The sequence below is a fragment of the Pelophylax lessonae genome (assembly GCF_965119305.1).
Source record: "Pelophylax lessonae genome assembly, chromosome: 2".
Lineage (NCBI taxonomy): Eukaryota > Metazoa > Chordata > Amphibia > Anura > Ranidae > Pelophylax > Pelophylax lessonae.
In genome coordinates, this window is record NC_138769.1 from 443,259,829 (window position 1) to 443,331,917 (window position 72,089).

The 72,089-nt window shown below is 41.0% G+C and overlaps 1 protein-coding gene across 2 annotated transcripts; it reads left to right on the top strand.

Moving 5' to 3' along the window:
- The first annotated feature begins 13,436 nt into the window (after positions 1-13,436).
- NMS (neuromedin S) lies at positions 13,437-49,596 on the top strand. Of its 2 annotated transcripts, XM_082245068.1 has the most exons (8): positions 13,437-13,681; positions 14,566-14,621; positions 16,938-16,988; positions 22,308-22,367; positions 26,165-26,200; positions 40,751-40,786; positions 47,182-47,223; positions 49,546-49,596. In XM_082245068.1, exons 1-8 carry the CDS (start codon positions 13,501-13,503, stop codon positions 49,582-49,584), a joined length of 501 nt encoding a protein of 166 aa, XP_082101194.1. In that variant the 5' UTR covers positions 13,437-13,500; the 3' UTR covers positions 49,585-49,596. The 2 variants fall into 2 exon arrangements, with proteins under 2 accessions (XP_082101194.1, XP_082101195.1); XM_082245069.1 differs by lacking the exon at positions 40,751-40,786.
- Positions 49,597-72,089: the final 22,493 nt, after the last annotated feature.

The following is a 72,089-nucleotide window of genomic DNA, read 5'->3' on the forward strand; positions in this document are numbered from 1 at the left end:
AGTATAACTGAAGGCAAAACTTTTTTTTTTGTTTTTGGACAGAGTGGAGAGGGATTAGAACATTTGTCAGTTTTTATTGCTGTCTGTACCCTGTTAAGGACAGTCATCCTCTCTATTTGTCCTGTGTACCATTATCATTGAAAGTAAAAGGATATTTACAATTTTGGGCTGTCCCCAGAAAAGTAATAGATGGGAAATCTTCCAAATGTGGACACTAGGTCTGGTGATCCTGGGGGTCCCCAAGGAATTTCCTTAATTTGCAGGGGTTTCATCTCACTTCCTGTTTAGCTATGGGACAGGAAGTGAAGGGAAATCATCGCAATAGGACACTAGATGTCAAAAAAACTGACAGGGGTTATAACCTTCCCTTGCTCTATCCAAAATAAAAGTTTTGCCTATAGTTCTACTTTAACTAAGTAGTCTAGAGTCAAGTTTAATTGACAATCACTCCCTGCACTCTGTACATTATATTCCCCTGAACTCTGCATTCTGTGCATTACATACTCCTGACCCCTTATTCGAATACATTATATTGTCACGCATTACACACTTCTGCATTTGGTATTCTGGGTCCCTGCACTTTGAGCATTACATACTCCTAACCCCTGCACCTTCTGAGCTACACACTCCTAAACCCTGCACTCTGTTATATTCTCCTGACTGCTCTACTGATCACATTACATCCTCCTGTACCCCTCACTTTGTGAATTACATAATCCTGACTTCACCCCTGACTTATGCACACTGTGCATTATAAACTACAGACCCCTGAAGTTTGTGTGCTACATTCTCCTGACCCCTACACACTGAAAGATACTCTCCTGATGCCTTTATTGTCTGCATTAAATTTCCTGATCCATGCACTCTATACATTACATACACCTGATCCCTGAATGCTGTATGTTACATACTTCTGACCCCTGCTATCTGTAAATTACATTGTATTCTTCTGAATTACATTGCAGTACATTTTGCACTCTGTACAATGCACACTTCTGACTTTTGCTCTATGTGTGTTGCCCATTCCTGACCCTTCCACTTTCTGTGTTTCATACTTTGGACCCCCTGGAGTTATGCATTAGATAACATTGATCACTACACTCTGTGAATTACATAATCCTTACCCCTGCTACCTGTACATTTCATTGTCTTGCTTTCTGCACTTTGTGCATTCAATATTACTGGCCCTTGCTTTCTGTAGACTGCATTGTCCTGCATTAAATACTCCTAACTTTTGCATACTGTGCATACATACTCATGACTCCTAAATTATGTTCATTACATTCTGCTAACCCCTTGCACTCTGCACATTACATTCTCCCAACCAAGGCATTCTTTGCGTTACATATTCATGACCCTTATACTCTATACATTAAATAACCCTGATCCCTGCGCTCTGTATGTTACATACTCCTGACCCCTGCCCCCTGTACATTACATATTCCTAAGCCGTGTACTCTGTGCGTTACATAGTCCTGATTCCTACACACTGAGTTACACTCTCCTGATTCCTGTACATTACATTCTTCTAACCCCTGAACTCTATGCTTTGCATAATTTTGACCTAATACATGTTCTTGAGCCTTTCAATCTGTACATTAAATTCTCCTGAATCCTGCGTTATGTGAGTTACATACTCTGCACCCCTACACTTTGTGCAATACATGTTCCTGACCGCTACACCATGTGTTACACACTCCTAACCCCTGCACCTTGTGCATTTAATTCTTATGACCCTAGCAATCTGAACATTATAATGTCCTGACCCCTGTACTTTCTGACTTGTGCACTCTATGTGTCATGCACTCCTGACCCTTGTACATTAAATACTCCTGACCCCTTTTCTCTGTATATTACATTGTCCTAAACACTGCACTTTGCATGTTACATACACCTGAATTCTTCACCCTGTGTGTTACACACTTCTGATCTCTGTATACTGTACAGTACACACTTCTGACTCTTGCTCTATGTGAGTTGCACATTCCTGACCTCTGTACATTACATATTCTGACCACTGAACATTATATGCGGTGGTTGCTAAACTTGCACCACAACAATGCGTGACTCTGCACCAGGGCAGGTGTCATGCAGGGAATTCAGGAAAAGATGGAAATCTTCCTCCTCCAGACCTCTTTTACCTCCTGCCCTCAGTTGCACTTACATACTCCTGACTACTGAACATTATATGCTGTGGTTGCTAAGTTGTTCCCCACAATTATTTCTCAGCCAGGGTGCCCCAAACATGGGACCAAGTTTACCTTGGATCAGAGTCATGAGTTGTCATCGTGCGGGTGAGCCAGAGCACATGTTCATTGCCATGGTGATGCACCCTCTTACGAGGGGCGTTTAAGTCAAACCAGGACTTTTGAGTTTATATAAAAAAGAACAATACCAGCGTTTAACAAATGCCTAGAAAGCTTTGGCATAGAAAGATTTATCAGTAGGGCTGAACCATCCTAGAACAGCCTGCTTCACTTCATCATCATAAAGATTTGTCTCTTGTGCAATTTTACAAGAGGTTGTGCATCGATTATCCAAGTCAGGCATTTTACGCTCTGAATGTTCACAGGAATGACTGCTGTGGGCTGGACACATCACGGCCAGGATCATTACTGACAGACGTACGTCCATCTTTCAAACGATTACATCATTCAAAGGTCTTACTGAGGCTTAGGGATGATCGAACGGTTCGGGTCGACCATCGGTTCGGCCCGAACATTGGGTGTTCGAGGTTCGGCCGAATTTAGAACTTTTTGCCCAAAAAGTTCGGAATTCGGCAACCAGAACCGCCCAAAATGCAATGCTTCAGGAAATGGGCTTTAAAAGCCCGTGATTGGACCAGAACCATTAGCAAAAGCCAATTGAGGGGGCAGGAGAATGCTAGGAATGTGATTGGAGTGACTAGGGGGTCCCTAGACCAATCATTAGTGAATACGCCCCCCAGTATATAAGATCGCCCCCGCCATATTCCTAGCATTGAAAGTAAGGGAGAAAGAGATTGGACTTTACGAGGCACACTCCTATAAATGCTTTCTGTAAAGGATCATTAACGCTGTCAGCCTGTGATGACTGACAGCTGCATTTATTCCCCCTTTTTATATATGTTTCCCTTTTTTTTTTTCCTTCCTTAGTTTCTCCCTTTTTTCCCCCCCCCCTTCCCTTTTTCCTTTCTTTTCCCTCCCCCCCCCTCCTTTCTCTTTCCTTTTTCCGCCCCCCTGTTTAACTGGCTCAGAGTTTAAGACATCACTGTTGGATACATCTAGTATAAATATCCAATACTATGTATTTTATTGTGGTTATTGTGAATGTTGTATGGATAGACTGCATCATGCCCATGTGTTTGTGACATTATTGTCCAACACATGGTCAGATGGGCTTTCGAGTTATTATTTGTGATTTGTACCCGAGATGTAACTAGTTAAGATTCACTGACACTTGCAGGTGCACCGTCTCTCCCAGGCTATACCAACGGCGCACCTGCCAGATATATTAGTCACTTCTCTCTACCTCTCTTCCCCCGCTTTCTATTATGCTATATCTTTTCCATCTTCATTTTTTGCCCTATCCCAGCATCCCCTCTTTATTTTCTTTAGGAAAGTGCCGTGCGTGTGGGGGCATATGCACACCATCCCCGCTGACTGGTTGGAGCCGACGTACGGCCGGGTAATCACGCCCAGCGGTTGACGGCCAATGGGCATCCCCGCTGGCGTGAATAGGAGGAGGCGTTGTGGGTCAGCTGACCCACAAGGACTCTCCCCTCCCCGTGTCGTGACGCGGCCAGCTGCTTGCTGGGTCACTATGGTGACGCCCGTGGCCCGCGCATGCGCGGGAAATACCGGCCGGGGTTGATGATGTCACATGTCTGACTCATCACCCGGGACCATGGCCTTCAAATAGAGCGTGATATTCGCTCTAAAGTATGGCGGTATCCCCATCCGGGGGGGTGCATACACGGTCGCTGTAGTGTGAGGATCCACAGCCTTAGCATACTATTGGTAAGCTTACATGACCTTTTGAACTATCTATTTCTTTACATGGCGCTTTAGTGTGCTTACTATCTGTAACCTTTACAGGTCTATTGGCATGTGAGCTTTTTGTCTCACTGGTCCGCGATTTGGGTCTGTGGGCCGGGGTTTTTCTCCCCACCCGGTCGCCACACAGTATCTCTTTATGGGACCATACCTTCCATAGTAATAAGCTAATACTTTGCTCTATATTTATGTAAGTATTTTCCATCAACTACCCTATCTCTGTTCTATCACAGCTTGGTGTTTGTGGTCACCCACTACAGTGGGGATGCCTATTTTTCACCCTAGGCACCCTAACCCTCATTTTAACTTATTGATGCATGTTGTTACATCTTCTGGGAATTTTTCTCTTTTTATCTACCATCATCACTCTCATTGGGTAATGTATGTGACGCTGGTCCTTGTATTAACTTGGGGTCCCTCTTGAACTATATTTATTTAGTTGCACGGAGGTGGAGTGTTGGACGGCTACCCTCACCCTATTTTTCCTTTCAAACTGACCCATTCTCAATCATTGTGTATCATACTCATTCCATCATTTATTTTAGGCTACTCCAAGCTCTATACCCTATGATAGTTTGGATGTTCATATTTGGCTTCCTGTCCCAACTACAGCGCACCGATCCCCCTCGTTATTACTATTTCCAGCCTTTATGGCATGATTCATCACAAAGTTCTCTCACCTGTAATATCTTTTTCAGGTATGTATTTTGCTAAGTATATTGTTGTTTTTTACTCATCTTCTCAGATATACCCCAGTCTACTCTAACACCAAGCCTTGGTCCCTACGTCTGGTTCTGTGTCTCCGGGCATGGCTAGCACCCCCAAACGCTCAGGCTTCTTTCTCTTCAACCCCTCTTTCTTTTTCTTTCTCTTTTTTATTTTTCTTACTTTACCTTCTTTTCCTTTTCATTACTTTTTCTTACCTCTCCCCAGTTCACTCTTTCTCTTTTTTTCCCCCTCCTTCTTGCCACCCGGCTCTCTTACTCTCACTCTCGCTACTTATCCTCTCATGGCCCTCTGCTGTGACAAGGGTATGGCATGCAGCCTCAGAATGCAATGATGTGCTGACTGATTATTAGACCTATTCAGTCATGACTGTATAATAAATCGTCTTGTTTTGTGTTTTTTTAAAAATGTAAACGTTGTGTCTTTGCATAAGAATACTCATTTTTAATGTTTTGTCCTTATGCAGATGTTTGTCTTTACCTTGTGCTCCAGAAGAAGCTTAATAGGTTAAGCGAAACATGTAGAGCAGCTGGGATTCAACCTAACATCTGCGTCTACTACATACAGACGACCCTTTGGAGACGGCCATCCCATCTCCAGGGCCGCCTCATGTACACAGGTTATTGTTGTATCGCTTGTGAACACTGTATAATAATCAATATCTGATTAGGCTGTGTGTTTTGCACTACTTTTTGTAGGCCCTGCCGCCATACTGCAATTATCAACGTATATGACATGTTGCTCTTTGTTTTATATGTTCCCCCTTTTTGGGGTTTACTATGTATGTGTTTTTTGTAAATTTTTCTAATAAAGAATATACTATTTTATATTGGTGCCTATAAAGTCCAATCTCTTTCTCCCTTACTTTCAACTCTGTTAATTAGGATGTGGCACTTTTTAGCTATCTTCTCTTTGGTGCGCCTAGACATCCTGCGACCTAGGAGCGCACATATCTAATTATTCCATATTCCTAGCATTGTTATACTGGACATGGAAGAGAGTGGAAGCAGTTCTGTTAATTTTACTTTAAAAGTGTCATTTAGGTATTTATTAGTGTGAGGAAAGGGATATCTAGTGTAGTTAGAGTGCTCCTTTACACTTAAGTTAGCTTCAAAAATTTAGTTTCTGTAGGGAAAGTGTTAAGTGTAAGGGGGCCGTAGTGTAGTGTAGGGTTAACTGGCAGTGACTGCTATGGCATGGTGACAAAACCCTTCCATAGCAGGGTGACCGCTATAGAGAAATTATAATTTCTCTGAATTGCTTTGGCACACCCATATGGCTTCTCACCAGCCAAGCATTTTTTATGCTGCAGGGGCTGCCACTGCCAGTGTTTTTTTGAGGACATGTTTGATGTCAGACATGACATCTGAACATGTGTATAGGGGGTATATATACACATATATGTCTGTATATATACCCCTAGACATATATAGGTGTGATAGTAGCAGAAATAAATGCTTGCGCTAATGAAATCATTTACAGTAATATATTTCTGCTACTATCACACCTATATATGGCTAGGTGTCTATATACATATAATTATGTGTGTATATATACCACTATACACAAGTTCAGATGTTTTGCCTGCCTCAAAAGAACCCAAAAAAATGCCAAAAAAACGCTAGCGTCAAAAAAAAATGCCCAGGTGTGTTTTTGCTGGCATTTTTGGGGGGTTTTGGAGGCAGGCAAAACATCTGAACTTGTGTATAGTGGTGTATATACACACATACATATATTTATATACACACCTAGACATATATAGGTGTGATAGTAGCAGAAATATATGCTTGCGCTAATGAAATCATTTACAGTAATATATTTCTGCTACTATCACACCTATATATGGCTTGGTTTCTATATACATATAATTATCTGTGTATATATACCACTATATACAAGTTCAGATGTTTTGTCTGCCTCAAAAGAACCCAAAAAAATGCCAAAAAAACGCTAGCGTCAAAAAAAAAAAAAAAATGCCCAGGTGTGTTTTTGCTGGCATTTTTTGGGGGGTTTTGGAGGCAGGCAAAACATCTGAACTTGTGCACAGTACCACTATACACAAGTTCAGATATTTTCCTGACTACAAAGAACCCAAAAAAATGCCTGCTTTGAAACCGGCAAGGTGTGAAAACCGAGGAGAGAAGCTAACCCCCTGAGCTGAAAGTTTTCTAATACATACAATCCTTTTTTTTCTGGTTCTGGACATGCTACAGAACTGAAACTTCACAGGTACACCTTTTAGACCCCCCAGACACAAAATCACACAAAAAAAGTTCTTAAAAATTGTCATTTTTGATAAAAAAGCCAATTATTGAAAAAATAAAAAAAAAAAGAAAGAGATTTTTTGATTTTTACTTTGGATTTCAGATCTGGGGGGTCTAAAAGGTGTACATGTGAAGTTTCAGCTGTGTGGCATGTCCAGAACCATAAAAAAAAAAAGATTGTTTGTATTAGAAAACTTTCAGATCACCAATATGGCTTCTCGGTTTCCACACCTTGCCGGTTTAATAGAAGGCATTTTTTTGGGTTCTTTGCAGTCAGGAAAAGCATCTGAACTTGTGTATAGTGGTACTGTGCACAAATTCTGATGTTTTGCCTGCCTCCAAAAACCCCCAAAAATGCCAGCAAAAACACACCTGGGCATTTTTTTTGACGCTAGCGTTTTTTTGGCATTTTTTTGGGTTCTTTTGAGGCAGGCAAAACATCTGAACTTGTGTATAGTGGTATATATACACACATAATTATATGTATATAGACACCTAGCCATATATAGGTGTGATAGTAGCAGAAATATATTACTGTAAATGATTTCATTAGCGCAAGCATATATTTCTGCTACTATCACACCTATATATGTCTAGGTGTGTATATAAATATATGTATGTGTGTATATACACCACTATACACAAGTTCAGATGTTTTGCCTGCCTCAAAAGAACCCCAAAAAATGCCAAAAAAAACGCTAGCGTCAAAAAAAAAAATGCCCAGGTGTGTTTTTGCTGGCATTTTTTGGGGGTTTTTGGAGGCAGGCAAAACATCAGAACTTGTGCACAGTACCACTATACACAAGTTCAGATGTTTTTCCTGACTGCAAAGAACCCAAAAAAATGCCTTCTATTAAACCGGCAAGGTGTTACAGCAGCGAAGCCAACCTCCTGTGCTGAAAGTTTTCTAATACAAACAATCTTTTTTTATGGTTCTGGACATGCTACAGAGCTGAAACTTCACATGTACATGTTTTAGACCCCACAGATACTAAATCCAAAGTAAAAATCAAAAAATCTTTTTTTTTTTTTTAATTTTTCAATAATTGGCTTTTTTTTATCAAAAATGACAATTTATAAGAACTTGTTTGTGTGATTTTGTGTCTGGGGGTCTAAAATGTGTACCTGTGAAGTTTCAGCTCTGTAGCATGTCCAGAACCAGAAAAAAAGATCATATAGGTGTTAAAGGAGGGTCCCACATCCCTGTTCTACTGAAAAATTATCTTTTTTTTTCCATGGTTCTGGACATGCTACAGAGCTGAAACTTCACATGTACACTTTTTAGACCCCCCAGATACCAAATCCAAAGCCAAAATAAAAAAATCTCTCTTTTTTTTTTTTCAATAATTGGCTTTTTTATCAAAAATGACAATTTTTAAGAACTTTTTTTGTGTGATTAATAGTTAATGGGGCATGACCCAGAACCCTAGGCACTTTTTAGGGGCATTTATTGGGTTTTAGGGCTTAAAAATTGTGTTTTTTGATTACCGAAGTTCGGGTCCCATTGATTTCAATGGGGTTCTGAAATCCGGGCCGAACTTTCGGGAAGTTCAGATGTTCTGGCCGAACCGAACTTTTCAAAAGTTCGATCATCCCTACTGAGGCTGAGCTTCTTGTTACCATTTTTTGCTTGAAGTCTTCTGTAAATATCCACGGGTTTTAGGCCTTTGTTCACAGAAAAACTCATTACCACATGCTGTTCCATGCAGGTACTAAAACTGTTGTATGCCATCTTGATTAATGGTCTCTGAACTGGCCCGTCTATTAGTAATAGGACATACTTGTAGTACTGCCACGCTAGTATCCCTCTTTATACCTTTAAAATTCCCAGTTGACTTGAACGCTTCTCGTAGCTTGCACCACAACAATTCATGACTCTGAATCAGGGCAGATGGCATGCAGGGTATTCAGGAAAAAATGGAAGTCCACCTACTCCAGACCTCCTCCACCTTCTGTCCTCAGTTTCACTGCTGGAGCCAAAAGGTAGGGCCCTGATGTGAAGAGAGGGCTGTGTGGTTTGGGGGATCAAGACTGAGGATATCTAGTATCGAAATGTGTGTTGGGGTAGCTCAGGAGAGGTGGTGAGTTTTGCCGTCAGTGCTGATTTTTTCACCATTTTTTCACCACTGCTGGGGAAACTGTAAAAAAAAGAAAATATACAGAGTTGGGCTGTGAAGGCAAACCTGCTGCTTTGCCATAAATGGTAAAAAATTGGATTTTTGACTTACTGTAAAATCCATTTCTCTGATGTTCATTGATGTACACAGCTCCTGATTCTTCTTAACCATTGGGTTATACTGCCCCCTACAGGAGTAGGACACAAGGCAGGAAAAAGCTTGACTATGCCTATGGGCAGTCCCAGGGAGTATACACCCACTCTCAGCTATAGGCACTCAGTTTTCTTACAAGATTGGTCTTTGGATGGAAGATTGGTCTTTGGGACAGCAGATCCTCCCTGGGAGGAAGTCCCCAAGGATCATCGGTGACCAGCCGTACTAGATCGACGTACCAAGACTGGCGAGGCCAGTCTGGAGCCACTAGAATGACTGGAATTCCTTCTGCCTGGATCCTGCACAGGAGTCGTGGCAGAAGTTTGAGAGACTGGAACGAATCAGTCAGCCCACCTTAGAATGCGGGCTACTTACCAAGCCGCCAGGACATTTCTTGTGCCCCCTTGGTGATTGATATAGACCACGGCCGTGGCATTGTCTGAATGAATTTGTACCGTACACCCCTGAAGACGAATTGTCTAATGAGCCAGACAAAGTCTCATCTCTCGGAGTTCCAGTACATTAATCAGCAGTCTGGACTCTGCCAGAGTCCGGACCCCCTGAGCTGGTCTGTACTGAGGACGCCTTCCCACCTGGACAGGCTGGCATCCATGGTGACAAATGTCTAGCACAGGGGGAAAAGGATTTTCCCTGTTGAAGTGCTGGAGAACAAAGCCACCTCTAGAGACTGTGAATCCTGTCCCATTCTACCAGAATCTCTTTAGCAGGGATCTTGTGTGGAACTGTGTAAACAGACCACCTCAAGGGTGGACACCATCAGGCCCAGCACCCAAATGCAAGCCCGAAGGGATGACAGAGGAAGGAAGAAACACTCCGGCTGAGGCGGAGTCCTGAGTCAGACCCAGATAGTCCAGTTTTTGTAGACAGAACCAAAGCAGACTCCTAAAAGTTCAGGATCCAACTGCACTCCCTCAGAGTTCACAGAGCAATCACCAGTTGGCCATCAGAACAGTCAGAGACTCTGCTCGCAGAAAAAAATCGTCCAGGTTCCCCAGTACCACGATCCCTCGCTGACTCCACCAATGCCTAGACCAGGGCCAACACTCTTATGAAGACCTAAGGAGCGGAGGCGAGACAGAGGTTAACACTGCAAACTGATAATACTCCCCTCCCATGGCTATATGGAAGAAGCGCTGCTAACCAGCACACATTAGAATGTGCAGGTAGTTGTCCTTTATGTTGATAGAAGCGAGAAGAAATCCCCCTGAGGTAAGGACACCACTACCGTGTGAATGGACTCCATGCGGAACTTCTGTACTCGCACAAAGCAGCTTAGCGCCTCGAGGTCCAGAAATGGACGTATCTTGTCTTCCTTCATGGAGACTGTAAAGAGGTTTGAGTAAAAACCCCTGAAAATGTTCCAAAGTCGGAACAATTACCCTTGAGGTAACAAGGTTTGCACTGCCCCAAAGGAAAGTGCAGGTTGGAAAGGAAGAACCTTTCCGAAGGATAAGACTGAACTTGATCTTGTAGCCTGACCGAATAACTTTGTGCACCTACTTGTACTGTATGTACCAGGGAGGTCCATGGATCTGGAAACCAGTGAAGACGTTCCCCCACCCCAGAAAGGGTGAGGGCGCCCCTGCATGCAGAGGCAGCCTTGTCCGCAGGTCTGGAAGAGCCTGCTCATGGCTTGCCAGACCAGGTCCTCTTGGAACCTCTGGTGGAGGCACTGACTTTTGATCCCTTGTCTTGACACACTAAGAGACAAAAAGGCCTCTTATGAGCCAAGGAGAATGGCCCACGTCTACGATGGACTCCTTGCCCTTGGTAGCCTGAGGAAGAAGAGTACTCATCCTCCCTGGGAGACCCTTAACAATGTCATCCAAGGAAGCCCCAAACAGGGGATCCCCTACAAGGGGGAGATCAGATAAAGCTTACTTAGAAGTCTGGTCTGCAGACCAGCAGTTCAGCCAGATAATACGTCGAAGGACCCCTGCTGATACCGACAGCCTAGAAATCAAAGGAGCCGCATTCAAAAAGGCATTACAGATAAACTGTAGCCCCTGGACCAACTGATCTGCTAGCTCTGCAAAGAAAGGGTGAAGTTGTTTCCGTTCCCGGTCCCGGCATAAAATTTTAGCCCACTCGGTCAGAGTTTGCGACATCAGGGCAATAGTAAATACTGGTCTAAGTGCCGAACCAGCCACAGTGAACATATGGCAGGCCAGAGCCTATGCCCTCCTATCAGCCGGATCTTTAAAGGCCAGGGACTCCTCAACTGGAATTAAGGTAACTTTATTTAACCTATTAACCGACGAGACCACTACACGGCAAGAGGAGCAGAGGAATCATCCTCACTATCTGAGCACTCAGGGTGCGTGGATGCAGACCCAGTTGGGTCGCTATATACCAAGCTCAACCCAAAAACATAACAATCAGAGGAGGCCACCACTGCGACCCCACAAACGGGACGACCACCAAGGGTCCACAAATGGACCACCTACTGGACCCTGCAAAAAACAAGAGGGTCGCCCTCCGAGCACTCGACAGAGGGCATAATAGGAAATAGCCACCTTAAAAGGGGCCGCCTGCCTCACAGCGCCACTCCTTTAAAGGGGGGTGCCAAGCTGACCACACGGCCTAGCTGGCTGCAAGCCGTGGCTTAAATTTCTGTTGAGGCCCAGCTGTATGTGCACAGATCCTCAGCCCAGCAGATGCCCAAAGGAAGAGCGAGGGCTTCAGCTAAACATGCTGGGGCCGCAAAGTCGTGGCCTAAATTTTTGTGGACGCCCAGCCGCTTGGACGCGAGCCCCAGTGGAGCCGACCACCCAGGGGCAGTAGAGGGGAAGGCGGATTGCCAAAACAGGAGACAGGGGCCTCAGCCACCTTCACAAGGGCCGCCTCACAAAATTCCCAATGGGTAGGCCGCAAAGCCACAGTCTAAATTTTCAGCTGGATCCAGCCGCGTGAGGCCTATACCCAGGGATGGTAAACCATCCGCTCCCCCAGCCCAACAACCACTGCAGGGAGCCCTAGTCACCAACCCCCAGAATGGTAAGGAACCCTGCTCCACCCTGCTCAAACCCCCCCGTTGCGCACCAGGAAAAGTTTCAGTGGGACTATGTCCCGGCCGACCTAGTGCAGAGCTGCAGTCTGCATGTGCTCACTGGCCTGGACTGGGGGGACCCTAAAGATCTAGATTATTCAGTTTATCGCCCAGTCTGACACTTGGTTGTAGATCACAGGAACAAAATAATTAAAAGGAGGAAAAAATTCCATCTAAAAAGAAAAAATTGCCAGGCCCAGAGATCCCAGCAAGGAACTAGGTCCTAACTCCTGACTAAGCAGAAAAAAACTGAGTGCCTATAGCTGAGAGTGGGTGTATACCCACTGGGACTGCCCATAGGCATGGTCAAGCTTTTTCCTGCCTAGTGTCCTACTCCTGTAGGGGGCAGTATAACCCATTGATTAAGAAGAATCAGGAGATGTGTTTGTCAATGAACATCAGAGAAACACAGGTTTTCTATGAGGTTTTGAAAATGTAGAGTCATTCTAAGGCTTCCACTGAGTTCTAGAGACAAACCATTGGAGATAATTCATTTGCATTTTATAATTGCCAGCTAATAACTCCCCTACTAACTTCAATACCTCAATAGCATCGAATGGGACATTGTAAACAATAAAAATTATTTTTCTCTGGGGGCTTGTCTGATTGACATATTGGGATTAAAATGTATCACTAAATACTGCAGTGTAAGCAAACTGTATAATGACACTATAAAAGTCTGCTGAAAAGAGATAAGGACAAGCCACTTTAGATAAACTAGATCATCTTAATGCAATTTCTTGTGAAGCAGGTTTCATGGTAAATCTCCCAGAACAAGGATCAGCAAATGTCACTAAATAGCAATTGTTAATAAGCTCCATAGGTAGCGAAAAACCTATTATATTTCAGAAGGCATGTGCCGTGATATCACATAGTGTTCATAAGCAGCATTTCCTATCCACCACAGTTCAGTGTTAGTTATAAAATTCCCTATTGTGCAATAATATAGATCCTCTGTTCTTCCCCACTTACTCAACCCTTAGCTAATCAGGCAACATTGATTTAGGGGGGGCAATGCCTGATAAATAAGAGCTCAGCATGATACCAGCAGAGAAAGTAAGATCCTGCCAGGTGCTGATTGCTTGCACTCCTATGGGATACAGTGTTACATTTAAAGAGATAGAGCTGAACTGTGGATGAGCCAGTACTCACCATTATCATTTCCTGGCAAGATGCTCAGGGCTTGGAGCCACAAGAGAGGCAGATCCCTTACAGATAGAAAGAAAGAGTTCCTTAACAGTAAATCTGGAAAATACCGTCCTTCTCTGCCATTGCTGTTTGCAGTCTGCTGCTTGAGTTTTCTTCATCTTTCCTCTGGTAAGACATTACCATTTATTTTATTAAATACTGGTTATGTATTGATAGCAAATGACCTTTCAAATGATGCAATTATGAAAGCTGTGAAAAATTATGAAGCATAAATGGCATTAACATGACTATTGTTTAAGTGGCACACTGAGAAACATCTTGAGACCCCTCTGAAGGTCCTAACTAATGGATTGCATGCCCTAGGTCTAATTTAAAAATACTGCTGAAACAAAGTAAGTTCTTCCTAGTGTATTTTAGTAAAGTCTACATACTGTACTGATATCCAATATGAGCATGAAAAGTATTATGATCTGAAAAGAACTGAGGTACAATTAGGTGTTATGAAAAATTTTAAATTGAAACATTTTACATTCTAATATGTTATTTAATAACACACATATAAAACCGGATTTGTCATAAATAAGGGATTACATTTCAAACATAAAAAAAATAATGAAAATGCATTAGTGTTTTGAAACAGCTTTTCAAAAGTAAGGTCTACAAGCAGGGAATTTAAAAGAGAATGGCTTAAGTGGTTTGATGTTGATTGCTGTAAGACTTAATAGTTAAAATAAAAATATTCATTAGGGAGATTACAATAATTAAACACATCATTCTGATGTATTTTAAATTTGTTCATGTTTGCTAATAAAGTAACATTTTTATGCTTTTGTGTTTATAATTTCATCATCTTTTTTTAGGGAGGTTACCAATAATGATGGTTTAATTGTAGATTATATTTTGTTTCAGGGTATGGGTATATTTGTTGCAAGAAGTATGGATAATATTTGCAGTAAATGCACATATTTTTGAAAATAGGCTTTTGTAAGTCTTTAATAAAGTTTTCTTTTATGTTTGTGTCTGTTTTAAAATAATCCTACTTTTCTTTTTAGGTTTCCCTCAATCGGCAGCACAATATATGGCTGATATGGACATTCCAGAAAGTGAGGTATTTGTTCACTTCTGTTTAGTTTTGTCAAGTAGATTGTTTGCATAATATTGTAATAATTACATATACAGCAGTAATACATACATGCCAGAAGTCACGGCCTGATTTATGGAAGATCTTCGAACATAACAGAAAATGTACTGAAGTGCCCAGATGAATATTACTATTAACAATGTTTAGTGAATACAATGTACAACATGAATGTCATTTTCTTACACATGCGTATTGGCAGGTATCTGGAAAGCCATGCTACTGTTCTGAGGTACCTCTGCAAAAAAATTTTTACAGTGTCCTCTGCAAAATTGAGTCCCTTATTGGGACATATATATCTAGCAATAAATAAAGAGATCAAAATGAAATTAATGACTTTTTTTTTTACATCATTGTGAACAATAGGTGCCAAAACACTGGAAAAAAGCCTTATAGTTAAGGTTTTCTTCAAGAGTTTTGCTCTATGATAGTTAAAGTGGTAAAAAGTACCCATAAATGCCACAATGTGATTTTTGAAAATGATCATGATTATCATGTATTAAAAATGTTCCTCTTATATATACAATGTTTTACAAATGTTCTGAATAATATCTTGTTCTTTCTTTAGTTGGCAGCCTGTTGACCACAGCTTTTTTTATCAGGCCCCCATCTGTAAACTCAGGGCTGCGTTCTGTGTTTTCATCTTGTGCCAGATAGATAATTGTGCCCATGTATAGGGAAACCATTTCCTCAATAAAAAACATTTAAACTGTGAATGGTATGAAAAATGTAAATGCCTAGATCATTTACACAATTGATAACCAGAATGGAAAAATATTTGTATAAATGACCACAAATAGTCATTGTGTAGCCATGTTTATTGCCCCACGTAATAGTTGGGCACATAGGTGTGCACAGCCTATTGTATTAGGGTGTGCACCCCAAAGCTCAAGCACACATGCATGTATCTGTGTGTATTTATGCATGTACCGTATATATAGTATATATATATATATATATATATATATATATATATACACACACACACACACACATACTCATAAATAAATGTAAAAAACATTTTAAAATATATTAAAACATGGACAGTGTCAGTAGTTTTTCATTTTTATTATTTTTATATTTGTAATATTTTTTACAATTGTATTTTTTAATTATCTTTTTACATTTTTTTAAGGAGCCTCGTTGGGGGGCTTTGGTGAAATATCAGCAGGGAAGAATCTGCGTCGCACGGGGTGATTAGGGTGTGCCCAGGCACACTCGGCACACCCCCTGCGCACGCCTATGTTTGGGCAGATGGTTAAAGTGTAGAACAACCAAAACTATTGGTCATAAAGGTGTATGATAAAGGTTTTAAAAGCGAATGTTTCAGTTGAGAAGTCAGATCTGCTTATAAATACACCTGGGTTAGTTAATCATCTTGGAATCCAAGAAAACAGCATGAAAGTCTCCTTGCAGTGTAAGTAATTATGAGAAATTAATTTTTAAAAATGAATGACACATTGAAGATCTAAGAAATCGAAGAAAGAAATAGGAAAAAAATGAAAGATATGCTCCAAATTGTTACTTACAGCAAACATTCTAGTGAAATGATGTAGTACAACAGTAATGGAATTTAAAACAGGCAACCTACCTGTCCATAATCTTCAATTATTAACTGAGCTCTAACAGGGGGCACTAATATGTAAAAATGCCCACAATACTTTACAAAGTCAGTGGCTGACCTGCCCCTCCCTATACCTAGCAGGGACAGTAACCAAAAGCTAAATACAGCAGTCAAAGGGGACAAAGCAAAATTATTAATTTAATTAGAGAATGAGCTGGCTCTCAGGATTGCAAGGGCACTTGTTACACTGCTTAAATAGGGAAAATATAAGTATATATTAATTAGAATATGCAAATAGCAGGTCAAATGAGGAAAACAGCAGTTTAACTGTTTATGACAGTTCTGCCAGCTGCCTAAATTTCCCTTCATTCTCTTACTACACTGTTTTACCACTAAGACCAAAAAAGTACCTGATGCTTTAAGGTAAAGGGAACCTATGACTTTATTTTCTTCTATGTGACTGTGCTACTGCATGGTAACTAGCTGCTCAAGCACCCAGTGCAATCACATGGAGGCAGGGAAGAGTCCTCAGCACTGTGGAAGCCTCAAGTTGCACAACTGTAGCCCACAAAGGTCTTCTTCTTTTGACTAAGAAGCAAGAAGTTGGTCAGTGGTTGAGCTGACAAAATATAAATCGATTGCTTTTGCCTATATTACGTGGAACATTCTCACTTTACGAGACATCTTACTGATCATGCTCCCTTTTCTTCTTTTATCCCTAGAGATTAGCCTTCTGCTTCAGCCAGTGGACAGCACTATTGGATCAACCACAGGTAACAGAAAAAAAAACATTATGTGGGGAAACATGTTTTGGAATAATTTTGGTATGCATTAATAAATATATGGTATCTATTATAGATGAAATTTAAAATACAAGCCATAAAAATAAGACATCTCTCGGTATGTTCAAATATAAAATCACCAGAAATTATGTAGAGTTGTAGCACCTAGCACTGTAATGCGTAGAAAAATGTTATATGTGTACAAGTATTGGTATATTCACATGAGGCTCCATTCATATTTGTGCGACATGTCATGCAACTTCGGACATGACAAGTTGCAGCTCATTCTTATCAAGGGCACCCATTCAGATCGGTGTCACTTAAATTCACAGGAATTTTGAAAAGGTGCCTGGACTATTTTGGTGCGACTTTTGATGCAACTTATGTCCACTGAGTGTAAAATCAGATCAAAGTCGTGCCAAAGTCGCACTGGAATCATGTGAATGAAGTCTTGTTGTAAAATATTAAATTCTTATATTTTCAGGATAGAAGGGCTGTACCTAAATAGCCACAGCTGAAGGTTCCATTTCATGTTCTAATAGTTATTTATGCCAACTGCACAAACATCCTGTGCAGTTAGTATGTATTTTAGTCCAATATGTGTTTGCAACAACATTTTTAAAACAGATTTTTAAAAAAAGCACCTAACTACAGATAGCCAATATGTGTTCACCAGACCTTTAAATTATTGGTGTTAAGAAAAGATTTTTTATAGTCTGTGATGATTGACAGTATAATGTTTAGCAAAATATACTGTAGCTACCAAACACTTTAGGGTAAAACTGTAATATCATAATAAAATAAAGTCTTTATTATACTAAGTATTCACGTATTTGTGAATGTTTTTGTTTGTATTTGCATAGCATTTGTGCGTAAGCCTTTGTGAATTTAATGCAATGTGAGAATCTAATGATTATTGTATTAAAGTTGTTATGGTATATGGTTAGTGAAGTTGTACATACAAGAAGGAAAAACAATGCTGTAAAAAAGTTGGTACCTACTTTACTATTTTAAAGAGGTGAATATTCTGACATAATAATTTTATGATGGAGAAAATCCAAAAATTGCAAATTCCTTTCTACAGTATTTATGGCATTGGAAAATGTACTTTTCCAACTACCTAATTATTGAACATTGCAATCCAGTGCTTTAAGGAAAAATTGTAGGATCAGAAATATAGGAGATTCCATTGCTGACATTTTTTTTCAAGGTGCATATTTTATGGCTTAAGCTTGCACCTTTAAATACAAACAGAAAATGGTGGCTCCTATATTTCTGTCCTTATCTAAAACCCTTTTGCAGGGTTTTTAAATAATAGTATTCAATTTAATAGACTACCCTGCAGTATGATTCAAAAATAGTAAGTAAATGTTATAAATGTAAAACAAATCTCTTCTATATTACAATGCAAGGGTGTTATCTCTTTTATCAATTTTCTTTAGATTTTAACATAAAGATTCTGCAAAACCAAAAAGCCATATTGAGAGCTCTTTGTAGACACATCTATACAAAGTATCAACGAGGAGCTTAAGTGACTGATGGCAGCTACTATGCCTAAATCCAGTCAACATATTGGAGTTAATTTACTAAAACTGGAGACTGAAAAATCTGGTGCAGCTCTGCATAGAAACCAATCAGCTTCCAGGTTTTCTGCCAAAGCTTAAGGCGGTTTTATACTGCCGGACTTTTTTTTTTTTTGTTTCTGCAAGATAAAATCATAATGTGCTAGTATGCATCGCAAACTAGCACACTATGTGAAACTTACCTTAAAACAAAGCTGTTCCAGCGCCGGGATGTCAGCGCTGCAGCCAATTTTATTTCCACCCATCTTGCTTCTGGGTTTATGGGCTCCGGCTATGTGACTGGCCGGAGCCACAATTATGTCACTCCCACGCATGTGGGCGGGGGCGGCCGTTCACGGCACAGGACTCATAAGGAACGACACAGGTGGCCGTTCCTTCAGAGCGTATGCACCAGTGATGTCACTGGCTGTATGTGATGTAGATATATTTACACTACCTATAGGTAAGCCTCATTATAGGCTTACCTATAGCTAAAAGACAGGAAAGGAAGTTTATTTTCTCTTTAATTGATGCAGATCCTAAGCCAAGAGATCACAGGCCAATCAATTTGGTAGAAAAAAATGTAAATATATTTGAATCCATACATTTCAGTTAACTCCATATTTACAATTGGCAAATGTGAGACATTTGGCAGTTTATTAGATAGAATATTATGCTAATGCTAAGTCGGTTAACATCCTTATTCATTAAATAATGTGATGGACAATTCTGTGCGGCTTCATTTTAAATTATTTGCTCCAGGAACTAAGCAGTGTCAAGTTCTCCACAATACAGTCTTTTGCTACAAGTCAAAATTGAAAAGATGACACTAAAAATACAAAATGTTCTGTTATAGAAAGTAATATGATTGTAAGTCCTTTATGTCTGATAGATAATTCGATTACTAGTAGTTTAAAGTTTATAAAAAAATACATTAGAATGCAGTAAAAGGAGACACATTTTTTGCAAACATATGGTATGTGCATAATATAAGCAAAACATTACTAAATGAGTATCAGATGAACTAGGCCAGTTTTAACAGCAGGGTTGCTATCCAATAAATCGCAATCACTTATCACTGTAGCTTTCGAGGAAGCATTCAGCACATCCCCAAGGTATTCGCCTATTAGTTTACGTTTCTGTAGAGACAAGCACTATTGATTTATCCTGGACACTCACTGTGCCCGAACTACTACCCATGTGCTTCTACAGATTAATGTTTGGAGCCAGGGATCCAAAAAGAGAAACCTTAGTATGATTCTTATCTTTCTAAATGTTTTACCAAATGTAAAAATGTTTAAATTTGTTTTTTTTGGACCAATTACACCTTATGATCAAATTCTTGTAGCACATGTATGCAGTACTTAACAGATCTACATTTGCGGTGGTCATAAATGAATAAGCAGGATTTGTTCACTCATAATAGACCTTATTTAAACTAAAAGTCACTCAATCCTAGATCAAATTCAATCACCTTTTATTTGCCTCCATAGTTAAGCCAAATAACTAGCTCATTTAGAGAGCTGTGCTTCTCTTAATGTAGAGGAGCTTAATAGGTGATCTTTATATCTACCTGCTTGTCTGCCTATCCATAAAGATATCCATCTATAGTAGCATACCCAGTTAGCGGTGACGCAATATTTTCTAAGAATGCCAGCCTTCACCAGAGCAGACAATTGATCAGGCCCACTGTATGTGGTTCAAAACTAGTCAAGGCTACCTTTATAGAATTCAGGATTCCACAAAAATTGCATATTAAATCTCAACACCTATATCCTCTTGCTAAACATTCAAAAGACTCCATGCTAACCTGCAAGTCAAAATTATGCTTACAATTTTATTTTCTGAATTGACCAATACAGTCACAAGAGCACCTATCTGTGTCTCCTAACCAGTCCTTTTTTTAGAAGGCACTTGATGTGTCTCATTTCCTGGCCTGTCTGAGAGAATTAAAATTGGTTATGTAAGGAGCGGGGAGAGACATGAACATCATCCACCACTCTACAAGGAGACCTGTCATGCTCAATAATATGTAAATGTTGACTACCACTTAGTTCATATCTAATCTTACTTACAATCAACATTTTATTTGAGATGTGATTATACTAGAGCCTTAAACATCTTGCAGTTCAGGAAATACAGGTGTTTTCTGTACATGTTGTTCTGCAGGAAACACAGTGGTCAGCTAAGAAAACATATGAAAGGCACATCATGCAGTCTTCACTTGGCAATTGGAAGATGTTCAGTGGCACCATAAGCTTAGACTTGGTGGTTCTGTGGCCCCATCAGCTCATAACTGGCAAGAACCAGTGGAACCATACATATATACATATAGCTACAATCAGGAGAGGTCTGGTCAGAAGTGGTCTTCTTGGAAGTATTTCAGTTAAAAAGCCATACCTTCTATGTGGAAACAAGAACAAGTGACTTGCTTTAGCCCTGGACTAACACATCCTAATTATAAATATTTTGCTGTAACTGAAAGAAGTTGCTTCGTGAAGGCTTGGATAGTAGTACACAGATGAGAGTCTGCAGGCAACAGTGAAGCAGGGTGGAGGTTCTAGGTTTGGGGCTCTGTTTCTGCACATTGATTTGGGGTATTTTATCAGAAATAATAGTCTCCTAAAGCTGCCTTTTCAATCATGCAGTGCCCTCAGTGAGCCATCTGATCCCTACAATGCACATTTTTCTGAAGGACAAAGACCTCCAAATATACAGCCAAAATCAAAACAACTATCTTCCGTGAATAGAAGAACAAGGTCTGTGGCTGGTTTTCCTAAATCATTTGAGCAATCTTCCTGCCAAGTTCATTAAAAAAAAAAAAACAGGCAAGCGTAACCAGAAGAATCAATGCTGAAAGGGTTGTCACAACCAAATACGGATTTTTAAAATCCCATATGGAGCAAACACAGTTGGGAATATGTATACAACCTGTACTTCACCCCCCACTTGATACTCAAAAACCTACTTTATCCCTCCAAAAGATGGCATGGCCTCTACAGATGCCAGGACTTGCATATTCTGAGTGGCTGGGTATGTTACAGATCCTTTTTGTCTTCTTACATACCATGGAGCAGAAGAATTTGAAATCTGTTACACTTAATTTACTAAAGGCACATAGGCTGTTCACTTTGCAAGGGGTATGTACTCTTAACTTTGCAAATAAGGTGAAGCTATACTAACGCGTCCATCATCAATCAAGTAAAAATACTGTTACTTTTTTTTTGCCCCTACATAGTCAATTATCCTTTGCAAAGTGCATTTTCACCTTATTTCTTACAGCCTATTTGCCTTTAGGTAATCAACCCCAACACATCCACAAACTTTAAAGCTAAACATTTAAATAGACTGAAGAATTACATATAAAAGGAACTTGTTTCACCTGCCCTGGATTTAAAATTGACATACTGTATCTCTGCCGCAGCACATAGACAGTCGAGCTGGTAGGGAGACCTAATTTTTCTATGCTGCAGTTCAGTAATACTTTTATGTCTCCTCCCCGCACCTACCCTATGACTGGACAGTGAAGGAGAAGCAGCAGACTAACAAGCTCATCTCTCTGCTGTATCCACCTATCAGCATGCTCATTTCACTGCAGCACAATTGACTGCTTCCCTGTTCTATATTCAGTATAAAAGGTAAAAATTATTTCTAATATTTTAACAAAATTGTAATGACATGTAGACTGTTTCAAAACCCTTGTTGCAGTGATTATTTACAAACTTATTTCTTTTTAAATGTTTTTCAGATTTCCAATTTTGTCATGGATCTTTGTAGCTCCATTTACAATCGAATGAAGATCAACGAGGTAAGGAATGAGAAAACGAGATAGTATATAGTATACTATTAAGCACTTGTATTTACTGTTGACATACAGCATCGTCAACAAGGTAAATTTTGCACATCATTCACCTAAATCCAGTTGTGTTAAGCCCCGTACACACGTACCGATTGTCGGTCGTAAATATTCGGCCGCCGACCGATCGGCCGATTGTAGGCTTGTTAGTATGATGCTTCCGACAGCCGACAGCGCATTTTCGGCCGAACAGAATCTGTCGTGCAGACTTTAAAATATTTGTTGGCCGTCACCAGAACGGCCGATTGTTCGCCAGTCAGTACAGAATTCGGCCGACAAACAGCAGATTAGCAAGACTGGGCATGCTCAGAGAAGAAAAAACACACGGAAAGTTAACCATCACATGACATCACTTCTGCAGTCGGCTGTTGTTGGCCGACAAAATTTGTGTGCGGTCTTTAGCACTTTTCAGCCGACAGGACAGCACCGGACAAAAGACGGCCGATCGTTCGGCCGACATTCGGTACGTGTGTACGGGGCTTTAGGCTCAAGTAAGCAAAAAAAAAAATGTTTGCACAAACCAAGCTAAGTCAGCTTTAAACCTGTTTTGGTTTTCTACCACATGGTGCTACAATAGAAATGAGAATTTAAACATCATCCATGACTTTCTTTAAAGGAAATCTATAGCCTTTTAAATGATTTTTAGATACAGGGGTAAAAAAGAGCAGCTTGATGTCAATTTTGTTTTTTGTTAAAAATGTTTCCATGTATAGCTTTAGTATTATATATGTACATGGGGGACAGCCATGTTTGCTCATTACACGAGTAAGCTCTGCTTCCTGCTTTGCAGTGGTACACACTAGTTCTGATTTGCTGCTTTTTCTCACAGTATAAGTTTTTTGGTGACTGTTCATTTACAATTTTCCTTTTAAGTGATTAAGATTTAATACGGGTTGCTTTCGTGATATTGTGTCCTTAGACCATTGGTTTCTAATAAAAGTGGTGAGCAAAATACAGTAGCTGGTCACTTGTGTACCATCTCTCTAAGGTGGCAATGAGATCTACATGCATTAGTGTGAAGCATCCCAGCACACCTTGCTGATGATGTGCCTTGCGGCCCAGCACAATGTGCAGTGTAGAGCTTACCCCCAGAGGGGCTGATGAATATAACCCAGGTTTCCCAAACCTGTTCTGGGCTGCTGGGCCCTGAGACCAGTTTCAGAGCTCACCCACAAAATTCAGGTTTAGTCTAGGGGTGTCTTTTTGAAGATTCATTGCAGTACTTGAACACAGTCAAGTAGAGGGATGAGGATACAGGGTAGAGGATGTGGATGATCATGAGAATGCAGGATTAGATGTGTGATAAAACACATGAAGACAATAGATGACAGATTCTCAGGCAAAATCCTTCAGTAGCAGTCATAGGTATTGTTGGAGGTAGAGAGGATGGCCAGCTAACCTGAGACCCTGTAAGAGCAGTCAAAGTCCATGTAGCAACCTTTGGTGTCTGATCCTTAAAGCACAAGCACCCCTGGAGCTCTAGGCAAGGTCCTACTCACAATGTCCAGACACAGATCCCCAACCAGCTTCCATGAAACACTCTTCTGTAAAAGGGTTCCCTATTCAAGCTGAGCTTCACAGGCAGTGTTTTCCAGCAGATTTCCTTAAGTCCGAATTCCTCCAAGGTCCTCAGCTAAGAACATTCTGAGGCCTGACAGCAACAGCTCTCCAGTAGCACAGGCTGCCTCCCAGGAGCAGAGACCCCTGGAGAAGAGGGCTCTGAACAGCCCTCCCAAACATTTATCTTCTCCCCAGCCACGCCTTCTAGGTGCCCCCTCCCAGGGATTGGCTGGAATTAGATTAATATTCATAACCCAATCGCTGCTCAGCTGAGTACAGCAAAGTGAAAAACTGAATTTATCCAGCTTAGCGCAGGATGCTACAGCAGCAACACACTAATGTGTGTTATGTTCCATTTTATTTCAATGAATATATATTATTTACATTTTTTAGTCCTAAGTATTATATATAAATCAAATTGATTGTATACTAAATACTACACAAACTATCTTTTTTGTCAAACAATCCAGGTCATTCAGCCCAAAATGTTTCTTTGTGCTTACTAAAATGATGTCCTCTGCCTGTCTGCCGAAGCTTTTAGTAATGCATAGTTTTACTTGTTTTATTTGTTTTAAATGTCCTGCTGAATCCTGCCTTTTTCCTGGACCTCCCTCTCCTCAGTGGCAACACAATAGCAGCCAAAACTCTAGTTATTGTATAGCGACTGGCATGCTCCAGAATCTGCCTTTTGGGAAGCTTTTTACTTCCTACTTTGTAGTTTTGTGGGTTGCCTCCAACTGCATATAAGGCATGATCTTCCACTCCTCCACTGCTAGCCACACACATGTGTATTGCAAGGTAGAGCTGGAGGAATAATCAAATATTTACACTGAGCACCACCTCATGGCTTGTGTTGAGGCTCCCAGATTGTGATTGGCGGTCAGGGGAACAGGAAAAGAAGTTCCTGCAGTGACATCTACAGGATGCCTCAGGAGCTTACGGCTTGATCCGCCCACCTATTTCACAATTAAATGCAGAGCATGTGAATGGTGTCGCATGCCTGTGGTACAATAAGGAGAAATTTAGGTAGTTATACTAATAATTTATATGCATTCTACCCTGAATGGATTTTATTGCCATATCTACATAATATGAAAGAGTGGTATTGTGTTCAGTAAAACTTTAGAGACACTACACAATAACTTTGTAAAACAGATGCACCAAGTTATAGTCCGATTTCCTGTAGACACACCATGGAAATGCCAGGATCACGCAATGTTCTCATTTAATAGTATTGATAGAAATAGAAGAAGACAAAATATTTTAAGCTAGGCGGCTAGCACTTTGAGAAGTACAGTCAGCAATAGTAGCCTCCAAATATTTCCTTTACAATGATAAGATTCTTATTGTGTATAATGCAACGTACAAAAATCTTCTGGAAACAAAACACCACCACTGGAGTTGAGTAAGAAGGGCTAGAACTTTGAACAGCAAATGCAGTGCCCTGCCTATCAGTAGGAGATTAAAACTCCCTGCATACTAGTTTTTTTCCTGCTCCTAGAAGCTAATTGTGTTATCCTATGTGTCCATGCACGCTACTTTAGGCTATTAGCATTTTTTGAGCTTCAGCTTCTAGGAGCAGAAAAAAATTAGTTTTTGTAGAGTTTCTTGGAATGCTCCTAAATGCTACTAACTGCTTCTAAATGCTGCTAAAATGCTATTAACAGTTTTTTTTAGCTTTTTTTATTTCTTTTCTTCATGTACTGCAAAAATGCTAATAAAATGCTAATGCTTCCAAAAGTTAATAAAATGCTACTAAATGCTACTAGAAGCTGGCACAAAAATGCTATTATCAGCATTTTGCATCCAGTTTTTTCTAGTTTTTTTTAAGCTTATGAAAAATGCTAGTGTGCATAGAGCCCTAAACCACTGAACCAGCAATGGCCCTTTCAAGTTGATGTACATTGACCATACATTATATTAATGATACACAATGCACCCAGCAGGATGTCTTCTCTCATATGAATGCCAAGGGTATACCAGGGTGTCATTTTTTTTTTAAATCACTTTAGCCATGGATATTTATTCAGCTCTGTTTAAATCAAAAACATGAGGGTTTTTTTATGTTTTCCAGGGGAATAATCAAGAGGTATATAAAAGAGTGAGTCACAAAATTACATATACATTATATAAGCATGGTGTATTCTTTAGGAATATAACTATACTGTTATTCATAGTTTCTATTTCAGTACTCCAGGGCACAAGACCCTGCTCTAAAAACTGGGGTGAGTACAAACTATTGTTCACTGTTGTTTGTGGAAGTTTTAAATTACAAATAATATATACATTTTACATTGGAAACCAAAGCTAAACTGACCTTTTATAATAAAGCAGACCCCCACCCCCTCCTTTTAAATTGCCACTTTCACTCAACTAGTTGCAAAATAAGCCTTCATATGCATGCAAATGTGCCTCTTCTCTTCCAAAGCCAAGCCATCATCTTGCTCCGTTTATCTGGGGCTGGCTTCTTCTTTCTTTTTCTCTGCCGGCCAACCACTGACATTTGTGCGCCATTTCACACATGCGCCATACCACCTTAAAAAAAAAAAACATTTCCCCCCAAGATCTTGTGGCAGATGAGAGACAGAGTTACAGTGTAATGTTGTATGACAAGAGGTCTTGCACCTCATCTTGGTTGTAACACACTCATCTGTTGAAAAACAAGCCTTTTTTTCCTGAGATCCTGAGAGGTCTCACAGTTTAGGAATGTGATCTCCCTGGAAAGCGCTGGTGCCTTTCCAGGGGGCATCTGTAAGATCTTGGCTATGTCATTTGTGTCCAAAAAGATAAGGAAGTGGAATTACATACAGTAAGTACATAAGTATGTAACAGCAATGTTCTTTACCATGTGATTTTATCACGTTATCATGTGATTTTTTAGTAAAAAAAAAAAAGGAAAAGCGAAAGGGAAAACACGTAGACTATAAGAGGGAAGGGGCACTGTCTAAACACATGAATGCAGAGGTTCTTAACTTGGGGTCCATGGATGGGTTTCAGAGGGTCCATGGGGGTCAGATAATATTAACATACAGTACATTCACTTAACACCCCCCCCCCATCCCAATCAATGATTTCCCATTGAAAGAAATTAAAGAAAATGCATCTGTCACAGCTTAAAGTTCCAATCGCTAAGCGCCTCTTGACTTTTTATTGGCCCATGTTTACCATTCAAATTGATATAATTGTTTTCTGCAGAACTATCATCTTGTGCCACTCCATAACAGCAAGTGCAAATTATTTTTTACTGACACAAGCATGACAGCATATACGTATGGGGTATAGGCTCTGCCCCTCGCCCAATCAGGACTGGTTATACTATATAAATGAGTCACCTCCCCTAAGGCTGCATTCTCTTTTTGTTTCTCAAATGCTCAACCAGTTATATCTATAGAAAGAAGATTTTTATTTTTGCCCTCACCTTGCCGGATTAATCTGGCCAGCTGCACAGGTTCAGCCTCTCTCCTGTGATGAAGCCCCCCCAGTTAGGGTGTAAACCACCTATATGAGGGAGGCCTCCCCCAGGTCCAGGTACAGGGATGCAGGATACTGGTCTCTAGATGCAGATAAAACAGTTCTGCCTTGGTTTTTTGGGACTCTCCTCCCTGGTGAGTTATGACCCCACACACTATTTGGTTAGTCTGGCGCTCTGTGTATGTTTTGTTTCCCTTGCAAAACGCTGGCATTGTTGCTAGGGCGGCTGCCCCCTTCCAAGATGGCTCCTTGTCTACTTCCTGTGGCTGTACTGCAGGCTGCCCTTTCCAGATGGATGTGTGGATGGGGATGGCGCCCAGCAGACATGTGGACCACAGGAAGCAGCAAAATGGCATTGGGATAACTTCCGTCTCACGGTAGTTGCAACAGGGAACCCCGGTGCCTGGGGCTGTTCAGGAATCGTGCCTCTCCCATCACCTTAGAACCAGTCAGAAATGTGTGCTGCACAGGTAGGCAAGCTAAAGCATAGGTTGTCATGGTTTGTCATGATTATTATGTGGTTAATATGTCAGGCTGCCAAAGTAGGGTAACTTACGGTTTATTGTTCTGTTTGTTTCATTAATGCCTCACAGGTTTTGTTTTGTCTTCAGTACTGCTAATGCATGGCCTGATATACAGGTGTTGCTGAGCAAAGTTCAGTCTTTCCTATTAACTCAGCAATGCCTGGCTCTGGAGGTTTGTATTACTGTTTATACTCTAATGCCTGAGTTTGCTGTTTAACCTTTGCAGACCAATGGCCTAGTGTAGGTTATCGTGCCAGAGCTATTGATCTGAGGTATATTAACCCTTCCTTGTGCTGCCTATGATATAGTAATACTAAAAAGGTGTAATGTATATAAGAGCAACTAAATAAATAAAGTATTTAAGTATCAAAAAATATTGTGGCTGCAATATCAAAGTGGTGAATCACTACACATAAAATCAATAAATATATAAAGTGATATTGCGCTACAATAAAGTGCTAATAACAAAAAATTGCTGTTCTATTCGAACAGCAAAAAATACTGTGCAGTGCAAACAACAAAAGTTGCTGTGCTGTGCACAGGTGCAATGATTAAAAGAGTTGAAGAAATTAACAAATCAATCAACATAAAACATATGTGTCCATATGACTCCTTAGCATGAACACTAAAATAACATGTCAAAATCAGTGTTGGCGGTAAAGAGTTACAATGTAACGCGTTACGTTAACTACGTTCCTTTTTTTGGTTACATTCATAACATCGGTAACTAAATTACTTTACTCGGCTTGAGTAACGCGCTTTCCTGCGTCACCCAAGCTGTTGACATCTCGCGCAGGCCGAGGAGGAGGCGGGAGGACGAGGAGACGCGGGGGATCGTGTGGCCGCGGAGGAGGCGGGAGGACGAGGAGACACGGGGGATCGTGTGGCCGAGGAGGAGGTGGGAGGATGAGGAGACGCGGGGATCGTGTGGCCGAGGAGGAGGCGGGAGGACGAGGAGACGCGGGGGATCGTGTGGCCGCGGAGGAGGCGGGAGGACGAGGAGACGCGGGGGATCGTGTGGCCGAGGAGGAGGCGGGAGGATGAGGAGACGCGGGGATCGTGTGGCCGAGGAGGAGGTAGGAGGACGAGGAGACGCGGGGGATCGTGTGGCCGAGGAGGAAAGCGGGAGGACTGAGGAGAAGACGCCCGCCACTGCAGGTAAGTGCACTGGTCTCTCTGGCGTGGTCACTCTGGCATTGAAAGGGGGCACACTGTGGTCAATCTGGGGGCACGCTGTGGTCACTCTGGGGGCACACTCTGGTCAATCTGGGGGCACGGTGTGGTCACTCTGGGGGCACACTGTGGTCAATCTGGGGGCACGCTGTGGTCACTCTGGGGACACGCTGTGGTCAATCTGGGGGCACGCTGTGGTCACTCTGGGGGCACGCTGTGGTCACTCTGGGGGCACGCTGTGGTCAATCTGGGGGCATGCTGTGGTCACTCTGGCATTGAAAGGGGGCACTCTGTGGTCACTCTGGCATTGAAAGGGGGAACGCTGTGGTAACTCTGGCATTTAAAGGGGGCACGCTGTGGTCATATATATATAAATAAAACAATAAATATTGTATTGTTTTTTTGTGCACTACAAATAAATATGCGTATTGGAATTTGTTCATATTTTTTTCAAAAGTAAAGTAATAAGTAGTGAAGTTACTTTTCAAATGCAGTAACTAGTAAAGTAATCTCATTACAATTTACAGAAGTAACTAGTTACATTTTTTGAGTAACTACTCCAACACTGGTCAAAATCAGCTTAATTGCATCAATTGAATAGAAATCAAAAGTGCAAGGTGCTAGTCCATTAAAGTGATTTCAAGTGAATAAACAGTCTCTAAAGTGCCAAAATAAGTGCAGCTGCCACAATGGATCATTCAGGTGCTCACGATCCCACCACCAGTGATGGATGGCCTCTCACCTCTTCACCACTAGGTCAAAAACAGCTTTATAGTATCCCCAGACAAATGGGTAGACTCGATCCTCTCATTAGGTCCCTGTGCAGCAACCAGTTTTTGACCTAGTGGTGAAACACTGGTCAAATTGTAAGGTGAGAGGCCATCCATCACTGGTGGTGGGATCGTGAGCACCTGAATGATCCATTGCGGCAGCTGCACTTATTTTGGCACTTTAGAGACTGTTTATTCACTTGAAATCACTTTAATGGACTAGCACCTTGCACTTTTGATTTATCTTTTCAATTGATGCGATTAAGCTGATTTTGACATGTTTTTTTAGTGTTCATACAAAAGAGTCATATGGACACATATGTTTTTATGTTGATTGATTTGTTAATTTCTTCAACCCTTTTAATCATTGCACCTGTGCACAGCACAGCAACTTTTGTTATTTGCACTGCACAGTATTTTTTGCTGTTCGAATAGAACAGCAATTTTTTGTTATTAGCACTTTATTGTAGTGCGATATCACTTTATATATTTATGATATAGTAATGCTTCAGTATTAATAAATGCTATGTGTATTATGGCTGCTATGCATTTAATTCCTGCTTTTGGCTGCTAAACGTTAATGGCTGCTATATGTTAAGGGTTGCTATGTGTTTAAGGATTGTTATGCATTAACCTGTTATGTCTATATGTTGGAGTGAAGTTCAGTGCTCTGCTTAAGTTTACAATTAGAGATGGCCTTGCGGTTCAAACGGCTGTCGGCTCGCGGCAAATTTTGCTTGTTCGCTACCCGCCAATTTTGCGAACACATGGCATTGTTCGCAGCGGCCATATTAGTTTACATTGGGGAGAACTTTGACCCATGACACAGCCGTCAACGGGAACGGGACAGCCAATTAAAACATTTCAGCACATTGACATGCTCCCTACCCTATAGACCTGAGCTGTCTGCCATTTCACATTCTGCTTTTTTCCAGCGTAGGGAGAGGTTGCCTGTGCTCATGAGGGAGAGATTGCCAGACACAAATAGTTCTGTGAAGATACACAAAAGTCCTTTTTCAGGGCTGGTATTTCGGTATAGGTCTACTAGTATCTTTTTAGGTTAGGGGCAGGTATCCAGTCGGTGCTTTAGGGGCAGTTAGAGATCGGCAGCAGTCACACAAATCGCTCTGTTAATGTCCACAAAAGTCATTTAAAGGGCTGCAATTTTTGGTATAGGTCCAGTCTCTTTTCAGGTTGGGGCAGGTATCCAGTCTGTGCTTTAGGGTCAGTTAGAGATCGGCAGCAGTCACACAAATCGCTCTGTTAATGTCCACAAAAGTAATTTTAAGGGATGCAAATTTTTTGGTATTGCTGTGCAGTGCACTAAAAAAGGGGGGAGGGGGGTAATCCACAGTATAATATACTTTGTAGAAAGCATATTATAGTGGTTTAGTAGTATTATTGTGCACTGTGCAGCATTGTGACAGGTGTGGTGTGACTGAGTGTTGCTGCAGAAATACTACACAAAGTGACAAAAGCACTTTATTTTATTGTATTATAACTGGTGTGAAAGACCAATGCCCCCCCCCCCCAAAACCACATATTGAAGTGGGGTGTTATCTGAGTATACTTTTACAAGTGTATTTGTGTCCTGCAACAATATTGCCTCTTTTACTGAGCTAAGTCTGATACACACAGTGCCAAACTCACTGGCCATTTTTTTTTAACTGCTGTGATAGACCAGTGGCCCCCCAATACCACATATTGAAGTGGGGTGTTATTTAATAGTATAATTTTCTAAGAGTGTATTTTAGTCCTGCAAAAATTTGGCCTCTTGCTGTGTAAACTGTGCTACACACAGTAACAACAGTTACTGGCCAATTATTTCTAGAACTGGTGTAATAAACCTGCCCCCCCCCCAATACCACATATTGAAGTGGGGTGTTATTTAACAGTATAATTTTCTAAGAGTGTATTTATGTCCTGCAAAAATTTGGCCTCTCTTGCTGTGTTAACTGTGCTACACACAGTGACAACAGTTACTGGCCAATTATTTGTAGAACTTTTGTAATAAACCTGTGGCCCCCCAATACCATAGATTGAAGTGGGGTGTTATCTGAGTATACTTTTACAAGTGTATTTATTGTTCTGCAACAATATTGCCTCTTTTGCTGAGTTAACTCTGGTACACACAGTGCCAAACCCACTGGCCAATTTTTTGAACAACTGGTGTGATAGACCAGTGGCCCCCCAATACCACATATTGAAGTGGGGTGTTATTTAACAGTATAATTTTCTAAGAGTGTATTTATGTCCTGCAAAAATTTGGCCTCTCTTGCTGTGTTAACTGTGCTACACACAGTGACAACAGTCACTGGCCAATTATTTGTAGAACTGTTGTAATAAACCTGTGGCCCCCCAATACCACATATTGAAGTGGGGTGTTATCTGAGTAAACTTTTACAAGTGTATTTGTGTCCTGCAACAATATTGCCTCTTTTGCTGTGTTAAGTCTGGTACACACAGTGCCAAACTCACTGGCCAATTTTTTGTACTGGTGTGATAGACCAGTGCCCCCCCAATACCACATATTGAAGTGGGGTGTTATTTAACAGTATAATTTTCTAAGAGTGTATTTTAGTCCTGCAAAAATTTAGCCTCTTGCTGTGTAAGCTGTGCTACACACCGTGACAACAGTTACTGGCCAATTATTTGTAGAACTGGTGTAATAAACCTTTGCCCCCCCCCCAATACCACATATTAAAGTGGGGTGTTATTTAACAGTATAATTTTCTAAGAGTGTATTTTAGTCCTGCAAAAATTTGGCCTCTTGCAGTGTAAACTGTTCTACACACAGTGACAACAGTTACTGGGCAATTATTTGTAGAACTAAACCTGTGGCCCCCCAATACCACAGATTGAAGCGGGGTGTTATCTGAGTATACTTTTACAAGTGTATTTGTGTCCTGCAACAATATTGCCTCTTTTGCTGAGTTAAGTCTGGTACACACAGTGCCAAACTCACTGGCCAATTTTTTTAACAACTGGTGTGATAGACCAGTGGCCCCCCAATACCACATATTAAAGTGGGGTGTTATCTGAGTAAACTTTTACAAGTGTATTTGTGTCCTGCAACAATATTGCCTCTTTTGCTGTGTTAAGTCTGGTAAACACAGTGCCAAACTCACTGGCCAATTTTTTTTAAAACTGGTGTGATAGACCAGTGGCCCCCAATACCACATATTAAAGTGGGGTGTTATTTAACAGTATAATTTTCTAAGATTGTATTTTAGTCCTGCAAAACATTGGCCTCTTTTGCTGTGTTAACTGTGCTACACACAGTGACAACAGTTACTGGCCAATTATTTGTAGAACTGGCGGACTGATGGACTGGCAGATAGGGAGGTGAGGCAGGCAGAACTTGCATTGCACAAGAGGTACAAAGCAGACTGCAAATGTATCAGGAGCGAGCCATCAACCATGTAGTCACATCTGGCGCTCCCAGGGCGCCGGCACATGGCTCCGTAGTGTGGGCTTTTTTTAATGTGTCCGTTGCTGACAACAGTGTTGCCATCTGCAGCCTTTGCAGTCAACGTATAAGTTGCGGTAACCCCAACACTCACCTAGGGGCAAACCGCCTTAAGAAGGCACCTGAAATCCCATCACCGAGCTCAGTGGGAGTAACACCGTCAGAACCCACAAAGCCACACTCTAGGCTCTCACCCTCCAGCCTCTTCTCCTTTTCCTGTCTCCTCACAGTTGTCCTCCACTCCACCTTCCATGATGCCGTTGCCACATTGTTCTGGAAAAAGGCAGGCTTCTGTGGGTCAAATGTTGGAGCGTAAAAAAGGTGTCCGACAGGTGTCCGACTACATCGGGTTAACAGCCGATGTGGGCGCTCTGAGGAGCGATGAAACCCTTGGACGACTAGGTGGGCAAGCTTGACCTCTGGCTAGAGCTTGCACAATTTGCAATGGAACTGTTGGCATGCTCCCCGTCCAGTGTCCTGTCCGAAAGGACGTTCAGCGCAGCCTAGGGGATCGTGACCGATAAGTGCACTTGCCTAGCTCATGACAGTGTAGACTACCTCACATTTATAAAAATGAATGAGGCATGGATCTCTGAGAAATTCAACACATGTGACCAGTAGACCATGTTTCATTGAAATTCCTCATGACAGGCCACAAATATCCAACAGACCGCCATCCACCCACAGCGGCATAAAAGGCATTTCATGTCCATTGGATGGCTAATGTTTGGGGTCTATACAGGCAGACACTTCTGTATACTGTGAATGCCTAATGTACCTCTAGCCATCAAATACACTACGTTCTTTGCTGTCAGTTAAACCCATGTGAGCTAATTTTTGGAGTCTATACAGGCTGACACTTGCTTCTGTATACTGTGTGAATGCCTAATGTACCTCTAGCCATCAAATACTACGTTCTTTGCTGTCAGTTAAACCCATGTGAGCTAATTTTTGGAGTCTATACAGGCTGACACTTGCTTCTGTATACTGTGTGAATGCCTAATGTACCTCTAGCCATCAAATACTAAGTTTTTTGCTGTCAGGTAAACCCATGTGAGCTAATTTTTGGGGCCTATACAGGCCGACACTTACTTATGTATCCTGTGAATGCCTAATGTACCTCTAGCCATCAAATACACTACGTTCTTTGCTGTCAGTTAAACCCATGTGAGCTAATTTTTGGAGCCTATACAGGCCGACACTTCTGTATACTCTGTGAATGCCTAATGTACCTCTAGCCATCAAATACTACGTTCTTTGCTGTCAGTTAAACCCATGTGAGCTAATTTTTGGGGCCTATACAGGCCGACACTTCCTTCTGTATCCTGTGAATGCCTAATGTACCTCTAGCCATCAAATACTCTATGTTCTTTGCTGTCAGTTAAACCCATGTGGGCTAATATTTGGGGCCTATACAGGCCAAAACTTACTTCTGTATACTGTGAATGCCTAATGTACCTCTAGCCATCAAATACACTACGTTCTTTGCTGTCAGTTAAACCCATGTGAGCTAATTTTTGGGACCTATACAGGCCGACACTTACTTCTGTATACTGTGAATGCCTAATGTACCTCCAGCCATCAAGTACTACATTCTTTGCCGTCAGCAAACCCATGTGAGCTAATTTAGGGGGCCTATACAGGCTGACACTTACTTATATATCCTGTGTGAATGCCTAATGTACCTCTAGCCATCAAATACACTACGTTCTTAGCTGTCAGTTAAAACCCCTGTGGGCTAATTTTTGGGGCCTTTTATGGCCGACACTTACTTCTGTATCATGTAAATGCCTAATGTACCTTCAGCCACAGAATACTACGTTATTAGCTGTCAGGTAAACCCATGTGGGCTAATTTTTGGGGCCTTTTATGGCTGACACTTACTTCTGTATCATGTGAATGCCGAATGTACCTTCAGCCACAGAATACTACGTTCTTAGCTGTCAGGTAAACGCATGTGGGCTCATTTTTGGGGCCTGGAATGGCCTACACTTACTTCTTTATCCTGTGAATGCCTAATTTTTCAGACTGGTTCTGCCAAATTGTGGAATGGATGCGGACCCATTTTACAGATGTGTGAATGGACCCTATATGTATTAGACATGTATTTTCCGGCTGCTGTCAGTTTTGGCTGATTTATGAAAAAAAAAATAATAATTTTTTGCTGTAAAAAAAAATAAAAATTTAGGGCAACTTTTCCAATTGCAATACTTCTGTTATGACATTGTCCATGTGCTGGGACTATTTGTGCACAGCTAGCACGTATTTTTTGGCTGCAAATATGACCTAAAGGTTTTTAAAGTTCGCCTCCCATTAAAGTCAATAGGGCCCGCCTCGAACTTGCGGTTCGCTGACTTTTGAGAAAATTTGCGGCTTACGTTCGCGAACTGCCCTGGCCGATGTTCGTCCATCTCTATTTACAATGACTTAAGTAATTTGTCTATTACACATCTATTGGTAATTACTTTTTATGAGGGATAAATCCTAGCTCACAATAGCATATAGGTCCTTTTGCTGCTTCAATGTCTGCAGATGGATGTGTGGACGGCCACTGAGAGTGTATTCATGCTAGCCAGTGCTTCCAGGCATTTATTATGACCACAAACCTGACGCTCATATCCTCACTCAAATGTGCCCAGTAGGTGTTATTGTAGGAATCATCGCAAATTTGGGCAGAGGAGGCTCAGGATCGGTGGGGCTTGTGCAGTAAGGAAGTCATTGGAATTTTCTTTCCACTCCTCTAATTCCCACTATGGTTCTTTAAAGCTTTAAGCAAATGTTGTTCTAACAGTGAGCCATCGATCCAGTGTTCAAAAAGCAGATTTAGGCAGGAAATAGAATGAAGAATCAAAATCCAAGACTTCATATGGAGTTATCGAGAACAATCACTCAAACCATATGATAAAGCAGCTGTCGCTTTCTCTAGATCTAGCTGATGTGTACATACGCTTTTCGGTACACCCATGCTTCTGAGAGTTTTTACTTCGGGTCCATTCAACATCCTTTGGCCTTTCCACATACTCAAGACATTTTTCCAGAACATTGCTTCCAGTAGTGGCCATCTTGTGGAAGCAAGGGAAGCATGTTCCATAGTTGGACTACAGCCTGCGGTTGGCTCAAAATCCTCTAGGTCCAGGCAAATAGTGATGGGCCGAAACACCCCCCTGTTCAGTTCGCACAAGAACATGTCAAACAGGGAAAAAGTTCTAGCGAACATGCGAACACTATTAAAATCTATGGGACATGAACATGAAAAATAAAAAGTCCTAATTTTAAAGGATTATATGCAAGTTATTGCCATAAAAATTGTATGGGGACCCGGGTACTGCCCTGGGGAACATGCATCAATGCAAAAAAAAAGAAATGTTTAAAACGATAGTTTTTTTTACAGGAGCAGTGATTTTCATGATGCTTAAAGTGAAAATAAAAATGAAAAAATCCTTTAAATATCGTGCCTGGGGGGGGGGGGGTCCCCTTGATGTGCATGTAAAGTGGCGTATCTGTACAATGTATGGAGCCTGCTGCATACTGACTAAAGTAAAAAGTTGAATATAAACTTGCTTGCGGCTGTAATGTATTGCTGACACAGATACAATACAGATGCAATACAGATAAAAAAAATGAAAAAGAAAACGTAGGCCCCACCCAGTCCATACCACTTGTGCCTGGTATGGACTTTAAGGGGAACCCCATGTCAGAATTAAAAAAAAAAAGGCATGGGGTCCCCCTTAAAATCTATAACAGACCATGCAGCCCCCTAGTGAGTGCCCCCCTCCCCCCGAACCATACCAGGCCACATGCCCTCAACATGGGGGGTGTGTGCTTTGGGCAGGGGGGCTCTGCCCCCAGATCCTGCCCCCCCTATGTGAATGGGAATGGGGTACATCGTACCCCTACCGATTCACCGAAAAAGTGTAAAAAATAAAAATCACAGAACACAGTTTTTGACAAGCCTTTTATTAAAAAGAAAAAAAAAATTGTCCCTCAATGTAAATCCATCGTCAATCACGATGAAAAAAATTCCAAAACGCTTCACCTCTTCAGACGCTACCCATCGTATGCCCAATCCTCAGGTTTGACAGTTCTTTTATAGGCAAGGGGTGGGGCCACATGGTTACGTCACCTTCGAACTTCCCGCCGAGGGCCCCATTTGTTCAAGTGTTCTGCGAACATACGATCAGCTGATGTTCGAGTCAAACTTACGTTCGACTCAAACACAGAGCCCATCCTTATGGGCAAACTCTGATTCAGACTTAGATCAAATTTGGATAGATCATCAGCTAGGAAAGTCCAACTCATCTCATTATAATAATAACATTTTGGACACTCAGGAGAATACTGTAGAGTTGCTCTCACAGAAGGTGACAGTATTAGGTTCTCACTTGGGGAAAGTCCTAGCTCTATCCCATCTGTTCATATCTCATAGTCTCTAATGATCAAGAAGTAGTCTGTAGTAATCCATGCAGTCGGTTGGACTCACTGGAAGATTGGGAACATTATAATCTGACCTTCTAAGGTAATGGAAGATTCGCTTCCTACTCCAGAGAATATGACCCCACATATGAGACAAGTCCCGTTGGTGGTGGCTAAAGATAGTATATCTTTTCAGCTTTCATCAGCTTCCTGGCATACCAATCATCACAATCTATTTACTTTCTTGGTATTCACCTCAGTGAACTCCTAGCTCAAGGTCAATGACATATGCCAGTGGAGGATGAAGTGGCTAACATCGGGGATGCAGTGAAGTTGTTTGGGCAACACAGCCTAGGAGGCCTCAGTTATGCTCCAAGCAGACAGTAATGGTAATCTCCTATCCTCATGGCAAGAAGGAATACAATATTATTAAACTTTTGTCAAAAGGTATCTCCCATTCAGGTTTGCCAACAGTAGAACCTGTCTCATATCATCATTCTTTGTGTTCTGGCTTCCCGGAACTTCCGGTCAGATACTGTAAGATACAAAGTCTTGGATGTCAAGAGTGTGTCCCTAGACCAACAAGCAGTTCAGTGAATCTCAACGTGTGAGTACCCTCTGTGGTCATGAATGGAAGTTATTCCTGCAAGAATGAGTTTCCCAGAAGTTGAAGCAGTGGATCTACTAACATCCAGTTGGGTCGGCAGGTTAGCCCATATAGCCACCAAATCCATTGGTCTCCAAGCTCCTCATCAGGATTCATAGTCGTCCAGTTGTGATGAGCGCAAAAATTTCCTGGCGGGCTTGCAGGCCGCAATGTCCTCAAGTACAGTCTTTGGCCCAAAAACCTCCTTTTCTTCTTCCTCAGGTTTCAGACCTTACACGGTGGGGCCAAGTGTATCCAAATTCAGCCAAGTTTGATCTAGCAGCTGGGAGACCAAGTATGGAAGGCTCATCTAGGGGTCTCACCTTTCAGTATTTGAAACCCTGTAGAAGCCAGGGCACCTGCTACAAACTTCAGGTATACTAGAACATGGGAAACCTCGCAGAATTTAAGGATGGAATCCTCTGCTCCCGACCGTAAAGACTAAGATGTCTGCAAGTAAACCGAGATAAGGGATTAAGTGGTAGTCAAGTCTTGGCCAGGTCCTCACTTCCTGATATCCAAGGACCGCCGCATATCTTGGTAAATTAATTTCGAATGGCCTGTACAGATCATTCTTTCCCCTTAGAATTTGCAATGCAACTAGTGTTGGGAAGGTTGTCCCACTCCTCCATTCTTCTGAGCAAGACTTCCTCAATCATTTCCGTGACACTAAAGCAGTATTTCCTAAGGCTATCACGTCTAGGAGAAGGATTTCAGATATCCAAGCATCAAGTGGTAAACTACCTTATTGCTACCATTATCAAATAAAATAGCTCTAGTTTCTTCTTCTCCAGCACCATACAACGGTCTCCATTCTTGCATCTGGAACAGGACATTGCCCTTCCAGCATGTCCAAACTGAAATGTCTAAGTCACCACATAGGGCAAAGATGAATCCATCAATCTAGTGCAGAGCCCACTTTATCAGACTGGCATGCTCATGGGCAGAATTCATAGGTCCAAATTATTTTTACAGGATACCAACTAGGTTTATATACTAAAAAACATTTTTAGCCTATAACAAAGTTAATCAAGCAACATTGGAAACAGGGGAGTTAACTTCAATTCTAAAGGAGTCTAAGTATATGTTGATTAAAACACTTCAACATGGCCCTCCCTTATGGGTTTTGTTGGCATGCTACATCCCATACGTGTATGCTGTCATGCTTGTGTCAGGAAAACAGACAATTTTATACTTGCCTGACGGTAATTTTCCTTTCCTGATGCATAAGCATGACAGCATACAGGTCCCTCCCTTGGGGGTATCGCATTTGAATATAGTTACCAGAATGCCACCTTAGGGGAGGCGACTCATTTATAGAGTATAACCAGTCCTGATTGGGCGAGGGGCGGAGCCTATACCCCATACGTATATTATGTCATGCTTATGCATCAGGAAAGGAAAATGACCGTCAGGTAAGTATAACATTTTCGGTTTTCTAGTAGTAGCAGTAGTTATTTTTAGCAGAATTAAAATTCTTTTGTTTAATTTGCACAAGATGATTGTATTTCAGTTTGGTAATGTGTGTTTTTTGCATGAAAAGGAGTGAGTTTTTTGTTATCCAAAGTTTGAATAAAGCGAACAATCATATGTCATATATAAATATGAGGCAATTTAATTTCAATTAAATAAAGTACATATATTCATTTTATGAAAAGTTGTGTTTATGTGCATATTTCTGGGGAGAGGGTCCATAACTTTCATGACATTCTTAAAGTGATCCCTGGATTAAAAAAGTTTAAGGTGGAAGGGTTTGAAACATGATGTTTACCTGTCAACTTTTAGCAATGTATCTGTAGGTTTATTTCTTCAGTGCCTTTCCTTTGCATTTTTGAATTCTACTTTCAGCATTTCCTATTCTAATGCTTCTGAATTGCATTTTTTCACAAAAGAAATCTATGCGAATGCACAAAAAAAAAAAAAAAAAACATAATCAGGTGGGAAGCATCATAAATGGATCTCATGTGCAACCCATTTCCGTAATAAACAATATGTATGCAAACCTCAAGTTCATACAGTAAGCAAGTCAGGAATTGCTTAACACAATAAAGATTCACAATATGAAGGCTCAAAATAGTTAAAAATAGTAAATAATGCCATAACATTAGCATATATCTGAGCAGGATACTGAGGTTGCAGTCAAAAGGTAGAGCAAACAAAGGTCATGCCAGCACCATATCATATCTTTGAAATTTAGGGGAACCTTGACATGGGTATAATCAACTTTAGAAAGCGTATCGCTTGTATTGCATCTCACATACGTTTTATATTAAGTAATGAATACAATTTTTTTCATCATCTCCTTATAGGAATCACATATTACTACAGAAGAGTTTACAAAAAAGGTATGCTTATATGGTTAATCCTGATGTTTACAGGTATAGAAATCGCAATGCCATAAAGTGCACTGGAAGCTCCCTCCCGGCCCTTTAAGAGGTTTCTGATGCTGGAAGAGAGGGCAGGGTTTCTGACCATGTGACTGCCATGATTTTCACGGCAGTCACATGATCAGAAAGCTCCTGATCGCAAATAGAGATCAGGAGCTTTTCACTAGCCACTGGTAACTGTGTCGGGAGCGCGCAGGGCGTGTGCTCTCGGCACAGGTCTATTTACATTCAGGTACACATATATCCCGCCACTCGGCGTTAAGGCCTACACGCCGAGAGACTGCACATATGTGTTCGGCAGGTGTGGAATGCTAGTCCAATCCCTAAAATCTCATAAAACCTTAAAACATGTTCCAAAATAATTTTCAATATTTTTAAATCTTAAGATTTTGGGTTTGTGGACCCAGTAATCTGTGAGGTTTTTGTAAGAACAGTCTGCTGATGCCTTTATGGGCTAATCCTACTCTCCCCCTTTTGTGGGCCCTGCCTGATCCACAAATTTGGCATTGAAACACATTATGTTCGAGAGCAGGTGGACTAGTTTTACTGAGCTTAACATTGAATGTAATCTCCCAAATTGTTTAAATATCTGCAATTTACATGCAGTGCAATCACAGTTTCCTGCCCAAATCCCCCCTGAAATCCACCTGTCTGCACATTTTACTCACCTCATGAGTGATGCGGAATCTCTTGTCTTGTTTATCTCAGACTCTCTTCCGCACATTTGGTCTAACTGACCTGGCTTTATTAGAAGTGACAGGCTGATCTGCTGGATTTGTCAGAAGATGGCTGGAACGATTGTATGCACCATTAGTGTCAGCAGTACTGTGTCAAAAATGTGTGTTCCTATATAAAATCCAATAGTGCAAAAACCTCATAAAAATAATCACATGTCATAAACAAAGTGCTAACATGCTCTAGTGAAAATATCAGTACCAACTATCATTCATTTTACCTTATACATTATTACATTCCATCAACAATTAAAAGTGCACATGCTGTTGTGCAAATATTAAGACAGTAGCAAAGTCGCCCAAAAATTGGCATAGTCTCTGTGTGTATATCAACGTTTCAAAAGGAAGATCTGTCTCTTCAAAGTGCTTGTTATCTTCTTATCCGGCTTCCGCCACACCTTAGTGAAAAAAAAACCCGCCACCACTTAGGTCCAAAAATTACTCACTAAATGTGATTGCTGGTAAAGTTATAAACCAGCAAACAGCCCATTCCCTTTAAAGAGCAATCCTCTGCAGAAACCTCATGTGTAATCATCTTTGTGTGCCGTAGATCCTCAAATGGCCATTATCACAATATAAGAGAGAAAACTCTACATAGCATAAAACCTTTTTTAAAAAGACTTCCAATTTATATACAAAATGTTACACTCATAAAGGTGTCTGCATTGACACAAGTAAGCAGGCATAAAATTAGCACCAGGATTGCTCGGACATTACCAGAGCCCCAAGCAAAGATGCAGCATACCATGGCGACACCGCATCCAATCCCTGCGGAAATTACTAATATTCTTACATAGTAACACACGGGACTTTGTTATATTTTCACATTTATGTTGATTACTTTGAATGTTTATTTTTTTTGAAAAAGAAACTATGGTAGCTATTTTTTAGTAGAACAATAGCACGTTAGCACCTTACAAGGTGTAATTAGTGAAAGTGTATATTATTTGCACAACAACACGTGCACGGTTTATGGAATGTGATAATGTATAAGGTAAAAGGTAAAATTAATGATTGTTAGTACTGATATTTTCCTTAGAGCATGTTAGCACTTTGTTTGTGACATGTGATGAATTTCTTTTTTGTTATGAGTTTTGTGCAAGATTAGATTTTAAATAGGAACACTAATTTTTTGACACAGCACTGCTACCCCATAGAGTTCATCTCAATAGAACAACTCCAGTATACTAATATCATTTAGCACGTCGGTGCGGTTCCACCTCCTGGTTTGCACCATTACACTACTAATATGGTTTCTGCCAAATACAGATTTATACAATAAAAAATCCTCCATGGAGCATACTATACCCCTCATCACCTAGCCGCTATCTACCCTACAGTGTTTCCATGTTCCATGTCTGCCAATGGGGGACATAATGTCTTCCCCTTTATTGGCTGATGCATGGTCGTAAATACTTTGCCAAAATTGGCATTATGCCTAACCGATATAATAGCTGCCACACTCACATGTCATTAGATAGACAATGCCCATCGTTTGACAGTGTAAAAAATGTTTGGCCTGATGGACTTCACCGTTCAGTAGTGTGTGTGTGTCTCTCCCCAGGCCACAAGAATTGGCAGTAAGAACAACTGCCACATTTATGTGTGCCTGGGTATTTACATTTGTAGTGTCTACCAGTTTTGGTGTAGTCACTGTGTACTAATTGGTCTCGTATAGAATTGTTCTTGCGATAAACAATTTCAGCTTGATCCTTGATGCAGTCCACTACTTAAGGATCTGCTTTCAATAAAGGCCCGTACACACGTACCGATGGTCGGCTTACAAATGTTCCTCTTTTCTCCCCGGGATGTCGGTGTCTGCTGAAAAGTGCAAAGACAGCACAAGGACAGCACAAGAATTTTGTCCGCCGACTGCAGAAGTGATGTCATGTAATGGTTAACTTTCCCTGTGTTTTCTATTTTCTGAGCATGCCCAGTCTTGCAAATCTGCGGTCTGTCGGCCGAATTGTGTACTGACAGGCGAACAATCGTCCGTTCTGGTGTCGGCATACAAATATTTTCATGTTTGCAAGAAAGACTTTTGTCCGCGGATTGTGCGCAGACATCTGTCGGAGGCACCATACTAACACGCGTACAATCGGCAGATCCTTCGTCCACCGACGTTTGTATGCCGACGATCGGTACGTGTGTACGGGCCTTAAGTACCAATATTTGTTTATGATGTAACTTATCTGACTGTGTTGTCTAGAGTATCTCAACATTAGTTTGGTCATTTGAGTTTATGAGAGTCCTGGTTGTGTTTAGATTGTTGGACGATCAGGTCTTCCCTCTGGTGTCCAATCGCTCTCTGGTACGCTTTTTAAGTGGGTGTTTTTGTTTTTTTTTTAGAATAACCTAACCAACAACCTCTCAATTCATTAGTCTGTTTTTGGAAATTATCCTACGAAGAAAAAAATGTATTTGATGTGTAAATATTGCCAATACAGGATAGACCTGACAAGACTTGTCGGATGCCCACTGTTTGTTCTCAGTATAGTGTTTCCCGACGTGGGTTTCCAATAAGGAGTCCTACCCAGGGTCAAATCTGGCTTCATGAATATCTCAATATCCAGAAAGGAAACACGTTGCTAATTGCATGTATATATATATACACACACACACGTACTGTGTATATATATATATATATATATATATATATATATATATATATATATATATATATATATAATCACTGTATCAGCAAGTGCCAATTAATGCACTCATTATCTCTTAATTAAGTTGTCCAGCAATCACCAGTGATACAGACAGATTATAGCTGCAACTAGGTAGACTGCGCTGCTCTTAGGGGGACAGATAGTGCTCTGAGAAACCGCCCCTGAAAGTGTGCAGTGGTACCATTAAAGTCTGACATTTCTGTTGAGGAAATAAAGTTTCTTTATGCATATTTATGGATGTGATACTTTGGCCCATAATTTTAGATAATCGGTAATATCCTTAATGGTAACTTTCATTTCCAGTTTATTAAGTGGGCTTTTCCCTGATGTGCTGCAGGATCATGTGAATGCAGCCCTGACAAGCCCAGGCAAACTCTATCAATTCTATTAAACTAGAAAGATACACAATAACTCTCTGTTCTTTGCACATTTACACTTGTTATAGTATTGATTGCAAAGACAATGTCCATTATTTTGGATATATCGTCAAGCCTTCAGTGCAAAGTTGTGCTGTACACAATGATGCTACTTAATAATCTTTCTGGGTGTTTGTTATGTCTCAATACAGTATATAGTATGGTCTCATAGGCCCCAGAAATTTTTAGCGGAATTTGTATTTGATTAGAAGATAGTAATAAAAGAATAAAATTAAGAAAAAGTCTGTATAGCAGTGTACAATACTAGGAGGCCAACAACTATCACACTTTTGTGCATTTAATGCACCACACCTCAATGCTGCTTAACATACTAACTTTTGAAATATAAAAAGGACATCCTTGGCGATGATGGAATATATGTTGGGGCTTGCAACACCTATGAAAACTTTAGGTATTGAAAGGTCTGGGTATAAAGCCCCGTACACACGTACCGATCGTCGGCCGAACGATCGGCCGTCTTTTGTCCAGGGCTGTCCTGTCCGCTGAAAAGTGCAAAAGACTGCACACGAATTTTGTCGGCCAACAACAGCCGACTGCAGAAGTGATGTCATGTGATGGTTAACTTTCCGTGTCTTTTTTCTTCTCTGAGCATGCCCAGTCTTGCAAATCTGCTGATTGTCGGCCGAAATCTGTACTGACTGACGAACAATCGGCCGTTCTGTTGTCGGCCTACAAAAATTTTAATGCCTGCACGACAGATTCTGTTCGGCCGAAAATGCACTGTCGGCTGACGGAAGAATCATACTAACAAGCCTACAATCGGCCGATCGGTCGGCGGCCGAATATTTGCGGCCGACAATCGGTACGTGTGTACGGGGCTTAAAGGAACACTTAATGACATCACTTTTATTGTAATACTAGCTGTGATATTTCTTAATGTGAATCAGAGAAAGAATTCTTCTTTATCATGATGTGAGGAGGGGGAGACTTGAGACTGGAAGATGCCCTCCACAAATTATCATTAAAGCACCACATTATTTAAAGGAGCATGAGGCTCTAGCACTAATAATGCTGAACTTACGCATCGGCCACCAGTGATAATATTCTTTGCCAGCAAGCTTCTTCTCTTCTCTTTCTTCTCCTTATCATCATATAGGTTGATTCTCATTTCCAAACCTATACCACCTGTACCTCTTAAAAATGTTACTTGGTTAACAGCCAGCTGTGTTTCTATTTCATGGTTACTTGGTGGATGTATGAGCAGACAGACCATCATCGAGTTTTAAATCATTTTACATGTCTTGTATTAGCTAATCTAGCTGCATTTATGAGGTAAAAATCTACCCCTTTCATTATATTATACCCATATTATTTGCTCTCCTTTTAAAAATGTAGTTTATACAGTGAAAACTGCATTTATAAAACACATTTATACAAGTATGTTCCTCTGTGCCTCCATAACTTTGTTTTTACCAGCATTTTAACTATAATTATTTATTTGCATTTTATTTCAAAAGTATTTTAACTATGCTAGTACATGTTAGAGACGTAAAGTGGTTCTAAAGCCTTAAGGTTTTTTTTTACCTTAATGCATTACGGCAGTGGTCCTCAACTCCGGTCCTCGGGGCCCACTAACAGGCCAGGTTTTAAGTATTACCTTGGGGAGATGCAAACTAGAATACTGCAATCACTCAGCAGCAAATGAGATCACCTGTGATGTAATTTAGTTATCTTGCAAACCTGGCCTGTTAGTGGGCCCCGAGGACCAGGGTTGAGGACCACTGCATTACGGTAAAAAAAAAAAAATTGTCTGTGCTGCAGGATCCCCAGAGCCCCCATCCTAAGGCCTCATGCACACAGGACATTTTTTAACTCTCCTAGAAGCCAGCAGCATTTTTGCAAAAAAAATGCCTGATGCTTGTGAAAGTTTTTAGGAGCTTTTACAGGCATCAACCTCTTGGGCATCAACTTCATTTGCCAGACTAAATAATTAAAAGCCTCTAAAAGCCCCTGCCACTAAACGCTGCTAAAAGCCTATGTGTGCATGGACACATTGGCTAACATTGAGGGGCATTTAGAGGCAGGAAAAAAAATGGCAGACGTCTCAAGAAGCAGCTGTAAAAATATCCAGTATGCACTTAACGACCCGATCCTGATCCATCCATGTGCACAAGAGCAGGGGCTCTTGCCGCTGTCTCCCTCCTCACAGGACAAATTGATAGAAGTGGGAGCCATTGGCTCCTGCTGCTGTCAATCAAATGCTGTGAGGAGGGAGCAGGGTTTGAGGGCTGAGCCGCCCGACTTGTGTCAATGGACGCAGACAGGACTGCTCGAGAGTGAGCCCGCATCAGTGCCCCATACAAAGTGGCTTTCTATGGGGGCACTTGCCAAAGAGGAGGAGCCTGGAGCACAGAGCAGGTAAGCATAACACTTTTTTTTAATTTAAATAATAAAAACAAAGCTTTAATGTTTAATTTAGGCAGCAGCTCAATGTATGATTATAATTGAACATCATTCATTGGTGAATCTCCCAAATATTTTAATGCTGGATGTGTTGTATTTTACAGGATAGCTCTGGTGCAATGGGAAGGCCATTTTTCCTTTTCAGGGTATGCTTTGTATCTTTTAGACTTTAATGCATGTCTTGGTCTTTTGTGCTACAAGGGGATGAAGAGTATGGACATGGTCAAAAAAGTCTCTGTTCAGAACTATAATTAGGGTCCCGAAGATATAAAAGCTTGGGTTTGGTCCAAACCTGAAGGTTGGCTGTATTGCTAGGCCAGTGAGCTGCGGGCAGAAGATTAATTGCACCTTAGCTGCACATACATTTACTAAGGCGGAAGGATGCTGCTGACATCATAGACCTATTATGGCCAAATAAGGACAGCAACATCGTTCAAGTACAGCCATGTGGCTGAATTAGGACAATGTTTTCATGATCCTCTCCTCCACCCCTTTGTTACATGCAGCTGTGTGATGGGGAATTTCCAACGGTGATGCAATCATGTGACAGCTTCCTGTGGGTCCTGGCAAATGTGGGCTTGGACCCAGTTGAGGGCCCAGTCCATTGATCCAGTTCAATATACATTATTTTCCTTTTGTGTAAATTGTTTTCCATTTTTTATACCTGGTGATTCTGCCATTAACACATTTCCTGTTCTGGGGGGAGAGGGAGGCACCATTTACTCACTGTACTTTATTTGAAGAGGAGCAGTGGTGTCACTGAATTGAACAATGGGTACCCCCTTCTCGCCTTATCTCTATTACATATGTGTGTGTGTGTGTGGGGGGGGGGGGGGGGGTGTAGTTCAAAAACGATAGCTGAGAAAGCAATAACACTGCTTAAGATTTCAGTTCATTGCACAGAAAGTGACACAGTAAGGATACATGGTTTCTGGCCGGATCAAAGTATGTGAGAGAATGTAAGAAAATGTGCTTAGCTTGAAAATAGAAAACAAATAAGGTCACTGTAATTAACCACTTGCCGACTGCCCCACGTAGATTTACTGCGGCAGGGCGGCTCGGCTGCGCATAATCATGTACATGTATTAGACACAGCAGGAGCCAGACTGTGGGAGGAGTGGGCTGGATCGCCACTGGCCTCCAGCGATCTTCAGGGAAACTGATAGTAGAGCCGCCTTCCTATGTAAACAAAGCAGGCGGCTCTTCTGTCAGACAGGCACAGACTCCGATCTCTTTGTGCCTTTCACTCCCCCCCCCACAGTTGGTAAGCACATTTAGGCTTACATTTACCCCTTGAGCACTCCCAGTATTAACCCCTTCCTTGCCAGTGTCATTTATACAGTAACAGTGCATATTATTTAGCACTGATTACTGTATTAATGTCACTGGTCCCCAAAAAGTGTCAAAAATTTCAGTTAGGGGTCTAATCTGTCTGCCACAATGTCGCAGTCCGGCTAAAAATCGCTGATTGCCGCCATTACTAATAAAAAAAATAAATAAAAAATCCAGAAATCTATCCCACAGTTTGTAAACGCTATAACTTTTGCGCAAACCAATATAAAATACGCTTTTTGGGATTTTTTTAAACAAAAATATGTGGCAGAATGCAAATTGGCCTGAACTGATAAAAAATTCGATTTTTTTTTTTTAATTTTTATTGGGAATGTTTTATAGCAGAAAGTAAAAAAAAATATATATATATTTTTAAATTGTCGCTCTTTTTTTGTTTATAGCGCAAAACCTAAAAACCGCTGAGATGATCAAATACCACCAAAAGAAAGCTCTATTTGTGGGAAAAAAAGAAAATAAATTGTATTTGGGTTCAGCGTCGCACGACCGCACAATTGTTAGTTAAAGTAACGCAGTGCCGAATCGCAAAAAATGGCCTGGTCATTAAGGGGGTAAAACCTTCTGGAGCTAAAGTGGTTAAGGACTGGTAGGCTGCAATATATTCCATTTTGTTCTTGGGCATAGATATACTTTAAACATGCTGCCACAATAGACGCTAAAGAAAACCGGTCATGAAAAATGTATATATAGCTTGCCGATGCTGACCTGAACATGCTAACTGCCTGTCGTTTTTATAGTGTCATTAAACCGAAATCATTATAAACTGTCACTACACGCTATATTACATCGCATTTATACTCATTTTGCCACTAGAGCATTCATTTTCTGTAGACTGCAAAATAACCTGGTTAATCACTGTGCATCTTTCAGTAACCAATTACTGGATTTATCTATGATTTGTCAAACTATAGTACGGGAAAATCTAATTAGCTGCTATGGGGTAACTGCATCTTGCACATCATCATTGCTCTTGACACTGCCTGTCAATGTAAAACAAGCCATATCTAAAACGGGATAGTAAATCTAGGGTATTTCGTTGCTGATATGCACAGTGCTTTACCATTTTTAAATATGATATACCAATTACTAATTACATCCACTTTGTTTTATTCTAACAGCCTAGAAATGGAAGAAAAGTTTCCATAGATGAACATTAGCATATTTATAAAAGGTATACATAAGCATGATGGTGTTAATGTGTGTAATATTACTTTCTGCAGGGCAAGTTTCACCTTAATACCAGTTTGTGTTCATTGATCTTGTGTTGTCATTGTTATCTAACTAACATACTCAGACTTAACTTTGTATTAGAGATTTGTTGATTCCCCCTAACTTAAGAAACATTTCCAGGAATGATTTCAGATTTGGGTGCCCATTATTGTACAAAATAATACAGAATACATAGGGGTTGATTTACTAAAAAGGCTATTCACTTTGCAATGAAACTTTTACGTAGCTTAGTGAACGTAGTAAAAATTCATTTTGCAAAGAATACTCAATCACATGCAAAGAAAATTAAAAAAAAATAAATAAAAACTGTTTTTGCTTGCACATGTTTGGATAATGGAAGTCAGCAGAGCTTCACCTCATTCACTAGGCTATGGTAAATGAACTGAATGTTTGCCATAATTTAAAGAAAATATGAAAACAAAAAATATATAAATGTTATGTAATGTATATAAAAAGATTTAAAACATATACAGTAAACCCCCCTCCATTGCGGGGGTTACGTTCCGGACCCAGCCGCGAAAAGTGAAATTCCGTGAAATAGAAAAACCTGATTAAAATGCATTGTAGGCGTGTTTATTTTACTGTCACTGTACGTGTAGAAGCATTTTAAGGTCTTTAAACACACTTTTAAAACAATAGGAACTCATTTAAACACATAAAAGATACTAAGAGACATAGCAAGAGCTATGGAAAACACAAAAATATTTCATTTTTAATGATTTATATAGTAAAATAACATTACAAAAGAAAACGCGAATTACCGGGACCGCAAAAACTGAACCGTGATGGAGCGGAGGATTACTGTAACCCCAAAACTAGTCATTGGTTTTAGTATATAGAGCACTGGCAGCTTAACCATCACAACAGATACTTACTGAGTTTAGTTGCCATTTTAAAGAACAGTCATTTACCTAAACAAAAATGATGTATTTCTGCTATCAGAGGATTAGGGGTTTACACAAATTATAGCCTCAAGTTCAGTGTTTAAAGCGATATTAAAGCCTTGTTTTTTTAAATAATAAACATGTCATATTTACCTACTTTGTGCAATGGTTTTGCACAGAGCAACCTGGATCCTTCTCTTCTCGGGTCCTAAGCTGGTGTTTTAAGCCCCTCCCTCCTGCCAGGTGCCCCAAGCAGCTTGCTGTGGGGGCACCCAAGCATGCGCGTTCCCGAGCCACGGCTCTGTGTCCATTTTACACACGGAGCCGCAGCTCAGCCCTGCCCTGCCCCCTCCATCTCCCGATTGGCACATAGGCTGTGATTAACAGCAGCAGGAGCCTTTGGCTGGCAAAAGGCAATAAGGAGTGTGAGTCCCTGGATAGGCAAGGCTCTCTTGGAAATTTCTGGATTGAGAGGGAACTCAGGTAATTATTAGGGGGGCTGGTGCACACAGAAGGGTTTTATTTTCATGCATAGAATGCATGAAGGGAAAAAAAACTTGTGCCTTTACAACCACTTTAAACTCTTTTAAATCAGGGAAGCTATGGATTGGGGGGGGGGGGATTTTTTTTTTGTTTAATTTAAAACTTAATTTAAACAAGCTCAAAAGCTCTGAGAAGCAACTCTCGCACAGTGAGGCAAGGTTCACACCTATGCTTGTGGCTGCGGGTGCACCCCCAACCACCCTCAGTGAAAAAGGTGCTGCTGAAAATGGGCTGTCGTATCCATGCAAACGCGGCCCGCAGAGACGTACACTGTAGATGTGAACCTAGGGCGAGGCTTCCTAAAAGTAGCTCAAACCATAGAAATACAAAAAGGAGTGTCTGGCCCAACCTGGATGAAAGAGTCCAAGATAATTTTAATTGTTACTAAAAAAAGTCATACAAAAATCAGCCAAAGTTTTGCAGGGGCAACACCACTTCCCCTACAACAGGGCTCAACATAGGATAAAACTTAGATGGGCTCCGAGAAAACAACGATTATAGATCTATATCGGAATCGGTATTGAACTGTCCAAACTGGGTAAAAACATGACAGCAGTGGAGCTCCATTACTGCTCAACAATTGCTGCAAAGTTGTTGCCCCCTGCGGTCCTAACATAGATCAGTGAAGTCACTGTCCATCCACGTTTTATCCTATGTTCAGCCCTGTTGAAGGGGAAGTGGTGTTGCCCCTGAAACACACAGGCTGTTTGTATATGATTATTTTATCAACACTTATCCTGGACTTTCATCTGGCTAGTGTTAGGCTAGACAGAGTGAGAACTTGTTTACATAAGCATTTATTTTGTCAGAACTGCTTTTTTCCCCTATACAAGTCAAAAACAGCTCAGAAGGATGTCAACAACAGGGCAGAAGGACCTCACAGTCATCTAAATTGACATAAATGCAGTTCAAAACTTGCTGCCTTTGGCCACCTACGTTGTAAAAAAAGCTTTAATGCTTAAGACACTTGATGAACGAGGCTTACCTGAACTTAAATATAAACAGAGAGGGAAGTAAAGTGGTGAAGGGGGGGCCTGAACTGTTACTGACAACCAATGTTTCCTCTATCTGTTGGTGTAGGTGGTGGGACTGGTTTCGAGCTTTTAGCATGATATGTCACCTGATGTGGCTGTGACTGCCCAGCAGGACAAGGGGGAGGGAAGTGACTGCGATTGTTGAGTGGGGTCAGGGTGTTATATGCAGCACTATCTATACATTATTTAAGAAAAGGAATAGGCTCTCAAGAATGCTAAGATCCTCATTTTCCATCAAATACCCTCTAGGAAGGTTTCCTTTTATTTTGCTGTGTTCAACATATCACGCACTTATCAGAAAAGGGGTTTGCTTTAACTGATTTTTTTTTTTTGTTACAGAATTTACTGAAGATATTGTCTGTGGGGAACAAGGCCTTATCGAGGATCCTTTTGTATAATAATATTAATAAAAATAATAATAATAATAAATTAAAATGGATACATTGGTATACTTTTAGTGTCTTGCACCAAAGTTCTGTCAGAGACGCATTATTTTTTTACTGTCCCCAATAATTTGAACTTTCCACAATACTGTAATCTAAAGGCTAACTGCACTTTAACTACAGTTAGGCTGGGTTCGCAGTTATGCAAATTGAATGCAGGTTTCCCAGCATCCAATTCGCATGACAAGAGAGAGTGTGCCTGGCTTGCAATGGAGCCAGTTCACATACCTCCGGGGCAGCCGTGGTCCGCATTTGGAAAGGGTCCTGTGAGTCTTTGGCTCTGAATCAGGTGCACATTCAGTCAGAAATTTTGACCTGATAAGTACCTGAATCGGTAAACAGCCACAGCAAGTGCGAACCCAGCTTTATCCTTTATTGGGCCAGCTCCCCCCTCCACAAATTAAGTCTTATATTTACATGTCCCCACCCCTCTGAGATCTTTGCAGGTTGACCCACTGGGCACCACCATTGTTCTTCAAAATGCTCACAGCTAAGCTCTGCTTCTTTTGCGTGACACAATCTCCATTCATATCCATGAATAGGCTATACAATTTTGCAAAAAATAATGTCTTTTCTTTGAGGAATCAATGAAAATTGCAACAAGCAGGATCCGATTAGGAGAGCCCTAGGGAAGAGGTAGTGATTTTGGAGGATCATGGACTTTTAAGTGTAAGATTTTGGGAGAGGTAGGGGGTGCTGGGATTGGCCCTATAAAGGATGTTTGTACTTAATGTCCAGTTATCCTTGAATGACCATTTTACTTTCTACTGACATTATCCATTAAAAAGACAAATTAAAAAACAATATATATGTTACAACGAGTTGTAAACATTTTTTGCGCTTGATAACATTACCAAAAGTGACAAAATCCAAAATTTAGCGTAAAATTTTGATCTTGTTTTTCTATTAATAATATTTAAAGCACAGATAAAGCCCAAACCTATTTATTTCTTTATTTTTTATTTTGGATAGAGCAGGGTAATGGTAAAACAACCTGTCAGGTTTTCTACTGCTGTCTGTGTCCCCACTGGGGAGATTCACCTTCTCTGTTATTATTGTTGACCATTGTTGATCATTGTCGATACAGAAACTGATGGGAAATCCAGAATTGTACAGTTGTCATTGGAACAGGAGGTGATGGGAAGTCTTCTAGTGTGGACATCTGTTCTGGTGACAGAGAGGATTTTCCCCTTGCTTTGGAGAGATTCCTCTTACTTCCTGTTCTGGTTCTCAAACAGGTAGTGAAAAGAAGTCCACCCTGATGAGACAACAGCAAAAAGCACCCAACAGTGTTCTTAACCATTCCTAGTTGTTTCAAAGCTAAACAATTGTGGCGTTATTGTTTTTTGACCAGATTTAAACTGTTTTGGGAAGTTGTTCTTTCCTTGTATATACTTTCCACTAGCTATAACCTTTATACGTGTATGTATCTTATTTTGTTGCATAAAATACTGATTTACACAACTGTAATTGTAAGATGTTACATATTTCTCATGGCCTCAGATTAATAAAAACATTTGTGCTATGCATACATAGTGCCAAAAGAGAATGTACATGTTTACTATTTCAGAGCTGAATTTATTATTTTTAAAACTCCATTGCCCTATGTGATCAAATCTGATTAAATATATGTCCCTTTTCAAGTCCACCGAAATTGTATTTGTTTGTATTTTAGACATTGTTTAATCAGATGTGAAAGATTTTAACCCAAAAAGGGGTTAATATAGCGCTTGCTTCTAATTATTCAGGGGCGAGCAATTCCTTGTTCGCACCCTGAATATTAACCACATAAGCCCCGGAGGATTTGGCTGCTAAAGGACCAGGGGTTTTTTTGCGATTTTTTACTGCGTGACTTTAACGGACAATTGCGCGGTCGTGCGACGCTGTACCTAAACGAATTTGACGTCCTTTTTTTCCCACAAACAGAGCTTTCTTTTGGTGGTATTTGATCACCTGTGCGATTTTTTGATCACGCGCTATAAACAAAAAAAGAGCGTAAATTTTGCAAAAATAACAATATTTTTCACATTTTTTTATATGAAATTCCCCAAAAAAAAAAGTAAAAATCAAAATTTTTTAACATTTTTCGGCCAATTTGTTTTATGCTACCTATGTTTGGTAAAAAAAATCGCAAAAAGCGTATTTTGATTGGTTTGCTCAAAAGTTATCGCGTTTACTAACAAAGGGAAAGATTTTTGTCATTTTTGGTGGGTTTTTTTTAACGCGTAATGGCGGCGATCTGCGATTTTTTTTTCGGTACTGCGACATTGCGGCGGACAGATCGGACCCTTGACTGACATTTTTGACACTTTTGGGGGTACCAGTGACATTACTGCAGTAATCAGTGCTATACATATGCACTGTTACTGCAAAAATGACACTGGCAGGGAAGGGGTTAACTTTATTGGACAGGGAGGGGTTAAGTGTGTCCTAGGGGCGTGATTCTAACTGTGTAGGGACATTCCTATTGGTGTAAAAGCAAAGATCAACCGTTCTACATAGTAGAACGGACAGATCTTCACTTTTACACAGGGAGAACTGACAGGCAGCTTGTTTACATAAGCTGCTCTGTCTTTCTCCCTTCACAGGAGCGATCGCAGTGTGACTGGCGGACATCGAGTCCGCCGGTCACACGCACTGACTTGTCTGTGAACGAGCCGCGGCGGGCGCGCGTCTCGGCGGGCGCGCACCCGCCCGCGATAGGCTCGCAAGTCAGTGACAGGCGAGTGACGTACCGATACGTCACTCTGCCTGGCCGGGGCTGACCGCCGCAGTATATAGTCGTGCGGCGGTCGGCAACCGGTTAAAATAGACGATCAAGTGATAAAATATATATAAACCATTCAAAATTTACACAGCTAAATGGTGGTAATCCAAAAATATTAACATATAGTGTACATAAATAAATACATCAGATTTTAAAGTGCAAAATAGTGCCAAATAATAAGTCCCAATAAACAGTTCATAAGTGACTTTGTGCGTGAATAAAGTGCCAAAATATAGAGGAGTGCAAGTGTTAATTCCTCCAGTAGTCCAACTGCTGGTATATTGGGCGTGACTTGAGATAATAGGGGTTCACAATCACTGGAATTAGTGGGTCTTAGATACCATATGGTAGAAAGACCTTTCAGGCTTATGGCTTTCTGAGCCTAGAAGGTGACTGCTGGGCCTTGTGGTTCCCTGTGGTCCGGGGTCGCTCCTTTAAGTAAAAAACGATCCTAAATTATGAGCTCCTTCTCTTTACAGCTCTGCTCTGCTACAAGCCTGATTCAGATGTGATAGATCACATAAAAAAGTCCCATTGATAAATGTCACTGGGACATTTTATTTTGACAGCAGGGCCTGGTGCTGTTGGAATACACTGATCAGCTGCTGAAGCAATTCAACAAAAGTTTTGTAAACTAGTCTGTTTTACAGAAGTCGATCCAAAGATTGGCTTTTGTTGAAAGGGGATGGCCACATACTGATCGACCTTTAGCGAGTCCATGTTGAACAGGTCGAATTTCTGGCTAGCTTAAAGTGTTACTAAACCCAGGACCCTGCATTCACTATATCTGGTCTCCCACAGTACACAGTACATGGAAATGCAATTATGTTGGTAAGTATAAACTGCTAAATACATTTTTTCATCAGCAGTATATAGAAGTCTTGTGACTTCTATCAGTGTCTGGTTAAAGCTTTTAGGAGGAGTTTTCATTCTATTCTGACTGTCCTATGAGGCTGCAGGACCCATGGCCCTCTGTCTGGACAGTGCTGATTAGCTCTGTGCTGATCACATGCACCCTCCCAAGAAAAAAAAAAACTCTCTAGCAATACACACCAAACTGGGCATTGTCAGAGTGACTCCAAAGGCTCTGACTTATCAGGAGATGGATTGGGGACTGTGGAAGAAGTGGAGGATCAGAGAAGACAGGTTCAAAAAGCCTTTTTACACAATGCATGTGGATTAACCCCTTAGGTTCCACTGTGGGTATAACAAGCATTCTTTATACTGCATATACAGACTGATTTTTATGTTGTGGGTTTAGTAACACTAACTCTTCAATGAGGGCAGATACCCCGTGAGTGCTATTAAAAATGTTTGTCTTTGAATAGCACCAGTGCATAAAAAGGATGTTGTTGATGTAGAAAGGATGCAGAAAAAAGAGCAAATACATTAATAAAGGGTATGCAAACTTTATTCTGCCTTTAAAAGAGGCAATAAAGGATTCATCTTGCTTAAGGCTGCATTCATATTGGCATATGCAACCGGCTCTGATTACATGCAAGGACCTCGACGGGGGTTCCCAGCAATTAGCTGCAGGAGGCAGCCCCATTAAAAGCAATGGGAGGCTGCCCACTCCCGCAGCTTACTGCAGCCACTCACATGTACTTACTCATGCAGCGATCGCATGTAAGTTCATCCAGGGCCAATCACTTGTATGTGATCGCTACATAAGCGATTCCATGCGAGTGGCCACAATTAGCTGTGGGAGCCAGAAGTTTCACATTGCTATCAATGCGACTGCTTCCTGCAGCTACTCACCATCAAATCATGCTGGGGTTTTCAGAGTAGGGTGCATTCGCAGGTGTGAATGGTCCCTAAAGCACCTCTGTTACTATACAGAATGTTTGACACCAAGCCACGCCAAGAGGGTTTTTCAAATTTAGTGGAAAAAAGTGTCTTTATTCAACCCGACCTAATATGTACAGTGCACCTGGAAAGTATTCACAGCGCTTCACTTTTTCAACATTTTGTTAGGTTACAGTCTTTATCCAAAATTGATTCAATTTATTATTTGTTTCAAAATTCTACAAGCAATACCCCATAATGACAACGTGAAAGAAGTTTGTTTAAAATCTTTGCAAATTTATTAAAAATAAAAAACGAAAAATATAATTTGTACATAAGTATTTACAGCCTTTGCCAAGGCACACACCTGTCTATATAAGGTCCTACAGTTAACAGGACATTTCAGAGCACAAACTAAGCCATGGAGTCCAAGAAATTGTCTGTGTACCTCTGAGACAGGATTGTATCGAGGCACAGATCTGGGGAAGGGTACCGAAAAAAAATCTGCAGCATTGAAGGTCCCAATGAGCACAGTGGCATCCATCATCTGTAAATGGAAAAAGTTTGGAACCACCAGGACTCTTCCTAGAGCGGGCCGACCCAGCCAAACTGAGCGAAGGGCCTTAGTCAGGGAGATGACCAAGAACCCGATGGTCACTCTGACAGAGCTCTAGCATTTCTCTGTGGAGAGAGGAGAACCTTTCAGAAGAACAACCATTTCTGCTTCCGTCTGGCCACTCTACCAAATCCGGACTGTATGGTAGAGTGGCCAGACGGAAGCCACTCCTCAGTAAAAGGCACTTGACTGCCCGACTAGAGTTTGCCAAAAGGCACCTGAAGGAGTCTCATGAGAAACAAAATTCTCTGCTTGGATGAAAAAAAGATTGAACTCTTTGGCCTAAATAGGAAGAATATTGTCTGGAGGAAACTAAGCACCGTTCATCACCTGGACAATACCACCCCTACAGGGAAGCATAGTGGTGGCAGCATCATGCTGTGGGGATGTTTTTCAGTGGCAGGAAATTGGGAGGCTAGTCAGAATTGAGAGAAAGATGAATGCAGCAATGTACAGAGACATCCTTGATGAAAACCTGCTCCAGAGCGCTCTGGACTCAGACTGAGGGTGAAGGGTTCATCTTCCTACAGGACAATGACCCTAAGCACAAAGCCAAGATAACAAAGGAATGGCTATGGAACAACTCTGTGAATGTCTTTCAGTGGCCCAGCCAGTGCCCAGACTTGAACTAGATTGTACATCTCTGGAAAGATCTAAAAATGGCTGTGCACTGATGCTCCCCATCCAACCTAATGACGCTTGAAAGGTGCTGCAATGAAGAATGGGCAAAACTGCCCAAAAATAGGTGTGCCAAGCTTGTAGCATCATACTCAAAAAGACTTGAAGCTGTAATTGTTGCCAAAGGTGCTTCAACAAAGTATTGAGCAAAGGCTGTGAACACGTATGTACATGTGATTTTCTTCCTTTTTATTTTTTTTAAATTTGCAAAAATTTCAAACAAACTTCTTTCACGTTGTTTAATGGGGTATTGTTTGTAGAAGTTTGAGGAAAATAATGAATTTATTCCATTTTGGAAAAAGGCTGTAACAGAACAAAATGTGGAAAAATAAAGTGCTGTGAATACTTTCTGGATGCACTGTAACTAACATATTCTAACCCTTCCCTTCCTCCTATCCAAAACAAAAAAGTCTAGATCCCAATGGTAAATTGTATTACACTCCTGAAAGACATGAAATGCAGAATATAAGCAATTACAAAAGCGTATTGCATTCACACCATGTTCCCTCTGCTTTCGTTTTAATGGACACTTATAAATGACAGAGCAGGAAGAAAACATTAAGTCTTCCTCGCAATTATACATATTTTATGAGTTTCTATTGCTTGGCTGCACATCTAATACAACTTACACTGATCTATAGGCAATATGGACTGGTAGCATAAAGCATATTAAATGATGGCTATTAAACCTTTATTGTCCAATTAGAGGACCCTTATTTACAATCATTGGTTGAAAAGATGAAACACGTCAGTCAGATTCTTCTATATGACCGGTACTTTAGGGATCTGGGGAATTATGTTTGTTTAGAGGATTGAGAGCTTTAAAAGTCACCAATCACTGTCTAAACCATAAAGCTTCCTCTTGACTAACATTTCTTTTTAAATGTAAAATCAGGTACCTTGTTTGCACCATAATTCAGCTTAGTTAAAAAAAAAAAAACTGTTATAGAAGTACAGCTTTGTTGTGTTTTTTTTAATTCTCTCTTTCCCCCTCCAAACTAGCAGCTTCACCATAACTATCAGAGTTTGTTCACACATTTGTTGATTACGAAGAATGAAGCAACAATTATTAATGCCCCTATAGCATAAATGAGGTAATCTTGAAGCATTTTTGATGTGTTTTTGAAGCTTAGAAAAAGCATCAAGAATGGTTGTTAAATAACCATGAAAGTGTTGATTAACCACTTAAGCCCCGGAAGATTTTACCCCCTTCCTGACCAGGGAGTATTTTGCGATTCGGCACTGCGTGACTTTAACGGACTATTTGCGCGGTCGTGCGACGCTGTACCTAAACGAATTTGACGTCCTTTTTTTCCCCACAAACAGAGCTTTCTTTTGGTGGTAATTGATCACCTGTGCGATTTTTTGATCATGCGCTATAAACAAAAAAAAGAGCGTCAATTTTGCAAAAATAGCAATATTTTTCAAATTTTTTTATATGAAATTCCCAAAAAAAAAAAAGTAAAAATCAAAATTTTTTAACATTTTCGGCCAGTTTGTTTTATGTTACATATATCTGGTAAAAAAAAATCGCAAAAAGCGTATTTTGATTGGTTTGCGCAAAAGTTATCGCGTTTACTAACAAAGGGAAAGATTTTTGTCATTTTTGTTGTTTTTTTTTTTTTTTTAACGCGTAATGGCGACGATCTGCAATTTTTTTTTTTGCGGTACTGCGAAATTGCAGCGGACAGATCGGACCCTTGACTGACATTTTTGACACTTTTGGGGTTACCAGTGACATTTCTACAGTTACTGTAAAATTACACTGGCACTTTTTTGAGAGGGAGGGGCTGTGTGTGTCCCTAGGGGCATGATTCTAACTGTGATTGGCTGTGGCTTGAGCTGTAGGAACAGTGATCAACGGTCCTACATAGTAGAACCGTATGATCACTGTTTCTACACAGGGGAGAATGACAGGCGGCTTGTTTACATAAGCCGCCTGACTTTCTCCCTCTGCAGCAACGATCGCCGAGTGACCGGCGGACGTCGGGTCCGTCGGTCACGCGCGCGGGGGGGGGTCCATGACCATGCGGGAGCGCGCCTCCGGGGGCACGCGCTCGCTCCCTAGACCCTCCCAGGCTAGCGTTGTAGATCTACGTCACTTTGCCTGTGAGGGGCTGACTGCCGACGTAAATAGTTGTGCGGCAGTCGGCAAGTGGTTAAGAGTAAAGTTCTGCTTTAAGCACTCCCCCCCCCCAAATATAAACAACACTGACTATTTTTAATCCTTATGCTGCTAGAATCAGTAAATAGATAGGAAAATATATTATATTTGCTTGTTTTAAACTTTTTTTCACATTTCTTCAGTTACTTCCTCCTTTCCATGCCTAGGCAAATTAGGTCATACATCCCAGGAGGGGTTTTCTCAGATAAGCACACCCTCTTACCTGCATGGCCGAGCTAAAGGCAGATGGATTTCCAGGAAGTAAATGCTACATGAATCATCTGCCCTTTCTCAAGATGGCCAAAGCCAGAAATGCAGAAATGATATGGGGGGGGGGGGGGGGGGATGATTTCTAAACAAAATAAAGCATGGAGACATGGATGGATGGGGGAATTTGTTTGAATATTGAAAATTAATTACTTGTGGAAAATGCAGGATGAGTGGATGTGGACATTGGCTGAGCATGTCCTTCCAAAATGCAACATACTGTGAAAGTATTCATTAACACGGGGAACTGAAAGTTAACTGGAGAACAGTTATGTGTCAGTGTACATAGTGTACATTCATCTCAGTGTAGAGGTCTGCCTTAAAGAGGAAGTAAAGTAAAAAAAAAAAACCGAGAAAAAAAAAAGCCCTGTAAAGAGAAAGGCATAATGAGCTAGTATGCATCGCATACTAGCTCATTATGTAGTACTTACCTTAAAATGAAGCCCCCGCGGTGCCGCCACCTCAGCGACAGGACGGCGACATGTCCTGCCGTCCCGCTTCCGGGTTCGCGTCCTCCGGCCATCTGATTGGCCGGAGGCGCGATTACATCACTCCCGCGCATGCGCGCGGGAGCCGCCGTTCACGGCACTGAGCTCTGAAGGAACGGCACGGGTGGCCGTTCCCTCAGAGCGCCTACGCCGATGACGTCATCGGCAGTTTGCGCTGTAAATATCTCCTAAACGGTGCAAGTTTGGGAGATATTTATAGCACCTATAGGTAAGCCTTAATATAGGCTTACCTATAGGTAAAAGTTATACAAGAGGGTTTACAACCTCTTTAAGTTTAAGTATTCCTCCACCACAACCTCAGCCTGGTTCCTAGGCATGAGTGAAGACGACACAGAGTAAAAAGTACCCCAATTGTGTATGTGTAAAATGACACTGTAACAGAGTGCCTAACATAGCCAAGAAGAACCCACGTGGGGCAGGCCTCACATGTGACCCAGTACTTGCCACTCAGTGAATTAATGGGGAAATACGAAGGAGATGTCTAAAAACCACACAGCCGTCCCACCTGCCCACAAGCATTGATGCCTCATGAAAGTGGCACAACAAAAACCTACCTCTCTTGTGTGTACTGCACTTAGTGGTGCCCATTGTAATGAATATGGTAGGCAGTGAAGTTTGTTTATGAGGTTTTAAATGCATTGCATTAAGTGTATTGACATATATGTGAATGAGCTCATACTTCTCTACTCCACATTCACACACATTTCCCCTGCAAGGTGTAAAGAAAAAAAAAAAAAGAATAGGCCCCACAAAAAAAAAAACATAAAATACATTATAGTGCAATGCCACTAGAGCCCTGGTGTCCAACTTGTGGCCCTATGGCAGTTTCTGTACAGCTTAGGAGGCCCCTACAGACACTAATCTGTGTTTCTGTATTGCCCTAGTATGGCAATGGTTTCTAGCAGTCTCAGGTAATATGTCCCTAGTCTCCAATAACCCCAATAGTATGTTCGCAGTCTTTAACTATCTCTTGTATCATGTCTCCAATCTCTTGCCATCTCTTGTATCACGTCTACAGTCTCTGACCATCTCTTGTATCATGCCCATAGGCGTGCGCACGGGGTGTGCCGGGTGTGCCTGGGCACACCCTAATCACCATGTGTCTGTTAGTGTAGGGCCAGCTGTCTCCCGAGATCTCCATCTTTGGCACTGATGGTAGTGATATACTCGGTGGAGAGGCGGCTGTGCTGTTGGCTCCAGCAGATAGTGAGGCTTGCCAGAGCCACTCAGTGTGTGTGATGCTGTCAGGTAATGTTAATGCTTGTAGAGAGAAAGACAAGCTGAAGCTGTCAAAACTCAGCGGTGATGTCGGGGGTGGGCAGGACTGAACAGCTATCAAACATCAGCCAATGGGATGGGGTCTGTGCGTCCGCTTCGTTTATGTGGCTCCGCCCCTTTCTTAAGCAGCCCAATCATTGGCTGGTGTTTGACAGCTGCTTGATCCCGCCCACCCCCGACATCACTGCTGAGTTTTGACAGCTGGTCTTTCTCCCTGCAAGCAGTAACATTACATGACAGCATCACACACTGAGCGGCTCTGGCAAGCCTCACTATCTGCTGAATGTGAACCTCCCCCTCTCCCCTGTTAGTGTCCATAAGTGGTTCCCAGTAGTGCCACCTAACAGTGCCCAGTAGTGCCACCTCATCAGTGCCCACCAGTGCCACCTATCAGTGCCCACCAGTGCTGCCTCAACAGTGCCTATCAGTGTCACCTAACAGTGCCTATCAGTGCCCACCAGTGCCGCCTCATCAGTGCCCAGTAGTGCCACCTATCAGTGCCCACCAGTGCCGCCTCATCAGTGCCTATCAGTGTCACCTAACAGTGCCACCTATCAGTGCCCAGTAGTGCCACCTATCAGTGCCCAGTAGTGCCACCTATCAGTGTCCACCAGTGCCTATCAGTGTCATCTAACAGTGCCTATCAGTGCCCAGTAGTGCCACCTATCAGTGCCCATAATTGCCACCTATCAGTGTCTACCAGTGCCACCTCATCAGTGCCCACCAGTGCCGCCTCATCAGTGCCCACCAGTGCCGCCTCATCAGTGTCATATATCAGTGCCCCCTATCAGTGCCGCCTTATCAGTGCCCATCCGTGACACCTAACAGTGCCTATCAGTGCTGCCTATCAGTGGCCATCAGTGCTGCCTATTAGTGCCCAGGAGGGCTTCCAATCAGTGCCCAGCAGTGCTGCCAATCAGTGCTGCCTATCAGTGCCACCTATCAGTACCCATCAGTGCTGCCAATAAGTGCCACCTCTCAGTGCTGCCAGTCAGTGTCCATCAGTGCAGCCTCATCAGTGTCAATCAATGCTGCCAATCAGTGACCATCAGTGCAGCCTCATCAGTGCCAATCAGTGCTGAAAACAAGTGCCCATTGGTGCTGCTTATCAGTCCCTATCAGTGCCTCACATGTAATACACATCAAAAGGAAAACAAGGCATACATCTTTTTCAAAACCTAGCAGGGATAGTGGAACCCTTCTACAGATATTTGCCATACAATTTAACTTAAGTGCAAAAACTTTTTAGCTGGAAGGTTTACACCAGTAGAGCACTTTATAATTTTTATTTTTTAGATTGTTACACTTAATTTTATATGTTTTAGTTACTATTATAATGTAAATTATTGCACTTGAAGTTAATTTTCCACCACCCATGCTAAGTCTTTATGGACCTTGGTTTGTGCAATGGTGGGCAGTCATGTTGGATCAGGAAGGGGCCATCCCCAAACTCCTCCCACAAAGTTTGGAGCATGACATTGTCCAAAATGTCTTGGTATGCTGACGCCCTAAGAGTCTAAGGGGCCAAACCCAACCCCTGAAAAACACCCCAAACTATAATCCCCCCTCCACCAAATGATTTGGACCAGTGCACAAAGCAAGGTCCATAGAGACATGGATGATCGAGTTTGAGGTGGAGGAACTTGACTGGCCTGCACAGAGTCCTGACCTCAACCCGATAGAACACCTTTGGGGTGAATTAGAACAAAGACTACGAGACAGGCCTTCTCGTCCAGCATCAGTGCCTGACCTCACTAATTCGCTTCTGGAAGAATGGTGAAACATTCCCATAGACACACTCCTAAACCTTGTGGACAGCCTTCCCAGAAGAGTTGATGCTGGCATAGCTGCAAAGGGTGGGCCAACTCAATATTGAACCCTACGGACTAAGACTGGGATGCTATTAAAGTTCATGTGTGTGTAAAGGCAGGTGTCCCAATACTTTTGACAAGTGTGTATGTATATATAGTGTGTGTGTGTGTGTGTATATATATATATATATATATATATATATATATATATACATATATATATATATTTATTTATATATATATAATATATATATATATATATGTATATACACACACACGAATGTGTGTTTGAGCTTTGGGGTGCACACCCTAATGCAATAGGCTGCGCACGCCTATGATCATGCCTGCAGTCTCAGTCTCTTGTAGCATGTCTGTAGTCTCTGGCCATCTCTAGTATCATGTCTTCAGTCTCTGAACACCTGCTGTGCCATCTCTGACCATCTCTTGTGTGATATTTTCAGTCTCTCATCATCTCTTGTATCATGTCTGTATCATGTCTGCAGTCTCTCACCATCTCCTGTATTAGGTCCACAGCCTCTTACTATCTCTTGTATTATGCCCGCAGTATCTAACCATTTCTTGTATTATATCAACAGTCTCTGACCATCTCTTTCATGTCTACAGTCTCTGACCATACTTTATCTTTTAATATGCTTATAGTCTTTTACTATATCCACTTAAATGGGTCTCCCCTCTCACTCAGTTAGGAAATAAGAGAAATGCTATCATTGTGCAACATATTTATTGATTTTTGCAAAAAAAAAAACAAGTTTACAATTGCCAACTTACATTTAAAAGTGCCTCTGGCCAGCACTGAGTCTATCCAGCGATCCATTTTAATGGCTTGCAAGCCGTTTCGCGCATAGGAACCTGCTTTTTTCTAAAGTCTTGGATATGATGTTAACCAAGGGCAGGAAGTGATGTATGCATCGCACCACTATGCCTCAACGCGTTTCACATGAATAATGTGTCAACAGGAAGCTGTCTGATGATGCATTATTCATGTGAAATGTGAAAATAATATCTACACCGCCACGCTATCTCAATGTGCCTTACAAAAAAAATACATTTTCATACAGCCTAAATGTAGAACATAAAGTAGCTATACTGATTGCAAAAGTGGATTTTTGTTTCCACTTCTGCAGCCTTACACAAGTGCAATTTAAATCATAAAAAAACACATAAGTAAAAAAAAAAAGTCCTTACTGAACTTCAAAGTCCTGCAATACACTTCATTGTGATTTATTCCCATGTGTATTGCCGGATTTGTCCATCAATAAGTACTTCACAGCAAAATAAAAGGTGATCTATGTAATCCTCTACCATCTGTAAAAACAAAAAAGACACACTCACTTGCTATTATGGACCTCAAATAATCATGGTCTTACTGCACACAATTTATCCTCCAACCATGTAAAATATCCTCTGAATTAGTAAACATCACTCACAATCCCTCCATATCAACAAACATTCATGGCAGAGAATCATGAAACATAGAAGTGGAGCTGAATAGTCCATTATTATCAAAGACACAAGACATAAACTCTAGGAATATGCTCACATTTAAAAAAATGCATCTAACACTATGAATATGAAGCGTATGTACTCAACCTTGTGTCTCTTTCTCATTTGCCAGAGTGTAACTTGGGCATGTCTCACCGTGTATCAAGAGTCACGTAATAATGTGATGATGTAACCTGCTAGGTCCCACCTGATGCATTTTATTATTATGGCTTCATTATGAGTCTTGGCTCTTCTGATGAAGTCATGTCGTTCATGATTTGAATTACATTTGTGTAACACTTTGCAAAGGTTGCTGTGCAAGAAAACCCATAAGAAATTTGTATAACACTGCATAAATGGAAACATCAGAAGTTGTAGTTTGTTCACACCCAACTCTGGGCTCAGTCCCCCAATTCCCAGTGCTTCCTCATAAGGGCCCCTGGCCATATTTTTTGCTTGTTTTAATTTAACGTGACATGTATGAGGTTTTCATGTTTTCCTTGTACTTGCATGGGTTACTTCCGGGTACTCCAGTTTTCTCCCACACTCTAAAGACATAATGGTGGGTTAGTTGGATCCTGTCTAAGTTGGTCCTAGTATGTTTATATATGCATGAGATATAGGGACCTAAGATTGTAACCTCCCGGAGGGCAGGGACTGATGTAAATGTACAATAAAGCGCTGTGTACATCCTTAACACTTTATAAAGTGTAGTCAGGAGTGGAGGCCCTTTTCCAACCAGAATGTCACACAGGGCCTCCAAAATTCCAGTTTCCAAATAAGGCACTTCTAATGCAGAGAGTACGGCGAGTCAGTCCTCTCACCTGTACAAATGTCTCGGAATCCCTCACCTTGTATGGGTGAGACCCCTGAGTACACAACCCTAACCCCCTTAAAAGGAACAACAACCCAAATATCGGTGCCACATAGCACCCATCCAGAATACACTCTTGGCATCCTGTACAAAACAATTAATTTAATTTGTTTTTGGTGCTGAAACTTCCATGCTAAGAAAAAACAGTGCTAGCCTTTGAGTGCCAAACACCAAAGTATGCTCTATACAGTATGTACCTGCTGATGTGTGAGGCCAAACAAATGAGCATGCCATCCATATTAAGTATCTAAACTACCAATGCAACTAAAGAACAGGTGCCAAGAGATACCTGTAATCCTTTTAAATAATTCAAACATTGATTGCAATAGCAGTGACAGATCTGCCAATAGAGCATCTGTGGACTAGATTGTTGAACAATGGGGTCAGGGCACGGCTCTAGTTGAGGAGAAGCTTCTCACCAAGAGGTAGAAGATAAGAGCTACAGTATGTGGACAGTGCAACCAGGATAGTAAACTCCCTGCACACCAAAAACTGTATGGGGAACTTAAAAAGAAGTTGCAGACATCTTTTGATGTTTGCATTTGATCTCTATTAATAGGAGAGATTAGGATGAAGTTATAAAACTGTACTTTAATTCTGAATGCTTGCTTTTTAGGCAGTGAGCCTCTTTGCTACCTTTTATTTCTTATCATTGGAGACTTTTTCTATCTTTAATTTTATTTTGTTGTTGATTTGAGGTCAATAGTCACTTCATTTGTTTTTCATTTTATGTTAATGGCGATTTATTTTAGAGAATCATTCACTTTTTACTAACCACCTGTTCTTTAAGCTGTTTTTTTAATTGGGAAATGCTGCTGCATCATTTGAAAGGAAAAAAGAATAGCACGAACAGTGTACACCTAAACCACCTCATATTATATCATTCAAATTCACCACAACCCCTATCCCCCATTTACTTTATAGATTAAATATAAGTTAGGCACACACCAGTTAGGCCTATTATCACAAATAAAACTGTCCTGCTGCTGGCCAATTTTACACTGCTGTATCCACCACAGTATCTAATTCTAGTAAATCACTTACCGGTATATGTTTCTTGCAATTTGGAGCCTATCCTTACTTTTTAAACATTGCTCTGCTGCTGGCCAAATTTACACTACTGTATTAGTTGCTGTCCCTTAATTGCTGATGTAAAACACCTGCCTGTACTTTAGTATCTTATGTCTTTAGTACATTTTGGTCTATTTTCATAGATTAAAACTGCCCTAATGCTGGGCAATTTTACACTGCTTTATCAGCTGTAGTATCTTAATGCGCTCTTTGTTCCTAAAAAATTTTGCCCTACATTTCCATTTAAAATTGTTACATGCTGTGCTTTATTTTTTGTAGTAAAGCACCCTTGCTCTTTTGCTCTAGTAAAATTTAGACAATTCTCAATCATTAAAAATGTCCTGCTGCTGGCCATTTTTTTACTGCTATAAAATATGCGGCCTCCTAATTCTTAATGAGAGTTTGATAGAAATTGACCAAAAGCAGGGCAGTTTTGCATCCACAAGAACAGGGACAGCCACAGTAAACTACTGATTAATTTCTATCTGGCACTCAAAGCAGGTATATTACTGCTTGATGAAAAAGCATTTGCCCTTGCCAAAGCTAGTATTTTTTCAAACTGGAATTAATCAGAAAGAGATGCTGCTGCATGTAACCCAAAATAATTGTTAAAGAAAAAAAAAATTAGTTCCACAGCCAAATATGTGCTGCCAGTGTTTGCTGTCACCAAGGCTGTCTGTGAAATTCAGACTGTTCTTTAACCCTACCTAAAGTTTTAGGGCAGCCTCCATGCATGTTATTTAAAGAATGTGTGTATTCTCAATGTTGAATAGAAGCTGTATAAAAATACCCTCCCCCTGCAGTACAGTATTTTAACTTTTTTTGTTTGCATTGGTATGTTTCCCAAGGCAGTACCCAGCTCCGTATGCCTTTCTTTTTTTTTTTTTTACAGTAGTTTGCCTAAAATTTCTACAAATGGCCAGCCAAATGGCCAAAAACAGCAGGATTTGCTCCTGAGAGACTTCAAATTCCAGGTTCGGTGAATTGTGAAGAAGATCTGCCTAACCTTTATCGACTTGATCCTGGACACATTCGCCCATCCCTAGCGTTTACTTGTTATGATAAAAACCCAAAACGATTATGATCACATTGTATACCATATACAGGTTGACATAAGAATGCAAGAATGAGGACCACTGGAGTAAAATAGAGTTGTTGTCTGAATTCAGTCATTCCATGTCATATTCTATTCTCCTGGAAAATGTAACAAATGCTGTGATTATCAGCTTTAGATAACAGCCCTACTTCTGCTTCACATTTTCTGTACTAGATATTTTATAAATTGCAATGATTGTGATTATCATTTATCACAGACAAATGATCCAAGTTACCCTGCACATTAACAATCAGTTTTACTCTTTTGCTCTCTTTATCATTTTCTGGCTTATGTGCGAACAGATTACCGGCTGTGTCAATACAATCAATCATTTTCTAAATATGGGTTACTGTTAATATTCTATACAGATTTTTATATTTACAAAAGTCTGCATATTTGGAAAAGTGAGAAGTCATTATCTGCATATTTTGGATTGGTGATTCTAAGTACTCAGTCACATGACTTAGCATGACAGCCAAACAACTTTCGGAAAGAGAGCTTAGAAATACGTAGCAGTCTCTGTGTCTTATAAATGGGTTCTTCTACATATTTCATCACTTTAGACTATGTATTCAGATTCTTTCTTTATACTACTTTTAGGCACATCCCCATTGTCTTCAGATAAAAACATCACTTTACTATTGCATGAACTTATGTTCAGCTCAGTTGAGCACTTTTTGTCTATGAAAGGCGACCAGGATACGATTGGAGATGTGTGGGCAAAGAGTTGTGTCCATTCAATAATTTTTTTTTTTTTATTTATAATTTTTTTTTCATCTTTTAGCACTGCATACACATCATGGTACAGTAAGTCAGCCTCCAAAACCAGACAAAATACAACAGAAACAAAGAGGTCACAGGCGTACATAGATTTCTCTACATCATGATCCAAACTGTTGTCAAGTACTCAGGGATACAGATAATTCAATTTCCAGAAAAGTAGGAGTTCCTCATCCAACAGAACTCAGATCTTGCCCTAGGACCTCAGAAAATGTCACCAGGCTGAAAGGACTAATTTTCCAAAAATTTAAGTGAGCGCTCCAGGACAAGCAAATAGTGGTAGAAGGCTGCAACAAGGTGGGCAGGAAAGCAGGGGGGAAATAGGAGGAAAAAGGAAAAATGACCCAAGGGGAAGGAAATTAAGTTGAGACCTGTGGCGCGGGATGCCTGAAAATTAGCAGGGGCCTGCAGTATCGAAGAATAGCAGGAGGTACTGTCTGATTAACCAGAGTAGATATGTATGTATTAAAGTTCTTAGAGAGTGTTAGAAATTGTGCCAATAATAAAATGTTTTTAGGACCTGTTCATCTTTACATTTTATAACTGCCATCATGCGTTCCATCTCATTGATTTCATTTACCACAGATATCCACTGGCCACCTGTTGGAGGTCCTGAGTTCTTTATTTTTGCATGATGCAGACATTAGCAGGATTGAGCAGGTTAATCAAGATGGATCTTTTGTAGCTATGCCTTGAGAGTGGTGTAAGGCAAAGTAGACACATCCCCGGTCGATCTGCCAATGAGATGTCTGTACTTCTACACATCGGAACTAAGTCCCAGAAGGGAAAATTAGAGGACATGAGCAAAAGATGCATATCAAGGATCCATGCTCCTGTTGGTGAAGCCAACACAGGGGTGAAACCGATGAGTAAATCCTATGCAGGAGTGCGGGCACTCTGTACCACTGTGTCAAAAAATTTCTAACTCGCTTCTTAATATCTAATTGAGAGGAATGGTGTGCAAAGAACAGGATACATTCTTTCTGACACCAGTGAAAGTTTTGTCCAAGTTCTATTGTCACTTCTGCAACAAAGGAGGGCTAAGACCCTTAGGGGGTGTTTCACTCAATCATTTTCCCCACAAAACAGTCAGCCAGGGTTTTCTGTGGGTGCTGCTAACATGAGATGACTGCTAATGTGGCCTACAATATGTGTATCTGGAGACGTTCATCTCCATGTCTATTGCCTGATTAAGGGGCTTTTGTTTGCATCAGAGAGATGGTGCATTTCTATACAGGTTTATGGGAATGCAAAGCAAAGCAGTTCAAAAGCAAGTCAGAAGGGGGCTAACTGTGGGTCAAATGCACCTATCAGAGAATTCTGATCTTATAGGCATCTCAAACTGATGCTATCAACACAAGCCCAAAGCCTGTCAACACAGACCCTTATGCCGCTGTCCAGAAAAGCACTTCAAACCCAACTTCGTAAACTTAAAAGCCCTCCCTTGCAGTTGCAAGACTGAAAGAGTTAAATGCTCATTTGGGTCTAGAGGATGGTGAAAGCGATTTTACTTACCTGAGTCTCTGCTTCCTTAGCAAACGCTGCTACCCTACGCTCCAGTACTGGACTGTCCCTCTGCATCCTCACGTTCAATGCAGGGCTATACAGTAGTTCCTGCACTGGTCCTGATGACGTCAGGGAAATCTGGCTGCCATAGTGCAGGGGAGAGACCAACATTGCAGTGCAAAGGAGTCTGTGGGAGGATCAGGTAAGTAAAACTGCTTTATCTGGTTACCATTTTTTTTTTTTCACACAAAGATCAATTTACCTTACAAAGTAAATAACAGAATAATACATTTGATCCATTACCATGAAGAAATATTAAAAAAATATTCAAAAAAATATTCCAGAGTTTGATGCATCTATCCATTGTTTCCATATTTTTTCAAACTTATGATAGACATTACATTGAGAATAGGTGTATTTCTTAAACATTACATGTTTATCAATTTCCCGAATCCAGTAAACCTAAAAACAGTTAACACTTGCAGTAAGGCTGCAGTGGGGACAAGCCATCTAAAAGGTATAATTTATTTCTCAATGATCAGAGCAGAACGTTCCTAGAAAGTGTTCAATGAGGAAATGGTCTGACTATCCATTTTAAGGCTTATCCAAATTGATCAAATTAAAACTGAATATCCGAATAGGTGAAAATGTTTTAATCAATAATCCAACTGAATTAGATAAAGCTCCAAAGCATTGAACAGTTCTTTTCCTGTGCACGATCAATCGTTTTAATCAAGAGAGAAATCAAAACATATATTGAATACTTTCCACATCTGTATGTTTACTTCAACTCTGACGGTGTGTTTGAGACTTCCTGGTTTAC

Coding starts and splice junctions, on each gene's coding strand:
- NMS (XM_082245068.1), top strand. CDS start 13,501: ATGAGCCAGTACTCACCATTATCATTTCCTGGCAAGATGCTCAGGGCT. Junction 13,682..14,565: donor TTTTCTTCATCTTTCCTCTG/GTAAGACATTAC, acceptor TTTTCTTTTTAG/GTTTCCCTCAATCGGCAGCA. Junction 40,787..47,181: donor CAGAAGAGTTTACAAAAAAG/GTATGCTTATAT, acceptor TGTATTTTACAG/GATAGCTCTGGTGCAATGGG.